We start from the raw sequence: 72,089 nt of genomic DNA on the forward strand, positions 1-72,089 counted from the left end.
CCTTGACTCGAGTACGGATCCTCTACTTCCAGTAGTGTGGGCCCATACTACCTTCCACATCTATCCATACTTTCCTTAAGGATTTCCTTGAATCTGCCAAGTCACCTTATACCCTCAACAAGATAAGGCTCCCAACAGTATATCTCACCCTAGGGAAAACCCCATACCACTCTCTGCCATCAATTGCAGAAGGAACTCCCGCTAACTTCCTCTAACTAGCTCACAAATACAATTACAAATCACTAAAATCAGATAATTCTTCGAATGAGAGGTCTCACACTACAACGGTTGGACTCAAACAAGAGTTGTGCAATAGAGTTATAACCTTACCTTCTAAAATTATTTAGTTTCCATAATATGTAACCTAGCATATTCACTTATTAGTTAGCTGAAGCTAGTGAGAACTCCTAAGAGCACAAAGCAAGCAACATTCGAGTATCAAGTAATCAGAACCAAGCATCACCTAATCAGGCGATCCTATCACTGACTGATCAATACTAGCATGCAAGTCTACAAGCTCATACAATATGCATATTAAGGCCTCTCTCCTGGCATTCTATCATGCAAAATATTGATCAGATCCTTAGCCCTAACTAGCATGCGATTGACAAATCAAATCATATCATATAACATGTATGGGTATTTTGGGAACTTACTTGAGCTCGATCGATTACATGCAGCACACCCTTTCTTGTATTAGAAAACTTGTTTTCCTTTTTAAAACATTTCCTTCTTGAAAAACTTTACCAAATCCTCAGTTTGAGTTTAGACACACCCGCGGGTATGTCCGAGTCCCTCAAACCAAGGCTCTAATACCAACTTGTAACGTCCCAAAAAAAATTCGTTTTTAGATTAATAAAACATCAAACCGTATCATTGTCATAAAACCAAATTTATCAAAATGTATCGATACTGTGACAACCGTCAATTTCCGATCAAGTCAAAGTCAACCGGTCAACTTCTCCAACCTATATATATAGGGTCCACGTTATGTGTTTACTATACAACTCACTATTTTAATAAGAAATCACCACTTGAAAGGTTGTATTTTTAGATTTCTTAAACCCTAATCGGGATAAGTGAGGTACCAAACCGATAAAACAATGTTGCATACTCATCGGGAGTGTGTAAGACTCTTAAACGTGGCTAAACGAGGTTTGCGGACCTTGCATTTCAAAGTCAAACACTCGCATTGGTCACAAACGAAGCCTCTCCCAATCCCTCTTTATCAATCTCTATCTCTCCCAAATCTCTCTCTATGTGTGAAATCTCTCCAAGTATGTGAAATCTCTCCCAAATCTCTCTTTGTGTGAGAAATCTCTCCAAGTATGTGAAATCTCTCCCAAATCTCTCTCTGAGTGAGAAATCTCTCCAAGTATCTGAAATCTCTCCAAATCTCTCTGTGTGTGAGAAATCTCTCCAAGTATGTGAAATCTCTCCCAAATCTTTCTCTGTATGAGAAATCTCTTCAAGTATATAAATCTCTCTAAAATCTCTCCCAAGTTCTCTCTCCCAACTTCTTATAATCACTCGGGGGATCCCGACCCTTAACTTGGTCGAAAACCGCTCGAAAATGGAAGTTTACGCGAAAAACAACTTTAAGGAATCGAACCCTCTTAGGAGTCGAACCTCCTTAAGAGCCGAACCCTCCTGAACCAAGAAGCAGCCGAAGCCGAGCCTTCCTAATCAGCCGACACCGAACCTCGCAGGGAGCATCGGAGCCGAACCTCGCATCAGCCGAAACCCTAGGAGCCGAACCAAACCTGTCAGAGCCGAACCTCACCTTCGCTTCCTTCTTCCGTGTTCGGTTCCTCGCCTGCGAAAGTCTCCAACTGAACCTCACTCTCGGTTCTCACCTCCCAGACAAGCCTCTCTCTCGGTTCCCCTCCTCCAACCGAGCCCCCCCTTTGGCTCTCTCCTACTTTCGGTTCCAATCATAGAGGACCTAACCTCCGGCCCTGATCTCGGATTTTCGCATATTTTCCCGGTTTTTGGCCATTTTCACGTTTTTTGCCCATTTTTCGTGATTTTAACGCGAGATTTTCACCCAAACTCGTATTTTAACATACTAAACCCTAAATATTCATATTTTAATTATATTTTGGGGAAAATCCTTGTCTTAGAATAAAATCTAGTGGGTAAGATTTATGGGTGGAATGTTGACTTTACCTTAGTGTGTAACACAAGCAACCTCCCCCATACCTTCATAGTACAACCCTCAGTCACTATTCCACCATACCTAGTCATTTCCTTGTCCTTTTCCCACCATTTTCCAGCCACACTCTTAGTCAAAGGCTGTAAAACCCTTACCTCTCCTCACATTTCTCTCATTTCTCTCACCTTTCTCCAAAAGACAAACACCTTTCTCTCTCAAATTCTCTCTCTTAATTTCGAGATTCAAGGCTATACTCCAAGCTTTTTCTCCTACTTTTGGTAAGTATTATCATCCTGACATGATTATTCCACCTTCTTTCAACTAAAATCATAGAATACTTACACAAATTCCATCACAATTGTGTTAGATCTTCGAACCTTCAAGGCATCTTCTAAGTGTTCTTGAGTTGAACACTTCTTTTCGTCAACATCCATATTCTGAAATCACTCAAGGTGAGTTCATACCCCTATATTTTCATGTTTTTCTCAAGTTTTAAGGGGGGGGGGGGGGATACAAGTTAAAACACCAAAAACATAACTAAACTCATCCAACAGCTTTAATCAGAAAAGTTTAGCTCCATTCATGGACTGTTTTGGTCAACTTAAACATGTTAGTTTTCAAAACTGTATTAGATGCAAATAGTTCAGGTTTATACCTTTAAAATGATTACATTCACATGTTCATACGATTTTTCTACAATTTTTTGGCAATTTTTACAAAACTGCCTATCACTGTAGCTACGAATCTGGACTATTCAATGAAAATGGACATTTTCACACAAGTTAGAGACATCTAAAAATAATGATAAAATTTATGTACAAACTAGAAACCTTTTCTAAACTCCCAGAGTTTACGGATTCAGTTTTCGACTTTGTGTGATTTTTCTATGATTTTCCAAAAACAATGCAGAAATGTTAAAAACAAGTTGACAGCTTACAACTTTCATCACACTTTGTAACATGTTGAGCAAAATGTTAATCTTTGATGGTTTCATATTTTACCTATGTTTTCCTTTGTGGAATAATTATATAAAAGAAAATACACGCTGATTTGTAAGAGTCCTTTGTCATTACAAATAATACAACATAAGGCGTGATAAACATAGTTATGTTTTTGCTATACATTCGACTCACATAAAATGGGGTTCCTTTGCATTACAAACGTTTTGGATAAACTATAATAGGTATAATTTTTGTTTCATATACATTACAAACATTTATGTTAAACTATAATAGGTATAGGTTACATTTCAATTACATTTCAAACTCATTAACAAAGGTTTTCAACTCATATAAACGGAGTGCGAATACAAAGTACCGGGTTTATACAAAAAGGGGTTTTCAGTTCAGTTCACGTAAATCTGTTAATAAATAAATTTGTGAGATATTCGCTTCACGTTACCTCCAAGGGAAAAAAGACAAAAGTCCTGTAAATTATAACCAGAGTCTCTTGTAAGGAGAGCGTGATAGTTATGTATAGATCTATATTGGGTCTGACAAACCCGCACCTGAGCTGCATGCAACAGCTAGACCGGCAGGTCTGTGGTGAAAAATGTCATTTAACTAGCGACGCCTGAAGAACGTCTTATTACGAGGCCGACAGATCATAGTATGGTTATAATAACTCACATGGGGTATTAACAAAACATAAAATTTACGGGTTCTACTTCTAAATATAACGAGTTCATGTCCATTCAAACTTGCATAAACTTCTTAAGTATGGTAAAATACTTATACATTTCGGTCTTGAATTTTAAGATTACAATGCATTTCATAAGGAAAATATTGTATTTTTCTCAAACAAACATCACTCTTACAAGAAAAGGATTTTAGTATCACTTATGTACTTATGAACTCACCAACTTAATTGTTGACACTTTTCAAAACTACTTGTATTCTCAGGGAATAAATTAAACAGGAAATCGGCCGCTTTTGAGGATGGAACGCTAAGGCGTCAAACTTTTCAATTCTTTTTGTCAACATAATGTAATTGATTTGGAAACATGTAAACATATACTTTGATGTAACTTTTTCAATTATATTTATGTTGGTTGTATATACTTTGAGCACTATTGTAATTATTTTTATGATACTACACATGAAGTCCTCCACCCCCGGACGTTTCCGCCATCCTTGGTTTGGGGGTGTGACAGATACAACACCAATATCAGAGTAAATCACAAAATGCGGAATCGAGTAATATGTGCTCTGCAATCATCCCGAACTCTTCCCTTTGGAACTAAAAGCACCTAAAATATAAACTGAAAACCGTAAGCATAAAGTTTAGTGAGTTCCCCAAATACCACATTCCATACATACATAAATAAACATATATTGGGCCCTGTCATTCATCGGGCCCCGTTTGGTATACAGATCTGTCATTCATCAGTCCTCGCTCAGCATACATATAAACATATAAACACATAACACATGCAATAATCATGAAGATACATAGCATACAAAATGGTCATCGGGCCCCGCTCGGTAAGCATACGAGGACATAACACATGCAAGAGTCATGCAAACATATAGCATCCGAACATAATAAAATCATGAGTTCACATTGGTGGCTTCGACCCACTAAACTTGGTGAGGAAACTCACCTCACACTGCTAAATCTTACATATAAGTCTCTGGCTGTTGGCCCGCTAAAATCTCTGCGCTATCAATCACAATTAACATTCAATTCTTAATCAGATCCCAACTCACACTAAGAATCTAGACTAGGGTAAACAACCTTTTTACCCTTTTACTCAACATGACCCAAATCCTAGGCCTAATCCAATTTGTCTAATAGCCTAAAATTCCAAAATAATCATTCCAAGCCCAATTATGGCCCAATTTTCCAAATTGGACCCAAATCTATTTCATGGGATTTCATTCCAAAAGTCCACTAAAATACCAACAACCCAACAATAGAATTCTGATAACCCAACAAGGTCCAAGACAACAATAGACCAATACTGAGAAGCCCGTAACACCGAAGCCTACTACTGAGTACGCAGGGCATACTCAACCTGTATGCTAAGCATAATTGCTTTAGGGCTTGTCCGTTGTGCGTACCAGCTTGTACGCCCAACTTACTCGACTAGTTTGGCTAACTTTCTCATTCAACTCTTAATTGGTTAAGATTTCACTCCAAAACTTAGATCTGACTTCCGTGAGATGGTTTATCACGTAAAGTTGCCAACTTTACGTGCATGTATGGCTTAATGAGGTTCTTAGAGCTCAAAAGATCTTAATAAATGACTTAATGCATGCATGAGACCATAAACACCATCAAGTTTTCACCTTTAAGCTTAAGAAACCCTCCAAACATCCAAATCTACAAGATTTAGCTTCTAAAATGGTCTTAACTCATCAAGACTAACCAAAAGGATCATAACAAGGTAAAGAGTATATCAAAGCAAATAGTAGACAAGTTAAGAACTTTATACCTCAAAAGTCACCAAAAGATGGACCTAAATCTGGATCTCTAAGCTTCCTTCCAATGAATGAGTCTTCCAACTTCTTCTTTTATCACTTCAAGGAGCACAAACCACCAAAAATCAAGACCAAGGCTCAAGAACACTCAAAAATGCTATTAGGGTTTGAGATTAGGGTTTTAGGACAATAGGGACTGATAAAGAAGCCAACTCTTGGGACTTAAGGTGAATATATAGGGTGAAAAACCCCAAAATTAAGGTTTCATTTAGACGCACGTACGCCCCATGTACGTGCCCAAAGGCGCAATCCAACCTCAAACTAGTACGCTAATCTTACACACATAGTACACCCCGTGTACTAGCTTATCAGCTAGTACGCTAAGCGTACCCTATGGTACGCCCCGCGTACTAACCATAAGGACAAAAAGTGAAGTGCTCATAAATAGAAGGGTTGAAGGGAACATACCAAATTCAAGTGTTATAGAGTATCTTTTACGCCGTTTATTATTATAAACTCTCTCAAACATTTATACTCTTTACAGACATAAATGAGCCAATAAGATCTTATTTACTCGACGTGTTCTTTTTGATTTCTAAGATTGATTTCGTATTCAGTACTCGATTCTAATACACATCAAGGTGAAGACCCAAACAAAATTTCATTTTACCAAGATCTTTCATTTCCAAGTTTTCTTTAAAAAAAGAAGTGGTATTTTCCAATTCTCCAGAAGTTCCAATTATGTTCAAATCATTTACGTAAACAACAATTATGACAAATTTCAATCCGGATCTTTTTAGGAATACACATAGGCTTAATGGATCATTTTATTAGCCCACTTTTAACAAAAATGAACTTAAACAATTCAACCACATATGGCTATGTTGTTTCAATCCATGCAAATGTTTATTTAATTTTACTGAATATACTTCTCGAGAATTAGAAGTTTGTGCTTCTGGCACCATAAACCCTTCTAGGATTTCTCCAGTTTTGCATGTGTACCCTAACTTATTAGATAACATAATGTAATTGCGTCAAACAAAGGAGCATACATTTCTTCATAATCAATTATGGGCCTTTGGGTAAAATCTTGTGTAACGAGTCTTTTTTTATATCTCACAACTTCATTTTTATCGGTTATTTTAAGCACATATACTCATTTGTGTCCCACTGCTTTTACTCTGTTTGGTGTACGAACTACAGGTCCAAAAACTTTTCACTGAGTAAGAGAATTAAGCTCTTTAATGAATGCGTCTTTCCATTTTGGCAAATCTTTGCTATTTCTACATTCATCTATAGATTCGAGTTCAAGATCCTCATTATCATCCATAATCTCGTGCACAACATGATATGAAAAATTATCGTCGACGACTGTCTTATTTCGGTTCCATCTTATTCCTGTCATGACACAATTTATTGAGATCTCTTCATTTTCATAATTTTTAGGTACCTTAGTTTATTTTGTTGTGTCATTAGGCTCTTCTAGAGCTTCACTAATCTTTTCAAGAGATATTGTTTTCTCTTTTGGACCATCAATTATATTTGTTGCGTTTCATTTTCGAGGTTTTTTATCTTTAACCGGTTGGTCTTCCACGCTTCAAGTGTGCCTTAGGTTCATTTGTAGTGGTATTTTACCTCATGGGATATCAATTCTAATTGGAGGATTTACAGCTGGTACATGTATCTTTATTACTCTCTTAGGGTCAGTAAATGCTTTTGGCAATTGATTTGCTACATTTTGTATATGAATTATATTTTCACTTCAAGTTCACATTGACTTAAATGAGGATCTAAAACTGAAAGCGATAACTCATTCCAAGAGATTTTATTCTCCAACTTCTTTATTTATCCCTTAATGTTGGAAAAACTAATTCATGAAAATGACAATCGTCAAATATGATTGTAAATAAATCTTCAGTTTGTGGTTCTAAATATTTTACTATAGATGGAGATTCACATCCAACCTAAATTCCCATTATTCTTTGAGGACCTATTTTTGTGCAGTGAGGTAGAGAAATGGGTACATAAATTGTACATCCAAACATCCTGAGATGGGAAATATTTGGTTCTTGACCGCAAACCAGTTGAACAAGGAAGAACTTATGATAACAACTTGGCATGATGTGTATAAGTGATGATGCATGTAAAATTGCATGTCCCCATGTCGATACATGAAGCTTAGAATGCATTAGTAATTGTTTTGCAATTAATTGAACGTGTTTGGTTAACAACTCAGGTATACCATTTTGCGTATGAACATGTGCATCAAGATGTTCAATAGTTATCCCAATCGACATGTAATAGTCATTAAAAGCTTGTGATGTAAATTCTCCAACATCGTGAAGTCGAATTTTCTTAATTGGGTAATTGAGAAAATGTGCTCTTAGGTGGATTATTTATGCAAGTAATCTTGAAAAAGCTAGATTATGACTAGACAACAAGCACATGTGTGACCATCTAGTTGATGCGTCAATTAAAATCATAAAATATCTAAATGATCCACATGGTTGATGAATTGGTGCAAATATATCCCCTTGAATTATTTCTAAGAAACTAGGACTTTCATACCCAACTTTGTTTCAATGATGGATGAGAAATTAATTTTCCTTGAGAGCATGTCTCACAAGACAATTCATTAGCTTAAAAAATCTTCTGTTTTTCAAGGAATGACCACTTAAAGCTTCAATTATTCTACACATCATAATTGATCCGGGATTGCCCAACCGATCATGTCAAACTTTGAAGGTGTTATCATACCTTTTATTTTGAATAGCATGAGATTCAATCATTCTAACATTTGTATATTACAATCTGGAGGACAATATGGGTAATTTTCCAAAAGATTTTTCTTACCTGACATCGTTTTTTTAATGTTGAGATACTCTTAATTACCATCATTTGTTGTTTTAACACGATATCCGTTAGACCGAATATCCTTAAAACTTTATAAATTTCTTAGTGATTTTAATGAAAGTAATGCATCACCAGCTGTAATTATTGTCCATTGTGGTAATATTATATTTGCTCTTTCAGTGCCTTCTAATACTTTTACATTACCCGTTACTGTATTAACATTTGCTTCTCTAATTGATAAGTAAGTAAAATATTTTTTATTATTAAAAGTGTCATGTGTTCTTTCACTGTCTATAAGACATATATCTTTCACATTTTTTTTTTGCGAATATCCATATTTCTCTTTAATAAATAAATAAAACATAAGAAACATTCGAATTAGAAAAATAAAGTCATATTTTATTACTTTGAGAAGATTGTGATGACATAATTTCTTATGAAATGAATATGACATAAAAACATAATAAATGACATGAACAAAACTACAGATTATTCTTATATCATCATCCATGACACCACTGTCCCTTCTGGGTAGACAAGAAAATCGACAACATCCAAATGTGTCATTTATAGTCGATCTTCATTAAAATCATTTTTAATAAAATTTGTTTTGATATTTTATTTTTCTTTAGATTTTAGAGAAGCTTGATAAATACCAACAAAATACTTTGGAGAACGGCATGTACAAGACCGATGATCGATCATTCCATGTTAGTGACAAATATTTTCAACTTTCTTTTTTCCCTGGCCACTTTTATCATTAGTATGTGGGTTTTTGTTATTTTTCAACTTCTGATGGTTACTTGTAATCTTGTTATTTTTATTATAATTATGATAACATCCACGACCTCGGTTAGACCCATGACTATTATGATTATATAATGTTGCATTCACTTCAGGGAATGCACTAGAACCGGTCGGGATTGATTGGTGATTTTTTATCAATAATTCATTGTTTTGTTTAGCCACAAGAAGACATGAGATTAATTCATATTTTTTTAAACCTTTCTCATGACATTGCTGTTGCGGAAGCATGTTAATGGTATGAAAAGTAGAAAAAGTTTTCTCTAGCATGGTTTTTCATAGTGAAAATACTAATAAAAATAAAGACTTGTATGTTAAGGAATTGTTAGTTAAGAAATTTTATAAAATAAGTTGTAAGAATTATACATGAGAACTTTAAAAAAAAATACGTACCTGAAAATGATAAGAACAATAGAGAGCTAGAGCTCTATGGTAGAGTTATTCTGATAACATATTATAAAATATGATCAAATAACAATATAAATTATAAAGTTAAGAAAGACATGAGAGTAGAAATAACTTTTAGTTTAATACTTGTGATGAAATCATCAACTTTCTAATACATATGACTCACTATTTATACAACCAAAATAAGATGAAAGATGTATACATTATGATGGTGCATTATTACACTCATAAAACAAATTCAAATGGTTGTTACTAATGCTAAATAATAATAGTGAGTTATGGAATAAATAGAAAATCCAATGGTCATCCACAAACTAATATTTCATAATATAATGACCGATTTTGATTATTTTTATTTTTACTTTATGGATGTGATATTAGGATCAAACAAAATGGGATATAGAATCAATTAACTTAAACATATTGTTATTATTATTTTTCAGTGTTGTTAAGGAAAATTCAGTCAACTAGAAATTAGCTTGTACTTTGGTTGTCTCTTATGACCTACCTAAATGGACGATGGTGATAATTCACCTAATGTAAGGACCACGACATTTCCTTATTTAACTTAGACTTGGAACCCCACCTCACAATTCACATAGCCTTCCAAAACATCTTAAATTTTAAACAAATTTAAAATGTAAGTATATGTTTTTTTTTCTTATTAAAATAAGCATGTTTGTTCATTTTACACAGAGCCTAATATTCATGTAGACATTGCTCATATTCGAATTTATACAAAGATTTAACATCGAATTGCCTAACAATGATGAAATTATGTAATTAAATACCGAATGAAAGTTTAGTAGTTTTAAGTAACTAAGTATATAAAATATAGTTTCTTGATCAAAATAATTATTTATAATAATTGACATTATTTTTTAAAACATGTAATTCATCCACCAACATCTAGTTTACGGCCTTGTCAATCAATGAGAAGGAATAATTCTAAAGTCTAAACCTCCAGCTCTAATCGACTTTGTTGGGATTTTAAAAGCCCATTATCACTTTCGGCCTAGCTTGATGAGTTGCCATGTTGAATGTTGGTGATGTCTTAAAATATTAAAATATTAAGTTAAAGATAAAACTGGAAAACTAATCCTTGTGGCTTTATAAAAACTGTTGATTGTGTCTTAAATGTTTTCAACTTAGGTTCAAAATCAAAATTTCCTCATGAATTTGGTCATAAAATAAGGAAATTTCCGTGAATTTTGTCATTGATAGATTTAAAAAGAATATTTACTTTTATTATTTATTTTTTTACATCTTTTATTTGTTTTATGATTAAAATAATAAAAAAAAAATAACAAACAAAATCCCACTTTTTTAATAATTATAAAAAAATATGAAAACATGAAATCACCTACCCCTCCCCACCAATAACCCCCCCCCCCCCCCCCCTACACACACCCTTCGACTTTCACTCTCATTTACTTTCTTGCCCCCCTCCCCCCCACCACCACCCCTTCTCTCATCCCAAATGACACCACCCACCTCACCTTGATCTTTTCTGGCGGTCCACCCCCACTATCATCGATACCTCACCACTCCCTCATTCCCATAAAAAAACACTCCATTCCCCGTCTTCATTTTCATGGTTTCCCACCCTTCGTCTTCTCTCTCACTATAAACCATGAAAACGGAGAACAACCGAGATCTATTTTTACCATCATCACTAAGGATCCATCTCCACTACACCCTCCCAAGCGTTGATTCGTTCGATGAACTTAAAGCAGACCAATCAAAGATGCATAATGGTGAGAATTTATAGGTGTCAATCACGATCTGCGTTCGTTATGAAGGAGAGCAGGATACAATAAATAGGAGTTGCAATCTCCGATAGCTCGTCATAGTACCCAATTTGGCGGAGGGTGTCTCCTCCTCTGTTTTTCCATGTTTTCTTTCCGGTAAGGATATCGATTATAATGCATCCCAATTACCTTTAATGTTTTCTTTTTGATTTTGTTGGTTATTGAACGACACCACCACCTCATCTTCATCTTTTTCAGTGGCCCACCCCCACCGTCATTGGCACCTCATCACTCTTTCATTCCTATAAAAAACACTCCATTCCCCATCTTCATTTCCATGGTTTCCCACTGATGCGTGCAAATAGCTACACCTAATTCTATATTTATAACCTAACTAACTAAATTGCACCTAGACAGTGTACCTAGTAAAATTATAGAATAGTCGGGTAAGTCGGGTGTCGATCATAGGGAATGGTTTTGACTAATTAATCTATCTACTACTAAATTAACCTAATTACTAACAAAGAAATGAGATTTATCTAATTTTGCAATTTTAGATGAACTTAACACTTTAACACAAATCTAATCAGTAACAAAACACTTCTGTTAGTTTGAATCCACTTTCACTCAATGGTTTATAAATTAGCTATGACAATTACTATTGGTTACCAATTAAGATAATATTAGCAATTTAGTTCTAAATCTACTAACATTAATTAATTCATGTAAATCAAAGCATGTTCACACTTAAGCTAACACAGAATATTATTTTATAAGTTGGAGCAATGTAATATTGCTTAACAAAACACAATTACAGTCATAATATGAGTTCTCTAGCACAACTTAATTCAATAGTTAATTGCTTAACTAAGATTGGTTTGATCCTAACTCTAATAATTTAATATTCACTAAATTATCAGGTATTCTAATTCATGCAATTTAATGGTCATCAATTACACATAATAAGAAATTAAAGCAATCAAATACTAAATCAAACATGCTAGGTTCAATCAATCCAACACAAATCTTAACCAACAAATAAATCAAAGCTAAAGTATTACACCATGAGTTCTAGCTTCATCTAGCTAACAGAAGCAGCTAGATTTAGTTGGACATACTAGCTAACAAACACAAATAACTCATATTCAAATACATAATTAAAGTGTACCAAATTCTTAAACTAATATGAACTTCTCCTCTCCTTGGATGCTAATAGCCAATTCTAGAACTTTGCTTCACCTGAAAGTCATCTCCAGGAACCCTCAAAGCAGCCAAAAACTCCCTAAAGTCGTAATGAGCAAGGATATATATAGTTTCTGATTTTTCCAAACTCACGTCGTGAATCGATAAGTCTCACGACGTGAATAGCAGATTTTCGTGTTGGCTAAGGACTCTTCTTCGCGATGTCTATCTTCTGGACGATTCGTGTTCACGTTGTGAATCTATAATCCTCACGATGTGAATTCAGTAGATTACGTAGGCTTCTTTCTTCTTGTATTTTCCAAGCCTCCAAAGTTCCATGTTTTGTCATTTTTAGTCATTTTCTCAAAAATGCTTCTATTTGGCTGCAGAATATAAATTAAGCTTATAAGTACCATTATTCTATGCTAATAACCAAAATATTTATAAAAATGTAAATAAATATTACCTAAAAACATGTATAAATATGGAAATATCAAAATACCCCACACTTATTCTTTGCTTGCCCTTAAGCAAATTTAATTACTTTTAATTCAAACCTTCATCACCAACATCACATAGAACAATCCATTTCAAACTCAGCCATTATCCCAAGACCTCAACACATGCATTTGTGTCTAAAGTTTTCCTATGGAGCCCCCTTAATTCTAAATACTCACAATCCTCATAAACACTTTCCCACTACTTTTGAACAATGCTCATTATATACATCCCTCCAAATCCATCCGCATAAAACTTTTTAACCTCAAGGTATTTTTGTAAAGCTACCAAAGCATACATAATCTGGAGAATTACAACTTTAAGATACCACAATATGGAGTTATTGAATTCTTCACTTTCTTTGATATTTGATCTTCAATTTCTTTAAATTCACCACCTTTTTGTGTGATTTTTTGTATCTTCAACTTTTGATTTTTTAGAATTTTTGATCTTCGATCTTCATACTTTATACTTTAATTGCTCCAAAAATTCTTCAACTTTTCTTGTAATTTCTCTTTTTTTATATGTACTCACTTTTTTTTTCGCTCAAAACCTACATGCTTAAGTAGATACGCTTAACTTCAACCCTTATTGGTTAAGAATTAATCTATGTGCAATTTCTACATAAGCTTTCCTGGATACATTTCAAGTACAGACTGCGAAACATATTGCATCCCTCATACTAAGCGAGGTTGTGTTTTTGTCATATGATTTCACTACAATAAAGGGGGACACAAATGCATTATAAAGTATATTGGCTTAACTAAACATTTGAGCTCTCATCAGACACCCCATATAATAGCAGCAATTTAAGTTCAAATTATTATCACTAGATTAAATTATTAGATTATTATTTCAAACCTATTAAAATTTATTACTAAATTTTGAAAATTTACCAAATTTTCTAGTAATTTACTTTTTCTACCCCTACCCCACACTTATTACATACACTGCCCTAATTGTATGCATGACATAATGTAAAAGCAATAAAAGGGAGAAAAATGAACATACTCCCCTGGGATAGCAGTGATAGGATCGTACTCCAAAAGTGTGGAAGAAATATGCGTCTTGAATATGGACTTCTTCTAGATAGGAACTTGGATCTTGAACTTGCGAAAAATGTAAGGTGCCAACAAAATATGGAATCGAAACTTCAACCTTCAATAAAAGTGGTGCAAATCTCCAAAGTGTGAAGAATAATGTGGGAAAGCATACGCCACATTATATGGTATAGGAAACGAGCCAAAATAATCTTTGTGTGGTGAACCACGAATTAAAATGCATCAAAGACTTCATTTTCGTGAAACATACGAATTCACGACGTGAAGGGATATGCCACGTTGTGATGTTGCTAAAAAGCGTGTTCTGAATAACCATTAATACTAGACACATGACGTGAATAATAATTAATCACGATGTGAAAACTGAGCAGTCAGAAAATGATATTGCCTTCATATATTGTCTTCAACCCAATATCTTAATTGAATAAGAGCCTTATAATGCAACATTTTATGACTCTTCTCTAACTCTATCCTCTCTCTTGACTCACCCCACACTTATTTAAAATTGTGGGTCTCGACTCTAGACTCTAAACAACACTTGGTTAGATGTAAATGCTCTCACCTCGACTTTGGGATGTTCACTAGGTGTCTGCAGGTCAGTGGGATGATGCCAATGTGCCTATAGGGCCACTGGGTGCAAGTTGAGATTTTTCATGTCTGTGGTTAGGTGATGGCAAGAATGGTGAGGAACCGTGAGCTTCTCATTGTGACATCCCCATTTTCACGGCCAGAAAAGACCAATTTTGTTTATGATTTATAAAAATCAGAGTACCTCTTTTAATAAAAATGTTGCATAATTTGTTCCCAGTAAAACATGATAAAAACATTATCAAAGCACTTCCAAAGAAAAGTATTTTTATTCATTTTAAAACATTTGGGATGTCATCGTCAATACAGAAACATAATTACGCATAAACAAAACTTACATTCATTATCACTAGTGATTTATATCTCGTTAATCTCTTACTGTAATGTGACTTTATATCAACACCTGTGATATAAATAAACTGAGTGGGTCAGGTTGGGAAACCTGGTGAGTACATAGGGATTTCAATCCCACAATGTTATACCATATATATAGTTTAAAACTCACAAAATATACAATTTCACCATATATATAAACAACTCTTATCCCACCCCGTTGATCCTCATAACGAGACTATCCATACTCTCGGACCTAAGATTAGCCATTTTACCTAATCCACACTCCCGAATCAGAAATGAACAACTTTACCTAATCCATACTCTCGGACTAGGGACGAATGACTAATCCATACTCTCGAATTAATGATGAATGATTATGCCTAATCCATACTCTCGGACTAGGGATAATGACTATGTATAATCCATGCTCCCGGATCAATGACATATACTAAGGTTTTATTCTCTGAGTATAATTCACTCGTTCTCGTAAGAAAACACTACCCAATATTCCTCATAATTAATTTAGGTTTACTCTTTATCCTAAATCAGCATATATAATCAGGTATGTTCTTTAACAAGTATCTCAAGCAACATCAAATAATTTGCACATAAAAATATATTTAATACTTCAATCGATACTTGTATTAAAATCATGTTCATGAAATGAACTTTGCACTCACTTGAAAATGTGGTGATTCCGAACTCAGACAGCGCTTCGCTTCTTAAAAATAATTTCCTTCGACGAAACCTAATATTACTACCACTAGAGTTTAATCTATTATTTATCGAGACTAATTAATAGTCTAGCTATTATTACTATTATATAAGCATTAAAAAATACTTATATAACCCATAATAATAGCCCAAGTACTTATTATAAGTTCATAGTAACGTTACTATAATTAAATAAAAACTATATTAAAAATAGCGTAGGCGTAGTTCACTTACAACAGATTTTAAAGAAAACCGGGCTTTGCTTGGAGCAGTGTTCCCGAGCCGAAAAGCTCTTCTTCTCAGAGTCGTCGAGCACTCTGGGGCTTCCGCCTCGCGCTAGGGAGGTTCTCTAGGCTTTTCGGGGGGGGGGGGGGGATTGGGGGTTTGGGGCTAGAGAGAGGTTCTAGAGAGAGAGAGTAAAAAGAAGAAATAATGGGAAATGTGTGAAGAAAATGAGGGTAGTAGAGGTTCTAAAACCCATCTAGTGGAAAGACTTGGAGAGAAAACAATGGCCAAGATTGTGCCACATCACCCATTTTCACACAACCCACTTTCGACTTCTAAAACCCATAACTTTCACATACAACCTTTTTGACGTTATTTATATCCACGCGTAGGTAAAAATAAGATCTACAACTTTCATTTTGACTCCGTCGGTTAATTCTCGACCGATCTTAAATTTAACAGTACGAGAAGATTATATTGTTAAATGTCCGCGTAAAATTCATAACTTCTACATACAGACTTTTTTTTCGTCTGTCTTTTTACCGTTGAGTTCCTATTAATGAGATCTTGAATTCTCATTTAGTTCGCGTAGGCCAAAAACCGCTCGATCTAAAATTCAACTTTCGGGTCGTGCACTGTTATGCCAAATCTTAGAAAATTCATAACTTCCTCATACGAAGTCAGATTTGGGCGTTCTTTTTTTTTTGTATGTTCTCGGTTTAACATATACTACACATTTTATTTGGATAGATAAGGCTAAAAAGTCCTTTATCAAAAATTCACTATTTACCTCTCCCGGTGCCGTGCCGGTTTTGCTGTAAAACTTCGATGGGCCATAACTTCTTCGTTATAACTCGGATTTCGGCGTTCTTTATATGTACGGAACCCTTGTGACATATTATAAAACTTGGTTAAGATTATTTATTCTAATTAATATTTTGTCGAAAAGTCATTTTCGACCCCTATTATCTCTAAATTGACTAGCCCGGATCTATGGGCGTTACACTCATCCCAATGGTTATATGGTGTCATGGTGTGTCGTGAGCTAGCATGGATTCACTTATTTGAGTGGGTCCGACAGTTATTTAGTGGACAGATGTGTGTTGGTTTTTTAGTCGTGTGGCATAGACAAGTGTTTGAGCTGTATAATGCTCTCATTGGTAGCTCAGTGACCAGAAGGTTGAGTCGGGCAGTTGTAGGATGTTGACTTTTTGGAAAGGTCATGATTGTATTTTAGTAGTTCAAAATTGGGTTTCTTCCTTGTGGATTCGTGTTCGTTTTATGATAAGGTTTTGTATGAGTTAAGTTACTAGTTATACAGTTGGTTATAAGTCTCTCGAATGTTTTGGTAGATGGTTGTACATCTGAGTTATTTTGGGAGCTTGAGTGTCATGTGGGATTTTGTATTAACCATGGTTATGCTCGTGGGAGCAATTGGTTGGTCTCAACTTGTCAGGAAGTCAAGTGTGTATTTGAGAACTTTTAGGCGATTTTTGAATTTGGAATGTGTTGGAATTCTTGATCGAAATGTTTTAAGTATTGTTATTCACAATTTAGTGGTGTTCCTTGTCAGGGACTTGGGGTAAATATGGTGAGTGGATGATTGTCAGCCATTATGTATGTCACTAGAGTTTAGACTGTTAGGCTCCTAGTTTTGTGTAGTACATCAATGTATATGGTTAGTATATCTAGTTTTGGGAGTTCCCGTTTGAGTGGTTTTTGCTGTGAGTGGAGTCTTAGAGTTTGGATATAAAGGTAGTTGTTGCAGTTAAGTGTTCCAAGTAACTGGGTTATTTGTTGGCATCAGTTGGGTTTTGAATGGTCTCTCGAGTTCGATATGGATGCATTGATTATATGAAGTGGTTAGAGGGAGCATATGGATTGTGTTAGTGTAGTTCTAAAAAAATCTAATAGAGTCAGATTTCAAGGACGAAATCCAATTTTAAGTGGGGGAGAATTGTAACACCTAGTTTTGGGATGTTTCTAATATAGGGATAGTTTTAACACCCGTGTCTTTCGTTAAAAATTATTATGATGATGTAATAGTTAGGGTCAACAATTATAACCTATTTGAAGTAATGAAGAAGAATTATTTGAGTATTAATCGATTTACGTATAAATTATGTGCAATATACGTGTTTATAACAATATAATAAAATAAGAATAAAATACGCGTCTAAAATAAAATAATAATTAGACCCAATATCTTTAAAGAAAGTTGAAGTAGTCATAAGAAGGATTACAGAGATATAAGGAACACTGAAATCTGAATTATAACGAACAAGATATGACCCGTTGAAGTTTTGTGATTCAACCGAAACAGTTCTACGTATCATAAAAAGTAAAATTTTGACAAAATACTTTTTAGCCTTAGTGATCTAAACAAAAGTCATAGTAGGCGTTAAACTGAGAGCGTGCATATAGAGAACGTCCAAATCACTTCATTTGAGAAAGTTATGATTTTTTCAAAGATTCAGCGTAACAATGTATAACTTGGAAATCGAATTTTAGATCAATCGATTACCAGCCGACACAATCTAAATAAGAATTGAATATATTGTTAATAAGAGCTCAACGATATAAAGACAGTCGAAAACGGACGTCATATGACAAAAAGTTATGAATTTTTACGTACTTTAAATGTCTAAGCCTGTTAAAATATAAGTTTAAAAATAAAGTCAAAATTAGCCGATGGAGTCTTAATGAAAGTTTTAGATATTGTCGATATCTACGTTTTGATATAAATAATATAAAAAACGGAGCTCGTATGTGAAAGTTATGAATTTTTCAAGATAATTAATTTTCGGATTAACGTCGGTGTGACACGTGTCGCGATCTCGCACACCCCTTGCTCCCCAAGGCCTACAATCTGATGGTGACACCTGGCCCTTAGTACGCCCATCGTAGGTTTTGAGTATGCTCTGTGTACTGGGCACTGACCAACCCATAAATCGAACTTGATTTTCACTCTTTTCCTCACACCATTCCATTCTAATCCCCCCCCCCCCCCCAAAGGCCTCTAAGCTTTTCTCTAGAACTTCCTATGTGTTAGTAGCGAAGCTCCGAAGCTCCAAAAATCCCAGAGAAATAGAGCTTTTGGTTTAGAAGTTCTGCCCGCGTAGAGTTTGGTTTCTTGCTGAACCACATGTAAGTCGAGTTATGCTTACCATACTTTAAGTAAAACTTATGTTTAGGGCCATCATCATCAATATGGACCTATAAACAAGATTTATCAGTGATTCCAAGTCATTATACTAATTGATCTACTTACGGGAGAGGTGTCTAGAATGGTCACGTTGACTTGGTTGTTAGATTTCAGAAAGGTTATACGCCGAAATGATCCTGCCTCCCAACTGTCCCGCCCGGCTGATCCTTACCTGATAGATATTGAAGTAGCTCTTGAATTAATGATGAAACTAGACTAATAAGTAGTCTCAATAAATATTAGACTAAGACTTAGTGATAATGATACTTGGTTGCGTCAAAGGAAAAGACAGTTGATAGAAACGAATCACTATCCGAATTTCGAGTCATCACTTTAACAAGTGAGTGCATAGTTACTTTCATATTACAAACATATATGAAGTATTTAATATAAATTACAAGTCATATGTGTCTATTATCTGTGTTCCTGATGTCTATGTTGGATGAACGATTTATACATGTTTTACTTGATTTAAACTGTATATGTATTTATACCTATAAGTATGTTAGGTAAAGATAGGTAGATGAAAGATGATCCAGATGATGGAAGATGAAAAATGAGATAAATGATAAGAGGCCTTGACTTAAAGATGATCCACTCGTCTAACGGAGTATAGATGACGACCACAAACTATTCTTAGACAGTGCAGTGGAACGCTAGCATGCTCGCAACCTGTAGGTGTTTTTGAACTAAGTGTTCACCAGTTGTATTCCATCCCCCTCATTGTTACCTTACTGACATATATTGTTGAGGAATTCCCTAATCAATATTGTCTTTCCCGAAGATAATCCTTAAGATCCCTTTAATTAGATGCTTTAGGGATTGAAAGTGAGGATAACGAGAATGAGTAATCGGGTCGAATGATTTGATTAAAAAAAGAATTTAATTATTATGGGTTGAAAACCCTATGTGATCACCAGACTTCTAGGCCTAACCCACTCAGTTTCTTGTATTACAAGTAGTGCCTAATTTTTCAACGATGGATGTTCTACGATTTATGCATGTGCTTCTTGTCTTTATATTTTGATTCCCTCAAGTAACCTATCAATATTTAATCTCCCGAGTTGGCGATAACTAAAAAGAAAATTAAACATTTTATTTATTTCTTTTAAATCCTTCCAATTTAGAAGGGAAATTAAAAGAGAGTTTTTATTTCAGTTTCTTTCAATCTCTTTCCATTTTGTTTTTAATGAAACACAGGACCATAAATTTCTTTTATTTTCTTTTTATTTCCATATATTTTCTTTTTATTTTATTTATTTATTAATGGGATATATATACTAAAGTCTCGATATTTTCAACGATATGACGAAAAAACTTAACTTTATTTTTTTGACAATAAAATCTTAACAACAAATTATTTTGGACACACTTACCCTTTTTTCCGGTAAGCCGATAGCTAAGACTTTAATGTCAAAAAAAATAAAGTTTATAAGATTTTTTTGTCCTATCGTTGAAAATATTGGTACTTTAGTGTATATATCCTTTTTTGGTTACAAGTTGAATGGTGTGATATTTTTTAAGCATAAGAGTTATTGGAAACTGCTCAAGTCAATTATACCATATTGAAATCCTTAACATTTGCTTCTTGTTAATTAGTTTTTTTAATCTCAACAACCCGACATTGAAAAAAAAAATGGAGATAATCAAGAAAGGAAAAAACTAATATTATGTTGGCTTTTTTACAGTCCTAAAAATGGAGAACTAAGAAGTCGAAACTGCCATTCTTACCCTTCTACATATTCACACCCTTTTGATTAGGCCTATATTGTTTGTGTTTTATACAATCTGCCCCTTTTTGACGACGAACCAAGAAGAAAGTTTTACAAGTCTTCTCACTCTCTCTAACTTTCTCTCTTTTGCATCAATCTCCAAGACCATTAGACCAAGACCTTTGAAGCTCACCTCCCTCCTCTTGTAGGTCCTTGAGAAACCACGACCCCATTATTGAGTTTGAGTTGTTGGTAGTCTTTAATCTAGAAAAACAGAAGATGGTGGCGTGGGTTTTGCAGGTTTCTCCTGATTGTGATTGTAGTAGGGTAAAGATTATGATAGTAAGAAAAATAGTGACGAGGCAAAGAAATCACAATTAAAAATTCTTAGGCTACAAATTGGGTCTTATGAAGCTATATTTGTTTTTAGGGAAACCAAAAATATACATTAAAGTTCCAATATTTTCAACTATTTGATAAAAAGTCCTAAATTTTATTTTTTTATAGTAAAGTCTTAACTACCGGGTAAAAAACATAGTAAAAAAACAACTGTAGTAAACTCTTATAAATAAAAAGATAATTTATTTTAGTCCCTTTATTTGATTCAAACATGATGAGTTTTATTTGGCCGGACCTGGTATCGTAGATTTATAAACAACAAAATTCCAAGTTTGGTCCCTCTGATATGTCAAAAACTGGATGTTTGGTACAAAATGTTTTGGAGTTGCACCACTAGTCCAAAAAGTGAATTTTATTGCAGGTTTGGTCCAAATGTTTTTGGAAAAACTTAAAATGACTGATTTACCCTTCATATTTTGTTTTCTTATTTTTCTTTTATTTCATAAATTAAAAAGTAAGCATTTATCAGAAAAAACACCACCATCATCGAAACCTCTTCTCTATGGATGATCTACGCGTCTCATCTCTATGGAGGTAAAAAACAACATAAATATCCAGCTGGAACGAGATCTAGGTTTTTGAGGATATTTCTATAGAGAAAATTAATTAGATGTTTCTTTTCATTGACTTTTTGGTTAAAGTTTTGATCTATCCAGTGAAAAATGGAGAGCTTTTTGATTGATCATCCAGTTGGGTTGAAGTTTTGATCCATCCAGTGAAAATCGCCTCCTCCATTTTTCAAAAATCGATAGTTCTTGAAAATCTCAGCATATGTTTCATATCCAAATATAAGCTCTCTATTTTTAATTTCTTAGTTGAAACAGAGGGATTCAGAAGGGGTGACAGTGGGATTTGGTTCGTGAAGCACACTAGTTGAGGGAAAACCATCCAAGAGAAGGATTCCAATTTTAAATGGGTTTACACTGTTCTTCACTGTGTGTGAGTGTATGTTTTTTTCATTTTTAAAGGTGTGTAGAGAATGAAGCAATTTTTTGAAGAACGGAGGCTGTAGATGGAGGTTTGATACAGGTTTGCACTGTTCTTCACTTTGTGTGAGTGTATGTTTTTTAATTTTTCAATGTGTGTAGAGAATGAAGCAATTTTCTTAAAAACGGAGGTTGTAGATGGAGGTTTGATACATGTTTGCACTGTTCTTCATCGTGTGTGAGTGTACGTTTTTTAATTTTTCAATGTGTGTAGAGAATGAAGCATTTTTCTTAAGAACGGAGGCTGTAGATGGAGGTTTGATACATGTTTGCACTGTTCTTTACTATGTGAGTGTATGTTTTTTAATTTTTCAATGTGTGTAGAGAATGAAACAATTTTCTTAAGAACGGAGGTTGTAGATGGAGGTTTGATACAGGTTTGCACTGTTCTTCACTGTGTGTGAGTGTATGTTTTTTAATTTTTCAATGTGTGTAGAGAATGAAGCAATTTTCATAAGAACGGAGGTTGTAGATGGAGGTTTGATACAGGTTTGCACTGTTCTTCACTGTGTGTGAGTGTATGTTTTTTTTTTTTTTTTTTATTTATTTTTTTTAATTTTTCAATGTGTGCAGAGAATAAAGCAATTTTCTGAAGAACGGAGGCTGTAGATGGAGGTAACAGATCATACAAGTTTTGATCAATGTGAGTTAGGTTTGAAAACAAGATTGATGAGTTTGAGCATTGGGTAACTGGAAAAGATTAAGAAAAGAAGAGTTAGGTTTGAAAACAAGATTGATGAGTTTGAGCATTGAGTAACTGGAAAAGATTAAGAAAAGAAGGTAGAGCTTGATAAATTTCTTCTTGGTAAGAAAGAGAGAGAGAGAGAGTGGATGGTATTTTCTTTTTGTTTTTTTTTTAAATTTATGTAATAAAATAAATATAAAAAAACAAAATATGAAAGGTAAATCAAGTTTTTTCAAAAACATTTGAACCAAACCTGCAATAAAATTCTTTTTTTGACTAGTGATGCAATTCCAAAACATTTTGTACCAATGGGGTGTTTGACTTAGCTTTTTAGAAGCAAAAACCTTTTAAAAAAATATAGAAATCAAAAGATGTTTGATAATTATATTTTAAAAGTTACTTTTGAATTTGGATACAGATAAAAATTAACTTTTAGAAAAAATCACAAAAACATAAATTTTTAGGACTTTTTCAAAAAAAACTTTTTTTCTAATGAAAAGCTAAGCTAAGCCAAACAACCCAAAACCATCTAACAATTTTGTAGTTTATAGACCATGAAATCTGACGAAGAGGAGTGACATTCATGAAGAGAAGGATGGGGGATCGAAAGAAAGACGGAGGAAATGCGAAGAAATCGAAGAAGACGGAGTCGAATTGGCCACTCATCAAGCCTAAATCCAATCTCCGTGTTTCTCGCCTAAAGGATTACGATCTATTTACTGTATGTTTACCTATGTATTTCTTCCCCAACCAATTTCTGGGTTTATAGTCGGTTTAAGTTTACTCTTTTTCCCATTTATATTGGTTCGATCTGATTAGTGTGTGGTGCAATTAAGTTTCAATTGTGCTTTTTCGTCTAAAACCCTAATATCATTTTAGACTCTTCTGGATCCTCCGGACTTGTTGTTTTAGTCGAATCTTCACAAGAATTGTAACCGATCATATAAGAGTAACCGGTTCTTCTCATACCACATGGACATATTAAATGTCTATTGAAATCTGCTATCGACATGAGCCAAATTGAAGTTATGAACTCAAAGTACTTCATTTTAGGGTTTTAATTGCGCTGACGAGTATTAGATGCATCAAATATCATGCGATTCAATTGATGATGAACCCGGATGTCCATTAATAAAGTGATTAATGCTTCTTGCAGAATCATAATTAAAGTTAGGAATCGTTAAATACCTCCTGGATATTGTATGCTCTAAGTGGTTCCTCTTTCGTTTAAGATTCTCAGGTGCAGAATTTCCTAACAGCTGCTGAATCAAAAGCATTTGTAAAAACAGCAGAAGCAATTGGGTTCGTCCACCAAGGAAGTCTTGGACCCACAAAAGGTGAAGCTTACAGAGACAATGATCGCATTGCTGTAAATGATCCTGTTCTTGCTGCTACACTATGGGAATCTGGTCTTAGCAAACACTTTTCTGATATCACTATTCGAGGCAAAGTTGCTGTTGGGCTAAACCCAAATATTAGACTTTACAGGTTTGTTCAAACTTATCACCTGTTGGTTTAACAATATAGTTGTTCCATGTAATGCTAATTATGCTATATGTTGACTCAGGTACAAGACTGGTCAACGTTTTGGTCGACATATTGATGAAAGTGTTGACCTTGGAGAGGGAAAACGCACTCATTACACTTTGCTGATATATCTGAGTGGTGATGTTGAGTCCAAACTTAAATCTGATGTGAACAATTCACAATCACATGAATTCTTTGAACCTCTAGTTGGTGGTGAAACTGTGTTTTATGGTCCACGAAATAGCCTTGTAGCAGAGGTTAGTTTTGCTTCTTATGTCTTTTGTACAAAAATTGTTTATTTTGTGATTATTGTGTTTTGATTGATTAATTGTGTTGTGTGTGTTTTAGGTAAGTCCCAGTGAAGGAATGGCACTGTTTCATATCCATGGAGCCAAGTGTATGTTGCATGAAGCAAGAAATGTTACAAAAGGAGTGAAGTATGTTTTGAGATCAGATGTTGTTTTTGCATGATGACTTATTGCTTAAAACACTTTGGAGAAATATGTGTGTAAAGGTTGGTTATTTATCATGGTATAACTGTGGTTTGGAATACAATTGAGGTGAGGTGATTAACATTGATGGTTTGTACAACATGATCTTTGATAATTGATATGAATATTGTCATTTTCTGCACCATTCTCTTGTTTGAAGTATCTGTTCCAAAACATAACAAACCCTTTTTTTTTTTTTTTTTTTGAAGTTAGTTTTTATTAGCTAAATTAAAATGAAATCATCATTTGCCAACAACCTTAATAGGGTCATTACAACCATCATCATTATTATTCTTGAAAACCATTAGATTCCAAAAATCAATAAGAATCATATTCAAATTCAAAACAAAGTCAACCAAGAACAAGAGACGATCTAAAACAAAACAATTTAAAAAAGAAAAACAAATTGGAAAAAACAAGAAATGAAAAAACCCAAATCGGAAAAATTAAACAACAGAAAATAAAAAAGGAAGACAAACTTTGAATGTTTAAGAGTTAAAATTGTTTTGCAACTTTAGAAGCTATTTTTACATTTTCTATAAAAAGAAACAAACAAATACTTTTATTTATTGTCTTCTAAAAAAAGCTAACAAATTTTTTAAACATATACCAGGCTATATGATATGCCCCGGTGAAAAAATCCTTTTCACAAAATAAGACATATATGTAAAAGAGTATTTATAAACATCTAGAGTCCACTCCAGATCCATAAAGTAGCTATTTCAACACTTGGGCCGGATTTTGATTCTGGAAATTTCATGGATAGTTTTGTTATATATCATGTAAAACCTAAACCTATTTCATATTTTATTATAAATTTCTATCCATTATGTGAAACATATTTTTTATATCAAGCTATAATACGAAATAATCCTTTATATTTCTTTTAATATTATTTGTTGAAAACTAAAATTAAGATTTATATTTATTTTTGTCAAAAACATATTCAACATGGGTGTCATTTTACACATACTACCACGGGACTCAAATTTATAGACCCGTTTATTGTTATCTACACTACATTGTATTTTTATATGGGAAATCGTATGATGGAAAATTTTAGATGTGATTTAAAATTCACAACAAGAAGTACCATTTTATTTTATTTGTTAATAATTAACAATGTTTTTATTTTTATTCTATGACACGTGTCCTCTGTTGAAGGTTTTGATGGCAGCCCCCAATGCCCCATAGGCCCATAACCAAAAGGATAAATAGGGTCCATGACCATGTCTCCAAACCCCACTTATCCACGCGACATCTCATGGACCACACAACCTAAACGGGGACCCACTGCCACTAGGATTCTAAACTCTCGCACCCGTACCCCTTACCTTATTTTTTTTTTTAAAAAAAAAAAAAAAAAAAATCAAAATAATAAACACAATACATCAAAACACTTTCTACTTCTAATTCAACTCAGAATCTAAATGATTATTGATAACGAATTGGATCAAGAAGATGGATTTGACGAACCAACCATCAATTGAAGCTCTCTTTTCTCGTAAATCTTCAAAGACAAATTCCTAATCATCTGACTTGTAGTAACTGAACTTGAACTCGGAGCCAATTTCGTCAGAACTTTCCCAGATTTAGCTTCACTCTCACTATTGTTTGATACGGATCCTGACGGCGTTTCAACTCCACCGCCACCTCCACCACCGCCTGCTTGGATTGCTGACAGATAACTGGGAATGGGTCTTGCTCCGATGTTAAAACCGGTGGGTATGGCCCACACCTGGGCAGAGGATGCTCCGCCTCCGCCGGGAAGGCTTTGTGGGATCATGAAGAAAGCTCCGCCGTGCATACCGGCGTTGGTCCATAAGGGGACAAGTCCTTGTGGGGCAACCGGAGCCACAGGGGCGAAATTGGATGACGATGAATCATTCACGTCATAAAACTCGCTGCATCTTTTCCGTCTTTTCCTACCATCTTCCCCATCCTTGCCGTTACTTGATGTCGTCGGAATTTTCAACGTCCCGTTTACATTAACAGCAATTGCGGGAACAGTCCCCGTTCCGGTGGCTTCAATGATAGCCGCCTCCGAGTGCTCCAACAACCACCGAATCGTCTCGCCGTCTGACTTGTGACCGAGTTCCCGAGTTAACTGGAAGATTCTAGCAGCGCACACCGCTGGCATGCGGATTCTCCTGCCACGGCCCTCCACCTTCGTGTGGCGGTCTTTAGAAGCCCTCCGTGGTTGCGCCACCAACATTTGTTTTGACACCGGCGTCGAACCTTTTGAATCGTTTTCCGTTGGCTCCTCCTTGAACACCGTAACTTTCATCGGCGGCGGTGGACGTTGTGGGATTGGCGTTATGGTATACACCGGTGGATCACCGAGCAAGGGATCAGATTTTGATAAAACTTTAACATCTTCCACTTCAGATTCCATATTCTCATTATCAAACGTCGCCATGTTTTATGAGAAATGAATTCCAGTGAGGAAAGCACAAAAGTGTGGCGAGATTTAGTAGACGAAAAACAGAGGAATTTGGTTAACTAGTTTTCAATCTAAATCGTGGCCATGGTCCATGGATGAAGTTAAAACTTAAAAGAGAACTTGTAACAGAAAGGAATTAAGTTGATGCTAAAAATAAATGAAAACTAATTAATTATTAATTGATTAAACTAAAACACATTTATTTATGTACCAAACCCCTTATCTTTGTGAACTGGACCCCTGCCTAATGCTAGTTTTCTACACCGTAAGTCAACGGTTCAGATTAAACCACGGATAGGATGCCCAGCAGATTGTGACACGTGTCGGGATATCATACATGTTTGCTTGCATGGTTTAATCGGTGGACAACGTCACAACTGGACATTGAGCACCTTGGATCTTCCTAAACTTTTAACTTTTTAAACATCTGATGGTAGGTTGGTAACCATTTGCAAAAAGTTATACACTAAAACACAATATGTTGAGGTAGAATACTGCCACAAAATCATATTTTTCTAAACTTAATCAAATAATGATATTATTCGTGAAAATATAATTGCAAGTTCATGAGAATAACATAGAGCAAACCGATAAATTTTAGTGAGCACCAATGATCATTTGAAAATATGATTTATGATAGGCAACGGTCCAAATCTAACTTATTATCTCTAGAAAGTCTGCAACAATAAGACCATCACGTATGGTTACAACGGAAGGATTTGTGGTTTATCGGCAACGACCACAGTCTGCGAACACCATCTCAGTGGTTCGTGATCGGTCGTGGTGGTTTTTGTGGTGTAGACGATGATCGACAAAGATGAATGTGAATGGTTAGTGGTAGTCGAGAGTATTTCAGTGACTTGTGTTGGTTAGTGGTGGCTGATTTCGAGGTGGAGGGAGATTGTGGTCGTGAAGACGATACCAGATGACCTAATTATTTTTGTCATTTTAAGGTTTGGAGGATCATATATCTTTTGGTACTTGTCTAATATATGTAATCCTGTTTTTGGTCTCTTTCGAATTGTTGGTCATGATTATGGTCTCGAAACGATTATGTTTCTATACAACAACACATAAGTGTTGTTTCTAGACCTGTCAATGTGTGTGTTTGGAGCGAATTACCCTTGATCCAAGCCCGTTAAAAAAATAAAAACATGATCCGTCACGTTCCAATAACCCTCAGGGTCTTGAATAGTCGAATCCATACACATATTCACCGAATCAACGAATACCCGACCCACTAACTCGACCCTTTTATAATATTATTTTTTCATAATTTTTATGTGATCCACAAAGTAATATTTCTCAAAAAGATAGAATGCCAACTTAAACAAGATGTACATTAATTAATACTCAAAGTCCAATATAATAAAAATCACACAAAACATTATATATATATATATATATATATATATATATATATATATATATATATATATATATATATATAACGCCTGTAGATTGGGGCTAGTCAATTTAAGGACAATAAGTATCAAAAATGATTTTTTGATGGAAGATTATTTAGAAGGATTAATCTTAACTAAGTTGTAGTATATGTAACAAGGATTTCGTACATATAAAGAATGCCGAAATCCGAGTTATAACGAAGAAGTTATGACCTGTCGAAATTTCGCGAAAGAACCGGCACGACATAACGCGACGTAAATAGTGAATTTACGTTAGACCGATATTTGGCCTTAGAGATCTAAATGAAAGTCGTAGAATACGTTAAACCGAGAGCGTGCATAAAAAGAACGTCTAAATCTGACTTCGTATGAGGAAGTTATGATTTTTCAAAATTTCAGCATTAGCAGTATGCAGCCCGAAGTTCGAATATGAGATCGAGTGATTTCCAGCAGAAACGATCTAAACGAGAATCAAAGATCTCATCGATATTAGTCCAACAGTTAAAAGGCAGATGAAAACGGACGTCAGACGAAGAAGTTATGGATTTCTAATGGAGTTTTCCTGTCCCGGCCTACTAAAAATAATATAATAAAAGTATAATAAAAATAAAGTCAAAATTAGCCGATAAAGTCGAAACGAGAGTTGTAGAGCATAATCTTACCTACGCGTGGATATAAAGAACGTCGAAAACGGAGTTCGTATGCAAAAGTTATGAATTTCTGAAGTTCGGGGCGCGAAACCCCAAAACTGTCAGAGTTCACGACGTGAATACAGTGTTCACGACGTGAACTCAGTATTTATGACTTCTGGAGCCTGCCAGACGCAAGTTGCAATGACGCACCTGATGATTGTTGAACTCACGACGTGAATATTTGAGATTCACGACGTAAATCCATAAAAATAGCTCTAAAAATAAAAATCAAGGGGCAGCCGATTTTGGTTTCTTCTCCCTTACTCTCTCACTCCAGATACCCTCTCTAAGCCCTATTCTAACCCCCCGAAGCCCCGGTATCATCCCGAGACATGAAGCAAGTCCCGAAGCCCTAAGATCGCGAGAAAAAAAGAGTTTTCGTGCCGAAGCTCTGCCTACGAGAAGCCCGGTGTGTGAAGATCTTCTAGTTTCACCGAAGAAGTACTACTCTTAGAGTCGTAGTACTGTCCGATCATTTTTTGATCAAGTGAGTGTATAGTCCCTTTCATAAACACGATTTTAATACAAGTATTGTTTGAATGTATTAAATATATGTTTGGTGTGAGTGTGTAGTTACTTTCTTCTAACGTATAGATATGAAGTATTTGTTATGAAATACGTGTTATGTGTTTATATATTGTTTGTTTATTTGATATGGATGTTGGATGAATGTTTTATACTGGTTTGTATATGATTTAAACTATATATATAATTTATATCTACAAATATGTTAGGTAGAACATGGGTAGACGGAATAGTTGGTGTGTGATGAGAGATGGTATGAGTAAACCCTGGTGACTATGAGACGTAGTGCCTATTAGATAAACCCTGGAGAGGATGTGACTTCAAGCCTGTTAAGTGAACCTTGGTGACTATGGATTTAGCGCCTGTTAAGTGAACCTTGGTGACTATGGAGTTAGCGCCTGTTAAAGTGAACATTGGTGACTATGGAGTTAGCGCCTGTTAAAGTGAACCTTGGTGACTATGGAGTTAGCGCATGTTAAGTAAACCGTGGTGACTACGGAGTTAGCGCTTGATAGCTATGGATTTAGTACCTGATAGATAAACTTTGACAGCAATGGGCTTCATGCTAATTCCTTGGGTAAATCCTTAGGAACTAATGAATAAAGGATAGTTGATTCTTAGGTTAAAACCTTAAGAAATAGTGAAGATAATGGGGATGGATAATTGGGTTGATTGTTTGATGATTAAATATAATAATTATATTATTGTGGGTTGAAAACCCTATATGTTCATCAGGCTCCCAAGCCTGACTCACTCAGTTTTTTTTTTTTTGCATTACAGGTAATGGCACAAGGGTATAAGTTGGTGGACTTGACGAGAGATTTTGGATTATAGATCAGTAGTTATAAATAACTGTTGTAAAGTCTATTTTATATTGTTTATGCTTTTGGTCTGTATCGTAACATGACATTCTGAGATTTTGTTATTTAATGAAAATACATTTCTTTAATAAATGTTTTGATAAATCTTATTTTATCATATTTTATTTTGGGAACAAATTTCACAATTCTTTTAATCAAATGATTACTCTGATTTTATAAAACAAAACATAAACAAATCGGTCTTTTCTCGCCGTGAAATTGGGGATGTCACAATATATATATATATATATATATATATATATATATATATATATATATATATATATATGTGTGTGTGTGTGTGTGTGTGAAATGGAGCAGGTTATAAGTGGAGCGGATCGACAATGATCCATACCCGACCCATTTATTAAAAGGATAAATGGGTATGGATCGTAAACAGGTAAACGAATCGAAAATTAAAATCCAAATCCGTAAATTCTTTACGGGTTTGGATTGAATCAGGGTCAAAACTCACCCCATGGACAAGTCTAGTTGTTTTCGATCAAATTTTGGTGCCCCGCCTCCGTTTGTCGCCATCATTGTATAATTTTACAGTATATTTATTTTAGAAAAAAACATGTTCTCTAGTTGATGCGTTTAGCAAATTATATCACTTTTGCAAGTAATTTTTTTGTATCGTTTGTTTTTGTGAGAATCAATATTTACGCAAGAAACTGAGAACTTTTTTTGGGCACAATTTTTCAAAACCACACAGCCCTAAATGCTTCGTCTAACCCATTCGTATAGTAAACAGCTCGAAAAAATACAAATAAATAATTGACAACCATAAATGTCGATATATGCACATTTGTGGAAAATACAAATATGCACATTATGGTTCTATGGTACTGTTGGTTTTGAAAAACATTTGGTCAAAAAAAAAAAAAAAAATCTCACTTTCCCACTTTTATATATATATATATATATATATATATATATATATATATATATATATATATATATATATATATATATATATATATATATATATATATATACACCACGTACTGCACAATGTTAAAACTATGTTGATTTAAATTATAGAAAATATATTACGTAAAATTTGATATGTGTATAGTATTAAAAAGAAGTTAATTATGTTTTTTTGTTACGTATTAAGAGTAACGATTAATTAAACCAATGATATTTTACAAAATTTAAAGTTGAGGAAATCAAAATAACATTTAAAAGAACATAGATGAAAAATACATTTAACAAAGTCGAGGATTAAAAATCATATTATATATTACTACGGGGATGGGGATAAACGCAAAAGTCTAAAATACGAAAGCATAAAAAGTGATATTTAACAAAGTTGAAGGCAGACGGGTGAAAGTGAAAATCTAGAAAATAAAAGGGTAAAAATGATATTTTGCAAAGTTGAAGTTGGAAGGGATGAAAGTGACATATTAAAAAACAAAAGGATAAAAAAAAATCCATTTTTCAAAATAAAGAAGATGCAAATGATGGGTTATACAAATTTTATGGATTAAAATTACACTTTACGCATTGATATATAAATGTACTGACATCTAAAAAAATAGAGGGGTAGAAAAAAAAACTTTACAAAGGTGATGAGAAAAAATCATATTGTATATATACGATAAAGAGATAAGGACGGAGGATAAAAAAAAATATCTAGAAAACGAATAGGTAAAAATGATATTTTATAAGGTTGAATGTTGAAAGAGGAGGGGGGGGGATATATTTGTACTAACATTTAAAATAAAATAAAGGGGTAGAAAATAAATTTTACAAAGTTGATGAGAAAAAATCATATTATATATATATATATATATATATATATATATATATATATATATATATATATATATATATATATATATATATATATATATATATATATATACACTATAGGGACGGAGGATAATCACAAATATCTAGAAATCGAATGGGTAAAAATGATATTTTACAAAGTTGAAGGTTGAGAGGGGAGTGGATAATGTTTTAAAAAATAGAAGGATGAAAAATATCATTTTACAAAATACAGAAGGTCGAAAGTGAATGATCATACAAAATTAGAGGATTGAAATTAAACAACGTTGCATTTATACATTTTTAGCTACAATAATAGCAATCATATGCAAGAAGTTGGTATTTGTATATATTTATAATTTTTGATAAGATATTCTAATTATTTATATAATATGATAAGAATATGCACATATAAAAATCATGATTTCAATAGTTGTCAGCTATTAATTACAAATAAAAATAAAAATAAATTTATTTTTGGATTCATATTAATTTGAGTAAATTACACGATTAGTCCCTATCGTTTGGGGATAATTTGTAGGTGTGGTCCCTAACTTATTTTATTAACTTAGAATGTACCTATTATTTGTTTTTATTATGGATTTGGTCTCAATCTTACCTAAAAATACTATTTTGCACTTGATTTTTTAATTTTTTTAAATAAAGTGGAGTAGATAAGGTAATGTAAGGTGAGGCGGAAGTAAGGTTGGCGTGTGTGTATTTAAATAAATTAAAATATCAATGATAAATTAGTCTTTTTAGTTAATACATGGACCAAATGCGTAACAAAAACAAACAATAACTACCTTCTAAGTTAAACAAATAACTTAGGGACCAAACATGCAAATTATCTAAAACCAAATGGACCATTCGTGTAATTTACTCTAGTAATTTTTAACTATCAATAATAAATCAATTTAGATACATATTTTTTTAATTAAATCAATTAAATATAATCTATTTGTAATATGTGTGAATTTGATATTTGGATTTAGTTTTTATATTTAACATTATATTTAAATATTTATTATTTTTAAATATGCAACTTTTGTCTGTACTTGGTCGAACCGTACAAACGCTTGTACAAAATATTGTTTTGTTGTAATGTGTAAGTTTTTAAATGAAAAATTATTTTTATTGTTATCTTTCTTTATTTATTTTTAAATTATTAAATGTTTAATTAAAAAAATTATGTGAGTTGATCCGAAATACTACTACAAGATTAGAAGATACCACTAAACATCAATAAAAAAAAAAATAAAAAAAAAAAAACATAAAATTTTTAAAGAAACCGTAGATAGCATGAACATCTACAAATATACAAGTCGTTAATGGATTTATGTATTGAAACTTGTACAATTGCAAATATCCATGCCATCTTTTTTTTTTTTCTTTTTTAAATTTTGGATATAAAAACATATAAAATACTAAAGGTGTTTGTTTATATCCGATCCAATAAAGTGATTCAAATTGATTTTGGGTTTCAAAACATATATTCAAATAGTCCAAATTAAATTAAAATCCGATCCGATCTGACTATATTGCAATTCAGTTGAATCAATTTTATAATTCAGTTTTTAAAAATCGGAACGTTTTAAAATCACATATAATTAGAATATTAGTTAATTTTATAGAAAAAAAAAATAAAAACAAATTATTCGTGGTTTAAAAGTTATAAGCAACTAATAAAAATATATTATAGTTTAGTATTTTATAGATTAAAATCTTTTGAGAGAAATGCATATTGAGGTTTTTTATTAGGTGAGACTTTTTTATTATATTTGAAAAAATGAACTAATATATATATATATATATATATATATATATATATATATATATATATATATATATATATATATCAGTGTATATTAAATAAATAAATAATAAATTGTGATTCATTTTTTGGATTATTTGGTTCTTATTTTATAACTCAAACCAATCCAAATAATTACTCGGATTTTATCAAAATAGTGAACAACTGTACAAAAACAACATTGTTAATTAGAACATCGTATTGTGTTGTCATAAAGAAATTTCATATTTTGTAATGTGAAAATGACATCGAACTCTTTTAGGATATAACTTTAGATTGATATGTGAGACGAGTGTCGAGCATAAAGAGCTAACGGACCAAAGATACGCAAACATGCTAAAATTCTACAATCCATTCGACGGGAACGTAGAAATATTTGCATGATCTATGGTTTTGATGATGTTCTATCAAAATTGTTTTTTTGGTTAACAAAACTCTTTGAATAGTTTTTAGAAATTTTCAAGAGATTCTTTTGTTTGAAAAGCCTCATCAAGATCAAGATCCCCCTTCCCCTCCCCCCTCTCTTCAAAATTTAGAGCTAATGTTATGGATGTTCTTATCCAATAAAAGTACAAATGGTAAGATTAAGTTGTTGAATGGAAAATTATGAGAAAATTTACAAAAAATAAAATAAAATAAAATAAAATCATAAAACTAAGGGAACGGTTTCTTTGGAATATTTCTTCTATCAAGCCCAAATGTAAACTCTTTTAATAATGCTTGATAACATGCATTCATGAAAATAACTTAGCCAAAATAGTAGTTTTGAACTAATATGGATCAAAAAGGGTTAGTTGATTTGTCAATAATGTTTTTATCTATTTCTAAAATTGTGTACAGAATTGATCTGTTTATTTTAAAACTATGACATGTGAAATAAAACTAGCTTAAATCAAACCCAATTTTGATGGATGAATTGGAATCGCCATTTCTACTTGTAAAATTCGTATTTAAGCTTGTTACACTTTTGCACAGAAAATGTTGAGTAGGAATGTAAGTATAGTTCTTTGATCATACTTCATAAATAATAAACAGGGTTAGCAACTGGGCTTAGTAAATGCCACCTTGGGCTTGCTTGAAATCAGTCTATCTTAAAAAAAATAAAAATAAAAAGTAACAAATTAAAAATGAACTAAAAAGCAAAGAAATAAATATACTTTAAAAGGTTACCTTCTAAAAAACGGTCGTTATGTAACATAATAACATATAAGCAATAAACAGTTACAGGGCAACTCTCCTTTGGCATATCATAATAAGACTAATAATCATGGATTACATATTTAAATAAATATGCCAATAGAAAGTAGTCCTTTAACTGATTTCGCTTGATGATTGATCCATCATCTCTTTGACTTTTTGGATTAACCTTGTGAGTTGGTTGGTTTGACCTTGTCTAATTTCCATTTATATAGAATTGGGACGATGGAATAAACCATTCAAGAATTAGTATATGCCTAAAAACATTTATGCTTTTGAAAAAAAAAGTGTCTTTTTCCCATTCCTGTCATTATTTATATTCTCTTGTTGAATCAATTGTACAAAAAATGCCATGAAATTGACTCTTTGGTTTGATAAGATGATATTGTACTTTTATTAAATAAAAATCAAATGCATTTATTTTCATAATATTTAAATTCTTTTTAGAGCAATGAAGTTGATTGGTGAAATGATTAGAGAAATTTATTTGGAAATGAAAAGAAGGCCAATGCATCTATACCAAAATGGACATAATATCTTCCAAACACTCCATTTAAAGCTATTTGGATTCTACCTTTTGCTCCAAATGGACATAACTTCCAAGTCCTCCACAAAACAAAACTGATATGGACATATCTCCAAGTCCTCCAAATGGACATATCTCCATTTAAAGCTATTTGGATTATACCTTTTAGCTTTGCTATTATATAAAAAAATAAAAAATAAAAAAATAAAAAAATAAAAAAAAAACCAAACGGTCTTAGACCTGTTTTGGTCGGTTTTGGAACATTTCAATCATTTTTTAGGACCGATATTTAAAACCATCCCTGTGTTTTTTCGTATCGTTCTTTTTTAAGTCAAAACTTGTTTCAGACCAATTTAATCTTAATCTTAATCTTTTTTTTTTTTTTTTTTTTTTTTTTTGTGACCGTACTAAAACCAAGTTTTTATTTATATTTACATATGTGCCAGAGAACGTATAAAATACAAAAACCAAATTCGAGTACACTCTAACTGTAGTTTAGACCGAATAGACTCAGTTAAAACTATAATAATAACAATATTATATATATATATATATATATATATATATATATATATATATATATATATATATATATATATATAATAAATTAATTTTATTTTATATGTCTAGAAAAAAGAAAAAAAAAAAAAAAAAAGAGGGGTGGGGGTTGAAATTATTCCAAACGCGATGGTGAAAATCTATTTAGATTTGGTGGATGGATTTTATGAGGCATATCCCGTAGCCATTCGACTTTTTTCTTCACGTTAAAATATTCCAATATTTTGTGTGATATGAATTATTGGACTATTGTCTATTGGTGCCTTTATAAGTGTTTGTCAGGATTTTGTGACAACCAAAATGTCAAAAAAACGAATAAACATAAATTACTAACCAGGTTTAATCAAGTTGGTATTCGGATAATGAAGTGATCAATTAGATACATTTTCACGATTCAAATTCATATCTATTAGTTATGATTAGTTATAATCTGTAGTTTTATTTGTATGCCCATTATAATGATTACTAGGGTTTAACCATGGGGCGAACTAAATCACCCAAAAACCAAACCTATTGAAAAATATGTATTTTTTTGTAAGAAAATAAACTGAGTTATCCCATTCTCGTGACTTATTAAAATACAATAGTACAATACATAACATGTGTATATGAAATTGTAACGTATAACATAACAAACATGTTATTCAAAACAAATAATAAAAAGACGAACTTTGTATGTATTTTTTCTGAGATCTACTCCAAACCTCGACCTTTTGGTTTAATGATTATTTTGAAGTAATTTCGTTGTGGATTTGATCCATCGTTAAACTGAAATGACTTTAATACCATTGAATATATATATATATATATATATATATATATATATATATATATATATATTTTATTTTTCATTCAGTTTTTAAATCAAATACTTATTTATTTATTTAGATAATTAAAAAAATAAGAGTCTCTCTCTCTCTCTCTCTCTCTCTCTCTCTCTCTCCCCTACAAAATTCTTCTTTATCATCATCGGAAATTGCACACTGATTTCATACTTGAAATAAGTGTGTGTGTGTGTGTGTGTTCTTCCACTGAACTCACCCTGTGCTTCTTCTTTATGGTTATCCAATCAACTACATGACCTCATAACATCTGATACAATGAACAACAATGGTGAATTGTTGGTTGGAGGCTCATTTCTGCAAGATTAACAACCTTGAAGATTGTTAGATTTGTTACCTACCTAAAACCCTATGCTTCATCCCCAAATTCTAAGATCATCGAATCAATTTGCTCCAAAAAGATTATGTTGGATTATCTGTGTGTAATCCGAGGAAATCGTGTGTTTGACCTCCTTGCATAATCATCTTTTTCGTGAAGTGTAGGGATTGTTAGATTCAGTTGTCATTGGTGGATCATGAAATCTGCAACAATGTGGAATGTGAATCCCAGATCAATGTTTGGGGTGTCAAATGTTCACCAGAAGTAGTGGAGAAGAAATAGGAAAGAGAATGAAGAAGGTCTATAGAGGAGTTTGTCTCTGAAAGTGGTTGGGGACGCACCCATTTTCTTCCTCACGAACATCATCATCTTATTCCTATCTTCACATTCTAGCTAACACAACCACCAATCTCCGCCTCTGTCGATAGTTGGTTGCTCTAGAACCCTAGATTTGAGCTAATTTGACATGATGTTGTCGGGACCTTACTACTTGAAGTCGATTAAATTTATTACCTTGATTGCACTGCTTCCCGTATTAATTACAAACACAATCACATTGGGTGCTCCACCCTTGATGTCAAAGGTTTTGTTTTGTTTTAAAAAATGGTTTGAAGAAAAATGATTTCATATGTGATTTCTGGGTTTTTTTGTCCCGAAAACGATTTTAGATTCATGAGTGTGAGTATTCATGTAACATCCCAAAAATTCGGCCCACAAATTTCGTTTTTAAATCATTATTAAGACCATAAATATCATCATAATATAAAATCATAAACCATGTATCTCAAAATATCATAATATCTGTCAACATATCAAAATCTCATATCAAATATCATAGTAAATCTCCCAGGCTAGAAAACTGTGGTGTGTGTCATGCGATCATCTTGAGCCCTTCCCTTTGCTAGCTGAAGTACCTGAAACCAAACAGGAAACTGTAAGCACGAAGCTTAGTGGGCTCCCCCAAACTACCACATACCACACACACACACATACACACACACACACACATATATATATATATATATATATATATATATATATATATATATATATATATCATATAACATATAACACAACTATGGAACACCGCCCAGCTGCAACGGGACGAACCCAACATCGGCTTACCCGGTATCGGACTCCTGCCCTACATTGAGCTCACCCCGACATCAGACCACGTCTAGCATCGGGATCATCCCGGCATCAGGCTCACCCCGAAATCGGGCTTACCCAGGCACATACACAACATATCATATAACATAATCACATAACATAAGCATATAACATGTAACATAATTTAAGACGCCGCCCAGTTGCATCGGGACGAACCGGACATCGGCTTACCCGATATCGGACTCCTGCCTGGCATCGGGCTTACCCTGGCATAAACACAACATATCATATCTCATAAACACATAACATAGGCATATATCATAAGCATATAACATACATCGGACTCACCCCGACATCGGACTGAAGCCCGTAACACATAACAACTAACATATAAGCTAACATGCATCGAGCTTGCCCCAACATCGGACCTAGGCTCGGAACACATAAAACATAACATGCATGAATCACAAAGATATAAAGCATACATATACACTTCTCGTGACCACCCCAGCATCGGACCAAAGTCCGGAACATATAATCTGCATTGGGCTAACCCTTGCATCGGACCTAAGTCCGATATATGCTAACATACATAAACAGGCCACATTGGTGCCTTCGATCCATTCCACCTGGAGGAAAACTCACATCACACTGTTGAAGTGCCGCTGAAAAAACCCTAGCTGCTGGATGATAGATTCCCGAATCTGCCAACATCAAAATAACACCCAATTAATAATTGGGTTCCAACACATATCCATAAGTCCATGCTTGGGGTAAAAGACAACTTTACCCCTATCTTAGCTTGATTCAAGCCCGATGCCCAATTCAAAGTCTCAAAAGTCTAATAATGAACCAATACCCAACTATGGCCCAATTTTCCAAATTGGGCACAAACCTCTATATGGTCTTGCCTTAAGGCCCAAACATTTATTCTTGGTCCAACACATGACAGTCTGATGGTCCAATATCTCATAACCATCAAGGCCCAGCTATGGCCCATCTATGGCCCAATAGCTAAGTCCTTAAGCCTAGTAGTGCATCTATGTGACTCGCCGAGTCCCCCTTGTTCCGTCAGAACCTCGTGAAAACCCAACCCAACTCATCGAGTTGTCCCATCAACTCGCCGAGTTACCCATGTCCAGACTCATCAGGGAAAACCCTAGCCGACTCGTCGAGTCAGCTCTTTGACTTGTCAAGTCCCTTAAGTCAAAATCTCATTCAGGCATTCTAAGGCAGATCTATCACTCCAAACTCTAGATCTAGCCTTCCAAGGGTCAAATGTCTCGTAAAGCTTCGATCTTTACATTCATGCATGGCATGTTTTCTCCATAATGCCAAATAAAAGCTCTAACCAAGGTGTTTAAGCACAATAACTTATTATGGTTGGATAAAGATGGGACCTTTGGAGTCTATGGACCTCACAAGGTCCAGATCTGATGTCTCAATGCTTGGCAAGCACAAGTCATACCAAATCTCAAGGGAATATGGAAAAAGCCCCAAACGTTTCTCATTAACAAGATCTAAACAACATAATGAGCAAGGTGACGACTTTTACCTTCCAACAGAAGCTCTAAGTGAATGATTACTGGATCTCATAGCCTTTCCTCGTTCCTTGCTTGAATCTCCCTTCTTCTTCTTCTAATGCTTCACCAAAACACTCAAATATAAGCTTTAACACTCTCTCTTAGGTCAAAGACCGATTAGGGTTTCACTCAGGGGAGTAGGGTAACTGGCGAGGTAGAAATGAGGACATAGGTTTCCTTAAATAGTTCCCAAACCTGGGGATTTAGTGTTTCATCTCGCAGCGCCTACTCGGTGAGTTAGCTCCCTGACTCGTCTAGTCAGTTTTTAGACCTATGTGGTCAATCAGTCTCTACTCGACGAGTTGAGGCACCAACTCGTCAAGTTGCTCAATAGATCTAAAAAATAAATAAATAAATAAATAATATACGTGGGAGCCCAGATGTTACAGGACGAAGGAGAGAGAGGGCAAAATCGGCTAGGGTTTCTTCCTGGGAAGCAAGTGGCCAATTTCTAGAGGTCTAGGGGTCCTTTTATACTTGTGGCTTTTATGGTTTCCAGGTGAAACCCTAATTCCTTACTTAGGCTCCAAGCAGCCCAAGGACCTCCTTATAGAAGGCCCTGGACATTTCTATAGGGCCTCCTATAGATTTCGTCCAACCCTTTCAAAGGGAGTCCATCAACCTAATACTACAACTATCATTGATTTGCAATACCAGTCCGCGTACTTTTAATCAGTTCCTTTAATCCCAAAATTAATACCAAATTAATTTATGATTAAATACTAATTAGATAATATGATTTCAAATTAATATATTATTCTTATAATATATTAATAAATTGTTAAATAACCTCTTTCTCTAAAAGTCATCATGTCAAGTTGCTATGGTGAAGGCAACTGTGACATCCCCATTTTTACGGCCAGAAAAGACCGATTTGTTTATGCTTTGTTTTATAAAATCAGAGTAATCTTTTAAAGAAAATGGTTGCGGAATTTGTTCCCAAAACAAGATAAGATAATAACTTATCAAAACATTTCTCAAAGAGAATGTATTTTCATTTAATAATAAAACCTCGGGATGTCATGTTCCGATACAGACATATAAGCATAAACAGAACTTACATTTAATTACACAATTGATTTATATCTCTTTTAAATCTCTCTGTGAAATATGTTTTCGTATTAATACCTGTGATACAAAGAAAACTGAGTGGGTCAGGCTTGGGAGCCTGGTGAGCATATATAGGGTTTTCATCCCTCAATGTTATATCATATATTTATAAATATAGAACATTCAAACTTGTACAATTTCACCATATAAAGGCAAATCTTATCCCACCCCCATCGATCCTCACAACGACACGATCTAAACTCTCGTATCTAAAATTTTCCTCTTTACCCGATCCCTACTCACGGATCTAAAACTATTATCTTCACCCGATCCATACTCACGGATCTAAAACTAACCTTTTCCCCTGATCCATACCCACGGATCTAAAACTAACATCCTGATCTGATCCATACTCCCGGATCAATAATTATACCCAATCCATACTCCCGAAATAAGGACAATTAATTATACCTTAACCTGATATGATCCATACTCCCGGACTAGGGACAATTAACTATACCTTAATCCTGTTCTGATCCATACTCCCGGATCAATAACTGTACCTAATCCATACTCCCAGACTAGGGACAATTAACTTAGTCTTAATCCATACTCCCGGACTAATAACAAGTTTTATCTCTTTACCTGATCCATACTCCCGGATCTAAAATTTACCTCTTGGTCTAATCCATACTCCCGGATCTAAAACTAGCCTCTTGATCTCATTATCCAACTCATCCTTTTATCACACACCAACTATCTCATCTACCCATGTTCTACCCAACATATTTGTAGATATAAATATATATTTTTATACATAGTTTAAAACATGTATAGCATTCTCATTCAATACCTATTCCACATAACAGATGAGGCATACCCACATAACACGTATTTCATAGAGAATAAATCAGATCTATGAGATAGAAGAAAGTGAATATACATTCACGCATATAACAACAAAATATACACATAACACGTATTTTATACTAAATACTTAATAATTATGCGTTAGAAGAAAGTAACCACACACTCACACATATAAACAACAATATACTTAATACACTCAAACCATACTTGTGTTATTATTGTGTTTATGAAAGGTAGTATACACTCACTTGATCAGAAGATGATCAGACAACACTACGGCTCTAAGAGTAGTACTTCTTCGGTGAAACCGGGATCACTTCACACACCGGGTTTCTCGCGGACAGAGCTTCGACTCGGAAACTCTTTTTCTTCTCGGGATCTTCGGGCTTCGGGACTTGCTTCGGGTCTCGGGATGATACCGGGGCTTTGGGGGGTAAAATAGGGCTTAGAGAAGGTATCAGGAGTGAGAGAGCAAGGGAGGAGCAACCAAAATCGGCTGACCCTTGATTTCTATTTATAGGGTGAGATTTTAGGGTTCACGTCGTGAGTTTTAAGGCTCACGTCGTGGGGATTGATCGTCACTGCATGCGTCACTCATCCACTTGTGTCTGACAGCTCCGGAAGGTCAAATCTCAAAATTCACGTCGTGAACTCTGACACAGTACCGGGTTTCGTGCCCCGAACTTCAGAAATTCATAACTTTCGCATACGAACTCCGTTTTCGACGTTCTTTATATCGCCGCAAAGGTGATATTATGATCTACAACTCTCGTTTAGACTCCATTGGCTAATTTTGACTTTATTTTTAATATATTATAAATATATATTACTTTTAGTAGGCCGGGACAGGAAAACTCCGTTCGAAATTCATAACTCATTCATCTGAACTTTGTTTCCGTCTGTCTTTTTATCGTTGGACTAATATTGATGAGATATTCAATTCTCATTGAGAAAGTTTTGGCTAAATATCACTCGACCTCAATCTCGAGTTTCGGGCTGCATACTGCTAATGCTGAAACTTCGAAAAATCATAACTTCCTCATACGAAGTTAGATTTAGACGTTCTTTTTATGCACGCTCTCGGTTTAATGTATTCTACGACTTTCATTTAGATCGCTAAGGACAAATATCGCTCTAACGTAAATTCACTATTTACGTCGGCTGTGTCGTGCCGGTTATGTCGCGAAACTTCGACAGGTCATAACTTCTTCGTTATAACTCGGATTTCGGCGTTCTTTATATGCACGGAAACCTTGTAACATATACTATAACTTAATTAAGATTATTCCTTCAAAATAATCTTCCATCAAAAAGTCATTTTTGACGCTTAACATCTCTAATTGACTAGCCCGGATCTACGGGCGTTACAGCAACCCAAAAGGATCATGCTCTAATCAAATCAAGTACATACCAAATATAGTTATGGGCTTAGACACCTAACCCAACACCTTTCTTGTGTTCTTGTGTTTTGAGTGTTTAAACCCTATTTTTGTGATGCTTACAAAAGAAGAAACACCTTGGTGGTACTTGGAAGTTTGATTCATTGAAGATCCAGCCTTTCCTTATGCTTTTTGAACTTCTGTAAGTGTTCATGTTCCAAAATATATGATCTTTGCTTTGTAGATCTAGGTTTTTGAACATATTTTGGTCCCTTTAATGGTATTTAGATTGAGTTTGGACAACTCCAGGTTCAAAACTTGAGTATTTGGGTCTTTTGGACCTATTGTGGTACTTAGATTGAAATTTGTGTTTTCTACTTTGTGTCATGCAAGGAATTGGTGGCTTTTTGGTACCACTTTGACTTATGAGAGAGATGTTGGTGTTTCGGACATGCAAATGGATAAAGTTGGAAACTTTATCCATTAAGACCGTATTTCATCAAGATCTGGAACGTTAGGGCTCTTATCTTAAGGAATTAAGCACTTACAAAGTTGGTTATTGTAATCAGTGCTACGATATGCGTAACTGAAGGTAAAGCGGTGCGTAGTGTTGTGATTTCATGCCTGTTTTGGCATTTACTGTACGATATGCGTAGCTAAAGGCTACGCGATGTAAGTCTGTTAACTATTGACTGACCAAGTTTGACTGTTGGTTAAACTTGTTAGGATTGAGCTATAGGCTGAGTTTGGGCCTCATTTTTGGTTTCTGGGTGGTTCGTGATAGCTATTTATCTTTTAGAGATTATGAGACTGTTGCTGTTAGATCAAGTGAGTCTCTTCACTATATTACTTATGTCATGATTGGATCCTCTATGTGTTTGATGTTTGTTTAATACAATGACATGATTGTATGCTTAATTAGACTAGTACGGTCTTACTTGTTTGCTTGTATGTTTAATATGCTTTGTTTGTCTGATGATAAGACTGGATTAGGTCGTTAGTCAAACAGATTTAAATGTATATAAATGATCAATAATTATAAGGGCTAGTTCTGAAAATATATAAAAGTTAAAAAATATATAACTAATGTAGTTTCTTATACAAAATATATAAGAGTTTAGGTCATTTTTTGCCACTTAACTTTTGTTTTTGTGATCATTTGGTCACTTAACTCATTTTAAGTTTTAAAAGTTCACAGACTTTTGATTTTGTGTTCATTTAGTCACCTAACTTTAAAAGTTTGGTTATTTTTATTGATTAATTTTAAATGTTTAGTGACTAAATGAGCACAATTTTAAAAGTTAGACGATTAATTGAACACAAAGTCAAATGTTAAGTGACCAAACCAAAAGTTAAGTGACTAAATGAGCACAAAGCCAAAAGTTTTTAAAACTTAAAGTGAGTTAAATGATTAAATAAGCACAAATCCAAAAGTTAAATAACCAAAAATGATCTAAAACCTTAATCATCCCAAAAATTATATCATTTTGTTAAGTATAATGGTTTTGATAATAATACTAGACGTATCATATATGTAATGAAGGGTAAACTAAATAACTCATCTGACACAAAATAAAATTTGAGTTATTTACAAGGTTTCGATTAACCAAAAATGAATACGTGATTAGTTTATGTTAATTTTTTAATATATTGTTTAAACCGAATTAGCTGAATTCAAAAATTAAATTAACATTTTTTTATTTTGTTTGTATATCTATGAAATTAATTTTTATAAACTATTGTTAAAACACACTTTTCACAAAATCAAATTTCTTATAACTCATCTACACTGTAAACTGCTTAATTTGATTAGTTGTCAATGCAAAACGTTGGTAAAGATTTTAGCAAATCGTCTTGGCTATATTTTTTCCGTGGTTATTATAGGAGTCCATTCAGATTTTATAAATGGTCGACAAGTTTAAGATGACCCTTTAATTATTAATGAAGTGGTAGTTTGGGTGAATGAAACAAGAGACCGTTTTATACATTTTAAAATTGGGTAAATTACATCCATCGTTTCTCGTACATGTATCAAAATGCACGTTTAGTTCATATTGTCAAAAATTAACTCGGACCGTCTATCGCTTGTTTAAAATTTGCAGGTTTTGTCCCTAATTTGCAGTTTTAGTCCATATCAGATTTGAAATGACCATAATACCCTTTGTGTATTTTTTTCCAATTAATTTAATGTTATTATTGTTATATTTAATTTAAAAAAATATAGCCTACCCACCCCCATCACCAACACTTCTCCTTCACTACCATGAAACGTAACCTTTTAGTTAGAGTTCACCAGTGATTTCAAAAACCTACAACTCCAACCAAATGCAAGAATTATTTTTTGAAAATCATTTGCACAAATCTAAACCCAGATCTCCAAATCTGTAAACAAAACACTTGGAATTAGAAGATAGAACAAATTTGATTTTGAAATTCGTTTCACAAATCGTTTGAACAAACTCTCCAAAAGTCGTTTTCATGTTATTGAGTTCCAGAATTTGTAAGTAGATGTTAAAACTCTAAACTCCTCCCTCATCAGTCAAAAAATTGTTAGCAAATCTTGAAAACCTAACTTCAGCCATATGCAGAAATCATGGTCGGTGTTGTTCGTTGTTTTTTTTTTCCACAAATCATGGTGACAAGTTGTCAACAGTGTTCTGAAAGAAGATAGGGTGAAAGTAGGTAGTCCGGTAGTGATCTAGATGACCTGAGAGAAGAGAAACACAGAGAAGAGAGACACAAAGTAAGGGGTGGACTAGATCGTTATAATTGTAGAGAAATTGAGTTGGTTTATGGAGGTAAGGAAGGCGGTTTCCGATGGAGTTATGATTTCTAGTGCGACATCATTAAGGTTAGCAGGTGTTCATCGGAAACAATCACCATTTTACACTCCCACCACCCCTTACCTCACCTCACCCGATCTACTCTTCTCTTCCTTCATCTGATATTACTCCTATCATTATCTCCGACCACCCCAAATTACACCTTTCATCTCTGGTTTCTAAATCTAAAACATGTAATTCAAATGGTTCCATTTCCAAATCTAAAATAGGAAAGACGCAAATATGAGATCAGAATAGGGGAAACAAAAGAAGTGAGTAAAATGGTGATTGAACTTGGCCAATGTCTTGGAGTCAATCTCCTCTCTATGAAACCAGAGATGTCCAAGAGTTTCCGAAGGAGTTGTCGTAGCATTGATGTCGGTCTCTATGAGTGGTGACGGTGGATATGAGATATACTAAAGAAGAAGGAGAGGGAGAGACGAGTGATTAAATGTACTGTCCCATTTCTTTTTTTAATGCAATAATATTTATTTTGTATAATAAACAAATTAATAAATAATTAATAAATAACAAGTAAATAGAAAATAAATTAAAAAATAAACTAATGGTAAAATAGCCTTTTTATGTGCGGAGGGACTAAACAAGTAAGAAAAAATAAAACAAGATATGATCCGAGTTAATTTTTAAAAAATAAGGATTAAACAAGCTTTTTGGCATGTGATTGGTGTAATTTACCCTTTAAATTTTGATTTTGAAATAACTTATGATCGTGGGAGTAAATTACTCGAATAGTCCCTGCAGTTTTGGGTAATTTGCACGTTTGGTACTTTTTTTTTTTTTTTTAATTCGGAAGGTCCCTCTCATTTGTTTTTGTTGCATGTTTGGTCTCTCTGTTACCTAAAAATACTATTATGTCCTTATTAATTTCTTTTTAATTAACTTTATTATTTATGTATTTATTTTAATTTATTATTTTATATTTATGATTAATCTAATACTTAGTCTTCAATCGAGTTCCTGTTTTCCGGAGTCCTAATCCATTCATCGTTCATCCTTGATCTCATACCTCACTTCTCGCTTCCCATCTGAGCCACCATGGGGTCACGTTCTCCATCTCCGACCACCACCTTCTCCGGGACCTTCTTTGTATCATACCGCCACCATCTCTTGTTAACCCTAACTATCTCTCTAAATGAAAAGATTCCTTATAGGTTATAACCTTTGTCTTCCTCATCTATTCAATTGCAAGAAATCATTGGCACTATCTTCATTTTCTTGTCGGAAAAGCCTCCATCGTCTTCCTCCTAAATCTGGATCAATGTAATAATGGAGAGAAAACCACCGTTAACGTCCTACAACACTGATTAGGTTAGATTTTAGGTTCGAGTTTTAGTATGATTTTATCTTCGTATCTATACTCAATGTCAAGCTCACATTCATATTTTATTTTAAGTTTCAGTGTTTAGATTTTAGATTTAATTTGAGTCCCATTGATTTTGATTTCAATTTTCAATTTCATGCTTGATATATTGATGTTGTTGTAGGTGTAGTTCAGGTCTTGATTTCCACTAGTTTATTAAACCAAAAATTTTTTTTTTTTTGAAGATCTGGAATTGTAACTCCCGACAAGATGCAAAAATCGACTTGATAAACAAAAACCTCAAAATTGTGAAATAGGTTTTACAAAACTACTTCACAACCTTCTAACCACACAAATTCTAACAAGCTTGATGAATCTATCTAAACTCGTAATAGGTTTTTCTCAGAGCTGGTTAAGCTCTTAAGAAGAGAAGACAACCATAGCTTCCTTATGTCTCTTTCTTTTATTGAGAAAGTGAGGGTGTAAATGGTGGGGAATTCCAAGAGGCATCATTGATAAGAACTTTTCTTTGCACCAGTGAAATTGAAAAAGGAGGAGGAGAAATGGATTTAGGGGTTGCGGAGGTGGTGTAATATGTAACTGTTTAATAGTGAGGGCGGGCCCATTCAACTACTCTTTGAGTTCACCAGAGAAAAACATAAGAGGCAAGGATGACGTTTGGTCGGAGAATACAAAATGGATCAGGTGGTGTGATAATATTATTGTAAGTGTACTTTGGATGATTGTACGTTCTTATTAATTGTATAATGACAAAAATATAAATGAATAATAAAGATTTTTCAAAAATCTGAAAAATAAGACGTAAGGGTAAAATAGTCATTTTATATCTATTAGGGACCAACGACGTAACAAAACCAAAAATATAGGGACCATCCAAGTTAAAAAGAAAAGTTAAGGACCAACCTTACAAATTATCCCAAACCACATAACAATTCACGTAATTTATTCCATGTTAAGTGGTCATATTTCTTAAGTACTATGGATTTGATGGGCTTTAGTGCAAGGAGGTGTGGCTTGACGTAGGGGTAACAAATCATGCTATCGTTTCGTGTGTCTCACAACACGATAATGTTTTTTATAACATGAACACGACACGACACGGTATTGTGTTTTTTTTAACACGAAAGCAAAAGAATTAAAAAAAGACAAACATGATACGACACGACAAATATAACATATTCTAAAAACTAGTTCATTTAATGAATAATTTATCAAATATAACATGATAAACACGACAAAAACGAAAAACACGATAAAGAACTGCTAAATCGTGTCAAATTTTGAAGACGAACACGACACGATACAATATTGTGTTTTTTATAGTTAACACGAACACGAATTCAAATTTAGTTTTGTTCCAATTTCGTTTCGTTTCATATCATGTCGTGTCATAAATTGTCATCCCTAACTTGACGAACCTTTCTTTGGTCTTCTTTGTTTCCTATATCGGTCAACGGGGCTCCCTCCAACAAATTTCAATTTAAGCAAGACACATTTTCTTTTCATACTTTATGGAAGGATTAGATATGATCATTAAGTATGTGATCAACATATTTTCAAAATCTTTTAGGTGGGTTCGAATGAGGTAAATGTATCTCATCTTTTTTTACGCGGTTGATGCATTAATATAGGTCGTTGGTATGCTAAAATGTGCATAACATTGTATTGAGCGAACTTTGTATCTCACATCTTGTCTTTGTATTAATTTATCCACTAATTTATCCACGGCAAATCGGCAATATCTATGGAGTCCATAGGAATATTTATGGAATTAAGCGCGTTGGACAAAAATAGCTAGAAACTAAAAACTGATAGTTGGTAGTTGGCAGTTGGAAACTGATAGGTGACAGCCGAAAATTATAGCTTTTATTTGTATAAAAATATTCGGTATAAGTGGCTATAAACTTTTGAATTATATAAAATTACATAAAAGATATATGGATATAAACTAAAATTAGAATATAATGATGATAATTTAATTTTTCCAAAACTATAATAATTAAAAGTTAAAAATCAATCCAATTTTTAATATCAAATGCACCTTTTAAGTTTATTAACCGGTAAATATTTTTATGCATATGAGTAAGTGATTGACTTTTTTTTTTACAAATAAAGTAAATAATTCTTTTCAATTTTGTATAATGTTAATTTTGGTTTATAAATTCATATAATAAATACTTATTATTTTGTTAGATGAAGGTTAGTAAGTTATATAATCTGTTGATATGATTGTTTCAAATAAAGATATTGTAATTGTTAAAATATATTTATATGAAATCGTATAAAATAATTACTAGGAGTATAAATATGATTTATTTATTTTAAATGTTATTTAAGTCAATCTATTAAAAGTTAAAACAATTTTAGGTTAAAAGTTAGTTGAAGTATCTTTTAAATTTGAAGGTTTTTGTTTAAACCCAAAATTACAAGCTATTGCTTTGAACGCAGTTCTTTTTTGATTTTAATTTTTTTTTTTCTTAAAAGCTAAAAATTAGAAGCTTTCAATAAATGCGTGTCCAAGACATCCTTAGGGTGTGTTAGTTAAAACTAACTGACAACGAATAAAAATTAGCGGATAGCGGGAAGCGGATGACATTTGATTTTAGAACGTTTTGTTGAAAGCTTCTTCTATATGTATCATTTGATTTTGGAGTGTTTTGTTTATGCTAAAAACTAAACGTTTTTGTCGCTGAACGAAGCTTTTTATTTTTTTATTTTTATGAACATTTGTTTTAAAACATAGAATCCAGAAGCTCCCAAACAGTACACGTCAAACACGCCTTAAGTGGAAATGAAAGAGATAGCCGCCAAGACTACTTTGTTGGATCGTAACTCTTTGAGGATGGAGATTTACAATTTATTTATTTGGAAAGTGGATTCACTTTCGATCGAGGGATGTCTTACTTTGTTCAAATATGCTTTGCGAAGTCTTTAGGAGTTTTAAGTTGTTGGAATGTGCCTCGAATAGATCATTTAATTGCAAATAATTACCGTTGGCATTGGAATGGTGATGAAGATGAAAAAACAAACTTAGATTTTCTTCTTCAAAGAGTGGTTATTACATATTCTACTGTTCTAGAGTGGTTATTACATATTCTACTATTCTAGTTAATACGTGAAGGTGGGACTTATCTTCTACAGTTGTCTTAGTGGCCTCCTTACATAATCTTATAGATGATCGTATGGTGGATACAAAAGAGTTTTCTATTGAGAAAGTTTAGATGGGTTAGTTTGAGTACGTAGCAACCCATTATTGGCTTTAAATATGTATTGATTTATAGTAATTATCATTACCTTAGCTTCTTACTATGTTTTTCTAATAAAAGTTACTATCGTTGAAAAAACAAATCCTTTTAATTAATGATTCCATTATCGTTGAAAAAAAAAAAATCCTTTCAATGCAAAAGACCGACTTACAGTTATACAGTATCATCCACCGATATTAAATAAAAACTTACCAAAAGGTTTTAATAAAATTCAAAACATATATCATTAATTAAGTACCTCAATATGAATTATATATAACACAACTTCCAACATTTTTTTAAAAGTGTATGGCTTCCGTGTCACATTTCCTACTTCATTCGAAGTGTCAATCGTTCTTCTAGCATTTTCTTTCCCATATACCTGAATTATTTAAAAAAAAATCAGAAAAATCTAAGTTATCTCTAGTTTTTGAATATATTTCTATTAAACAAATAATGCATATATATATGTATTAAGTATTAACCTTCCAATCATCATCATAGTAGCTTGAGGATTTGTTCCAGGAGAATTCAAAAGTGTTGAACTATCAATCACACGTAGTCCACCAACACCAATGACTTTATAGTTGCGATCAACAACTCTATCAACTTGACATCCTCCATGGTAATGCCAAATACTCATCACAGTGTCAATACAATACTGTTGAAGATCGAATGCAGTATTCACATGTCGAGGTCTCAAATTCAAAGGTAGAGCCACAACCAAAGCAAGCAAATCTTGAACTGATATTAATGGTTCTCTGAATGATGATAATGCTTTCGATTCCAACACCTTTACAATCGTTTCCATCCCTTGAACACATCGTTGGAGGTCTCGAGGGTCTTTAAAGTAGTTAAATGTGACTTTAGGATTATCATTGGGATTTATTGTCTCAAGCTCTAGAACACCCGAAGAAAGTGGGCCCATTACCTTTTCAAGGATGAGTCCAGCATCAAATCCTGTTGGATCTATGTTCAGATGATGTCCAATTATAGATCTTAGCCTCTCGAGTTTTGTTGTCTGAAAACATCACAATATTAAGATAAGAAAACGATTTTGTTTAAACAAATTAGAAATATATATAAAAACGATAATACAAACCTGGTTAGCAAAATGTCCAAAGTGGGAACTGAATTTATTGAGCAATGGCAAGCTAATATGAGTACTTGCGGATTCAATAAAGCTTCCGAATCGGGTAATACCCACAATCTCAATGAGTGAAATCTCTACGGGTCGGGGCGAAGGAATGAGTACTAGATTCATTGGGTTGTCAGATAAGCCCTGTCCAACCATGGGCTGGTCCAATACCACTTTGATCCCATGGCCCATTAAATGTTTAGCAGGCCCAATACCACTTAACATCAACAGCTGTGGGCTTCCAAGTGTTCCTGCTGATAATATCACTTCATTCATCAATGACCCTTCGTTTAAAATTGCCATGTGCTCTTTCCCTTCCATATCTTTGTATAAAATACCCCGTGCTCTCCTTTCTGTTTCATAAAATATAAAAACATCAATCTATATCGTAACCGGAACTTTTAAGGTTGTTTGATATGTTGTTTACTAGGTCTGAAAAAAACTGGTCTGATCCGATTTTAAGGTTGTTTCAGTAGAAGTCTCAGATTCATTCCAGAGTCTTAAGAAGGTTGGATTCATCATCAACTATCAAACAAACCCTAACACGGTGGTCCACAACTATAGTATATTAATTCTACAACAATGTGATATATATATGGCGTAGGGCAATTTGATACGTAACATGGTCTAAAAAGTACGCATATATATATATATATATATATATATATATATATATATATATATATATATATATAATTCATTTTAATACTTTGTATATATAGCTAGTGACGATTGTACGTAGAAATTAATGTGTTTACCATCGGTTTTGAATAGTACTCGGTGCACAGTTGCATTCAAGAAGACAGTAATGTTGCTTGGATCAGCATACTCTAACAAATCGGCAGCTGTGTGTCGATTGCCATTCACATCAAAAATGCTACCACCAACTTTAGTTCCATAAATGTGTTCATAAGTAAATCCATTATCCGGCAACACTCCGACCTCCAACAACCCATCTCTCACCGCCGCCTGCCATGCCAACACCTTCGGCTCAAACGCCACCTTCTTCTCCACCCACTCATACGACTCCTTCACCAGTTTCGGATCGAACCCTGCTTTGTTAACATAGTCAGGACTCGCCCTGGTGAAGAACCCGGCGTTCAGGGCAGATCCACCGCCGAGGACGCGAGCCCTCTGGCTGATAACACCATCGGTGGACACAAAGGTTTGTGAGGCGGAGGTCGGAGTGAGGTCAGCGAGGGTGGTGATAAACCCGTTTATGGTGTTCACGGATGGGATGCCGTATGGCAAGTCGCCTCTTTCAAGGACCAAAACTTTTGCGCCTTGTGAAAGTGTGGCTGCCAATGCGCAACCGGAAGTTCCACCACCGACTACAATGTAATCGTAGGAAGACACCGCCGGAGCTTTCGTTGCGTCTTTTGCAAATGTGGGGTATGGAGCTGTGAAGAAATTAATAAAGAGTAACGAATTAATGACGATGCTGAGTTAATAACGTACTGAATGAATTCTATTCAATAAGCTTCATGGTCAGTTACAAACCTTTTTCGGAAGTCGAAGAAGAAGCAAGAAAGAAGACGACGATTGCAAAGATAAACGGAGATGCATGAGAAACGGCGGTGGACTGCCATGTGCGGCTGCTCCGATCCATGGTGGATTTGTGAATGAAATGAGGCGATGATATTAAAAGAGAAGGATTGGTGAGAAAGGATTGACTATTTGAAGTGGATGAACTACCAGCGTTTATGCGTTTGCAAACACTGCCTTAATTGCTATGACGACACACCATATTTTGTTATAGATTTTGAGTCACAAGTATTTATACAATAAAATATTAATAATTAATATTGTAGTTTTTTTTTCTTGACATCTTTTTCTAGACGTAGCCATTTCCATTGAAAGAATGTATTATGATTACCAGAAATGGAAAATTTATTGATCATAATTATTATTCCGTGTTAAGGTTTTGCATTTGGTACAAGATATTTTAAATAAAAATCTATCATAATGCATAAAAGTTACATTTTAAGGTTTTGCTTATAAAAAGATAGTGACATTTCCTATTATATTTTGTTAACTTTATATGTATATATATGTCGGTAACATGTTAAGCATAGATAAAAATCCACCAAGTTACTAAACATTAATGATGTACGGTTTATGGATGGTTGGTTTGATGAATGATGTCTTTCAATATTCAATACAATGAAATTGTCAACAAATTTTTATATTATGAAATTTAAATAAAATTTTAGTTTTGTTTGTCAGGTTTTACAAAAAATAAGATGGAGTTACAATTTAACTGCAAATTATACAACACCATGACAATAATAATAATAATAATAATAATAATAATAATAATAATAATAATAATAATAATAATAATAATAGTAGTAGTAGTAGTGATAATTAATAATAACAATAATAAACAAAAAAAAACAAATACATACATACATACATACATATATATATATATATATATATATATATATATATATATATATAATAGTAAATATAAAATATAAGAGTAAAACTCATATATATATATATATATATATATATATATATATATATATATATATATAATAGTAGTGATAATTAAAAATAGCAATAATAAAAAAACAAATACACTAAAAATATGAAAATAATAACTATAATATAATAATAGTAAATATAAAATATAATAGTAAACTCATGGATATTAAACTCATTATATATATATATATATATATATATATATATATATATATATATATATATATATATATATATATATATATATATATATATATATATATATATAATGAATTATATTTTTGATAACGTTTTTGAGGCAAAACTAATGGAATTTGATTTAATGGAATTAGATTATGTCAAATTCTATGAAATTGAATATTTCTAAGGGTTAAAGAACTAAATTATTTTACTTCTACCTAATGGTAGAAATGTTTCCAAAAAAACCTAATTTAACTTATATCTAAACATGTCATGGATATTAAACTTGAAACGAAGGTTTTAAATAATGTTAAGTTTGATTCGAAGGTAATATCAAACCTTAAACTTTTACAAATTTTGATGAAGCACGTTATTTGTAAGACGGTCTATATATATATATATATATATATATATATATATATATATATATATATATATATATATATATATATATATTAAGACAATATTTTCTTAAAATGTAATATAAAATATAAATTTTAAAGACGTGGCAAATTTTTTAGAATCTTTTTCGAAATAAGCGGTGGAAAGTAATGGATTTTTTTTTATAAACTATCACTTAATAAAAAAAAAAATAGTAGATGAAAATTCTATAACTTCTATAAAAAATAAGAAAAATATTTATATGCTTTTACATGATTTACATTATAGTTTTTTGAACCTACTTGCAAAAGAAATATAACAAAAAAAAAATTGTAATATGAAATATTCTAATTAATTTGGATTTCGATGCATTTTCTCATTTCAAAAATATTTTGGATGTGTTTGCACATAGTTTTAGCTTTTAAGAAAATTGACGGAAAAAAAAGTTTTATTTGATGGTTCGAGTTTTCTAGTTTTATCTTAAACAAAAATATCCAAATCAAAAAACTAATTCAAGTTGCTTTAACAAAAAACTCATTTATATTTTTACAAATTGATTTAGTTATCCGTTTCTAAAATCATGCTTGTATTATATATATATATATATATATATATATATATATATATATATATATATATATATATATATATATATATATATATATATATATATATATATCTTTTAATTTCATTTTATGTATTTTAAAAGTTTTTAATTATTTTTACCGAACACTTATATAAAAAAAAATACTACATCTTCTAACCTCCACAATCCAACTACCAAATTATTAGCTATCAATTAGTACTAGTTACCAGTTAATTTTGTCAAAAATACTCAAACTTTTTTTTAATTTCCTTTTTTAGAGGAATTCATTAGATTCGAACGAGATATTCACGTCTTTTAAAAAATGAACTCAATGAAATCAAACAGTGAGAGACAATAATGTGGTCAATTTGGATTCTTAATTGAATTTTAATAGATTCAAGCGAACAAACTCCTAAAAATGAAATCGCATTTTTTAATTTGTGAGACGACTTGTTTAAAAGATTATGATATATTCATTGTTTAGACGAGTATAATATATTTTGCAATATGATAAAAATATTAATTCCAACCACTCAAAACTCATCTGTACAAGCTTATGCTATCCATTTTGTAAGACGAATTGTAAAGATGAGACTTTTTTTTGGCCAAGAAGCAGGACTCATGTTTGACATGTATCTATCAATAAAAAGATAGGGCTGTAAGCCTTTAACCTTCTATGGATGCTTATGCGACACATCTTGCAATTTGAAAACCAAACTATGAAACAAAAATACGAGTTCATATATGAATGAATCAATTTATATTTTTCATTATAATTCTTTTCTGAAAATATAAAACGAATTAAACCTGTTTTGTCAACTATAATTAAACAAAAAAAAGTTTGAATTTCATTTTGCAATGTTTAGAGAAATAAGATCATGTTAGCCATATAGAAAAATATGAAAATCATTATCATTATCTTGGTTCGGGAATTCGACTTGGCGTGTTTGACACAGAGCGTTTGAGAGTTTCTATCTTCTAACGTTTGACAAAACGTTATGTTTTGAACAAAAAGTCCTATTTGACACTACACGCTTTTAGAGTTTAGTTTAAAAAACGTCTAAATCTAAAAGCTTTTGCCCATAACATTTAACAAATCGCTACCAGCTAGTTTTGTCGAACACTCTTTAAACAAATTTCTCTTTTAAGTCACTTGGTGAGAAATTTTAAATTTTATGATTAAAATAGTTAAAGAGACAATATTTTTCTATAAAATTTTATTATACTCAAAATTTTAGTCATCAAGAACAAATTACCTTGATTGTACGGTGCATGAATTTGTTTTCTAACAAAATCCAAGTAGTTGGATATTTTTTTGGAATTTTTAAAAAGTAGGTGATATTTCTGATTTGGGATTTGTTTTAATGAATTCTTAGATGCATTGAAAATATCTTGATCAGAATGATGTAAAGATAAGGTTATGATAATGATTTATATATGATAAAGAAACACCAATGGGTTAACAAACGACTACTTGAAATTAATTGTAGAGTTGTATATATGTCATGTGATTGTCATATTTTAACCTTACTATTAGTGATAAGTCACTTTCTTTTGTTAAAGTTGTGTCGTTTTTTGGTGTTGTGTGATGCGTATATACATTGTTTTCTAGTTCTAAAGGATGGAAAATATTGTTAGATAATGTTTAACCTTTAACCGTAAAATCTTTATCTAATACTCTTAGAAAAGTAGGATTAAAAGTGTTGCAACGATTAGATTTCTAGCTACTCAAATATTACTAGCTTTGATAGAATTAATTAGATGATGTGATAACCCAAAATAAAAAAATAATAATAAATAAATAAATAAACCAAAGCCAAAAATCTAGTTAGTGCTATCTAGAGTTTTGAATTTTTAAATATGGTAAATAAAGTACTTCAATCTAAATCTATTTGTCATTTTTTAACAACCGAAAGATTATATAAACAACTAGCTAAAAGCTAGAAAAACAAATACAATTAGATGTGCATCAAAGGGATTTGTAACCAAAATGACCACTGAATCAAAATTTTCTTATTTCTAAAAGAAAATCACTCAAAAGAATTGAGAACAATCAAATCCATAATGAGACATTTAGGAAAATTCGAAGCTTGGAACAATACACTAATTTTGAGCCACCACAAGATCCATATAGTGGAAAGAATGATAACCTCCAACACGTTTCTTTTCTTACTTGATAATGGAACCGTGTCAACCCATGACATAAGCTCGACAATATTGATCAGATGACGGAACGTCAAATCCACCCATCTAGCAATCGCATTCCACACCTGGACTGCAATATCACATAAAAGGTAAACATGATTGCTATCCTCCATCGCATTGTCACACAAAGGGCAAAACAAACACGGGATGTCAATACCATGATTACTCAAATTGATTCTAGTTGGAATGCAATTCAAAAGAACCCGCCACATGAAAACATTTATCTTTATCAGGATGTATTTATTCCAACATGTAGAAACCGTGGTCACATGCGAAGTTAGGTCATCAATCATTTGCCTAGTATTGCTAATCGATAATGTATCATCAAGGGCCAAATTCGACTCCCATGAGTCCAACTCCAATCCTACAACCACCTCAGCCAACCTATCAACCAAACCATCCAACTGAAATGCCTACATCCACCTCTAACTTCTTTACACCAACCCCACACCCAATTGGACTTAACCCATCGATCGGCCACCATGCAATCTTTAAACACCTCAAGCTTATATAATCTAGGGAAAGAATGACGAATGAATATTATTCCCAACCTACACGTCTTCCCAAAAATAAGTATGAACACTATTTCCCAATCTTCTATGGATTGAGTCATGATAGATTAAATTAAGATCATGTTACTTGGTAAAAGTCTGAGCAATAGCAGCCCACAACCCTTTAGACATCGGATTGTAACACTAAAAAAATCATCATAAATTTAAAATTTTCAAAACCAACCATGAATCAATATTGTTTACAAAAAATAGTCATTTTTTCAAAAGCGTTATTTTAAATTAGATTTTTCTTAAGACCCGAAGACATAAAAAAAAAAAAAAAAAAGAAGCTATGTACGATCACGCCTTCGCCTTTCCACGATCCTTGGAAGTACATGAAACCATAAACTAAAATTATAAACTAAAGCTTAGTGAGTTCCCCCAAAGTACCACCACACAAACATATAACCAGATGAATCACGGGTCCACAACCTCCAGGTTGGATTACCCCCGACCCACAACCTTTTCGGTTGGAATGCCCCAGCCCACAACCTTTCGGTTGGATTGACAATACATATTGGGTCCAAAACCTCCCGGTTAGATTACCCCCGACCCACCACCTTTTCGGTTGGAATGCCCCAGCCCACAACCTTTTGGTTGGATTGCCAATACATATTGAGTCCACAACCTCCTGGTTGGAGTACCCCCATCCCACAACCTTTCGGTTAGAAGGCACCGACCCACAACCTTTCGGTTGAAATGCCCTAGTTTGTTGACAGGTAGCACAAAGCAGTACAATCTTGACCCCACCATATCATGTCAACATATATGTGACATCCCCAATTTCACTGCCAGAAAAGACCGATTTGTTTATGCTTTGTTTTATAAATTAGAGTATTCGTTTAAAGAAAACGGTTGCGGAATTTGTTCCCAAAACAAAATATGATAAGAATTTATCAAAGCATTTCTTTAAAGAAATGTATTTTCATTAAATAACAAAATCTCGGGATGTCATGTTCCGATACAGACCAAAAGCATAAACAATATAAAATAGACCTTACAACAGTTATTTATAACTACTGATCTATAATCCAAAATCTCTCATCAAGTCCACCAACTTATACTCTTGTGCCATTACCTGTAATGCAAAGAAAACTGACTGGGTCAGGCTTGGGAGCCTGGTGAGCATATAGGGTTTTCAACCCACAATAATATAATTATTATATTCAATCATCAAACAATCAACCTAATTACCCATCCTCATTATCTTCTTTATTTCTCAAGGTTTTACCCTATTAATCAACTATCCTTCCTTCATTCATTCCTAAGGATTGACCTAAGGAATTAGCACAAACTTCCATTGCTACAGATGGTGCATCTACCAACATTATCCTTTAAGCGCCTCTGCCAGGATTATGACATTCACTATTAGGTGCATCTACCAATATTATGCTTAAGCGCATCTGCTAGCATTATGTCATTCTCTATTTGGTGCATCTACCAATATTATGCTTAATCATTTTTCATACCTCATCATTTTATCACATACCAACTATTTCATCTACCCATGTTCTACCCAACATATTTGTAGATATAAAATACATATACAGTTTAACTCATTTAAAAAAAAACTATATAAAACATCCATTCCACACTTATCTCAAATAAACAACAATATATAAACACATAGCATGTATTTCATAGAAAATACTTCATATTTATGTGTTAGAAGAAAGTAACTATACACTCACACATATAAACAACAATATATATAAACGCATAACACGTAGTTCATAGCCAATACTTAATATTTATGTGTTAGAAGAAAGTGACCACACACTCACTTGATCAGAAGATGATCGGACAGCACTACGGCTTGTAGAAGTAGTATTCTTCGGTAGATCTGGAAGATCTTCACAAAAACCGGGCTTCTCGCGGGCAGAGCTTCGGCTCGGGAATCACACTTCTCGGGATCTTCGGGCTTTAGGACTTGATTCGGGTCTCGGGATGAAACCGGGGCTTCGGGGGTACTTCGGGATGACTATAGAGGGTACCGGGATGACTATAGAGGGTATAGAGGGTCATAACTTCTTCGTTATAATTCGGATTTTGGCGTTCTTTATATGCACGCAATCCTTGTAACATATACTACAACTTAGTTAAGATTACTCCTTCTAAATAATCTTCCATCAAAAAGTCATTTTTGACGCTTATCGTCTCTAAATTGACTAGCCCGGATCTACGGGCGTTACAATATACATAGCAATTAACACATATATAGTAACGGATGAACATAAAACCAGTCAACAAAAAAATAGAAATATCTACATAATACTACAACATAACGACATCCTATATACCAGGATACACAATCTAGTGGTCTTGAACCGCTTCGCCACAGGCTGTGACAGAACCAGAGCCCGCCTCCGCTCTCTCACATGGAGCTCTATCTCAATCTCTCGCTTCCTCATGGACTCCTATAGCTCCATAAGTGTACCATAACACTGTGTGGATATCGAGTCATCTGAGCTTGCTTAGAAGCAACAAACTCAGGACACAACATAATTCTCTCCGTAAACATATTGGTGATCTCAGTATCCGACTCAATCCCCTGTCTCAGATCCAAATACTCCTGAGCCAGCCTCTTCCGCTCCACCAATGGAAAATATCTTGAGCGGGACATCTCAGAGAGTTGTTCCCAAGACATGGTAGCCCTGTTCTCCGGAGTGTACGAGCTAGTCCCCAACCTTCACCAGTCTTTTTCCCCTGACTGAAGAAGGTTCGGAGCACAGTTTACCTTCTGGTCAGCAGGTCAAGGGCATGTAAAGAAACACCTCTCAACATTGGAAAACCACTTCATCGCAATAATCGGGTCCTGAACTCCATTGAATACCGGGGGATTCGTATTATCAAAATCCGGTACTGAAAGCCTTTCTCCCCATGAAACCTAGCGATGACAATGGTTGTGGTAGTTCCAGCAACAGCAGCCTCAGAAAGTGCAGTGTAACAGTTGTCAAAGAACTCCATCATGACGGTCATGATAGACCCAAACAACTCCGATATCTGTGCCCGAACAACAGAAACAACCTCAACATGAATAATCTCCCTAACTTGGTCCTCAGTCAGCCCTGGCCTATCCTGGCCACTCGATCCAGCTCTTGACTCGAATCTCCTCGTGACCACCATACTGAAAATAAACCATAAAATATCATATAAGGTGCATTTCATACCATATGTGATATTCTAAATAACAAACCCCTATGGGTTGTGACTTCCCTACTACGCGTGCGGGTCTTGTGCTTTCATTAGTATAGGTCCATACTACCTTCCAAACTTACCTGTATTTGCCTCAAAGATCATCCCAATAACCCTAAAAGCACATAGTAGAATACATATACAACCTATTCTCACTCCCTAGAGAAAAGCTAGACATTCCTCAACTGGTCGACTGCTCACACAAAACCATCCATGAATCCACCAACTCTGCAACACTCGTGTATGTTAATCATGCATAACATTGGATCCTATAAACAGTCAAATACTCGATTCTACCCTAAGCCCTTAATCAGACAAGAATAGGAAATAAGGCCAAACCAAACATTCCCAGGATATATAATCTTAATTATGTACGACTATGATGCATACACCAAGCAACTCCACTAATGATGTCAATTCCCTACAAGAAAGAGTCCTAGGCTATCAGGCATCAATTATCAGGAAATTATATCATGCAATTTCTGAAGTTCCCTAGCTACCACTAGCATGTTGTTCTGTCATAAACATAATAACAAATAACAGTGTGGGTAATTTAGGGTATACTTTCTTGCTATGGCTAATCATACACATAACATCCTTCCTTGTTTACTCTTGAAAACAAATTTTGAAACTCAGTTTAAAAACTTCTGTAGTTCCCTAGTTTGAGTCTAGATTCACAACAAATCTCATCCAATTCTCTCAAACCAAGGCTCTGATACCAACTTGTAACACTAAAAAAAATCACCATAAATTTAAAATTTTCAAAATCAACCATGAATCGATATTGTTTATAAAAAAAGTCATTGTTTAGAAAGCATTATTTCAAATCAGAGTTTTCCCCAGACGCGAAGACATAAAAATAGGAAGTTGTGTATGATCACGCCTTCGTATTCCTATGATCCTCGGATGTACTTGAAACCACAAACTAAAACTGTAAGCCAATGCTTAGTGAGTTCCCTCAAAGTACCACCACATAAATATATAACCAGATAAATCATAGGTCCAACCCACAACCTTTTGATTAGAATGCCTCGGTTTGTAGACTGACAACACAAAGCAGTACAGTCTTGACCCCACCATATCATGTCGACATATACATAGCAATTAACATATATTTAGCAACAAATGAACATAAGACTAGTCAGCAAAAAAACAAACATATCTACGGAATACTACAACATAACAACATCCTATATATCAGGATACACAATCTAGTGGGTCAACATTGATGCCTTCGACCAACAAGCACAGTAAGGAAAACTCACCTCTCAGTTGGAATGCAAACTGAATAAAGCTTTGCTCTGAATATTGGATCAACGATCACCTAACCAAAACCAAGAACCTAATATTTAATTAACAACTCAAATACCCAAAATACCCCTAGGTCAACTTGGTCAAAACTCTGGTCAGAGGTCAAAGTCAACGAGTCAACGTCGAGTCAGCTCATGCCTCGTATGTGGGGCATACTTAGGATGTTGGTGGGGCGTACTCGATCCTTGACCGAGATTGAAAGTTGACCTCGTACGCTCGGTCTACACAAAGGTATGCATAACGTACACACCGAAGTCACACTTTCCAACTTTATGACTTTGCATGCCCAATAAGTGCTTAATACACAAAACCCCAACTTTTTAACACCTTAAGACTATCTAGATCATGCATGGGGAAGAACTAAGCATCAAGATCACATTTTTATGACTTAAGAACCCTCATTGAGTCTGAAAGGACAAATTATTTGATCAAGAGCATGCCATGCTCAAGAATCACCATGATTGGGACCAAGATGTTCATAACTTCAATGCTAACAAGATCTAAAACAAATCATCATCAATTTCTAAGCTTTTTTCCTTAAAATGATGCCAAATGGTGAGGATATTTTGGATCTAATATGCCTCACTCTTCCAAGGTAGTCTTCTGTTCTTCTCCTTCCTTATTAAGTACCAAAAGTACTCTCAACAGCTCAAGAACACTCTCAAGGTGGATTAGGGTTCTATATGGACGAAATGGCAAGTGGAGTCTGAAGAGTGAAAGAGAAATGAGGAGTTAATGGTGTTTATATATGGACCACACCCTAAAAATTAGGGTTTAAGGATTTATCATGTATACCCTGCGTACGTGGTGTATGCCCAGTGTACTAAGGTCCGCCCCAATACGCCCAACATAGACAACGTAGGCCCAGCATACTAACTCTTTGGCCAAAATCACCAAAATGCCACTATGGGTCATTCTTGCAATCTTTCTCAAGAACAAGGGTCAAGATGCAATATTCCTTCATACATAGGGTTAAAATTGAAAATACCTCATCATTGGGATGTTACACGGATGACTACCAATTGACCTAAACCACTAAAATGGTCGTGAATAGCCTTGACAACACGTACCTAAAGAGCATTCCTCTCCTTAAGGAAACGTCATGTCCATTTATTAAGGAGAGCTTAACTGAAGGCATAAAGACTACCAATACTCAAACCCCCTTTTTCTTTATCTATAGACACCACATCCCACTTTATCCATGTAATCTTTCGATCTTCATCTATCCCACCCCATAAAAACCTAGAACTTAAAGATTCCAACAACTTGCTAACAAAGAACGTAACCTTATAGAGAGACATAAAATAAAGGGAAAATTTCACATATATCATTGCAAACATTAAGTATTACGCCTATATCCTTTTAACATCCATAATTACATATATATCCTTCTTAAAATATTAAACTCACAGTTATATCCAATCTTATAATTTAATGAGATAAAATACATTAATATCAAAAACTATAATTTTAAATCACAAATACAAATAAATTTACCAAAATCAATTCCCTCATGATCGATCATCCATCCAAGAACCACCTTTCTTCTCACCAAAAAAACCGAGTTCATCTCTCCCTCCCATATTTCGATCTCCGTCATGGCCTCATCTTCTTCCCTCCTATCCCTCTACCGGCTATCACCACCGGCAAGCCTCAACGTCATCCTTCATGCCCTGCTACGTCAGAAAAATAGTGTGCCGACCAATAATAACCATAGCAACATCGGTTCTCCCTCGCCTCGTTCACGATAGAAAAATCATCACCAACACATCCCCCACTTCTTCTTATCGTCGGTGGCCAAGTGTGTGGGAGCATCAATCCTCAATTTCAAATATAAGTAAGTGTTGAATTCATGTCTAATTTTGTATGTGTTGATTTCTTTATAAATTAGGGATTTTCTGTGATTAAGCTAACGCGCATAGATTGCTTATTATTGAAGATTCATGCTTGATTAAATTTACAATATTTTCTTAAAGAACTGGAGTTGATATGCGCATATTTAGTTCATATTAAGTGTAGATTTTTATTCATTTATCAGCTAAATTATTGTATTTCATGGACAAAAGGTACTTAAAAGTGCTTGAATTATGTTTTCAGTCCAAAAGTGAAGCTCGGAAGCAAAAGGAAGCAGGAGAAGCGGTTAGGAGCTCGGGAATTGAACAAAGAAGAAAAACACCAAAAACAACACCTACTATGTGAGTAGGGTCGTCTACTTGGCTAGTGCAAGTGATTATTCGAGAAGATAAAGACTCAAAGACCCAGAGACTTATCGCATACGGGGATTGTGAGATGGACTCGACGAGTCGGCACCTGACTCGACGAGTCGTTGCGTGTATATAAAGATAACTTCTCAGATCGATAAAGGGGATTCTGGAACCCTTCTGGGGAGATTAGCTGCAACTGAAGAACCATAGAAACCTTAGAGAACGAAGATACAAGCTAGAATCCAATTTCGAAGGAGATTTTAGGAAAATTTCATCATTCTACTTAATCTTTTGTTTTGCATTATGGCTAGACAATTAGAATTCGTTTGTTTGCAGTTATTTACTTCAATCATGAGATAAAACTCTTAAAATTCTGTTTGGGGATACAAAATTGAGACTATGGTTTGATTATTGGTAGGATTAATTCACTGTTGGTGACTTTTGTTATTTTAGCTTGCTAAAGAACCTTGTGTGTGAATGATAATTAATTTTCTGTTAATAGGAAGGTAATTAAATAGCATGAACATCGTTTGATTATCAACCTCATATTCTATGTGACCACTTTGTTATATGTCTAGGATTAATGAACATGAAACTAGAATTAATAAGAAAATTAAGTAGATTCATGTGTGAGCTTGTGTGATGACAATCAGCAAGAAGTTAATTAAAAGCCAAATTAGTTAACTATTGTAAGTCTAAATTAACCCGAATAATTAATCTAGTGAATTGAATTAAATTAGACAACTGGCCACTGTTTGAGTTAGTTTGTTCTCTAAGGATTAGTGCAGCGAACGTGAATCTAATCACTTGAATCGGTAGCCAATAGAAGAATTAATCTATTGCACTATTACCATAATATCAACTATAGTATCAATTGAGTTGAACTAAACAGAAGTTCCCTTCGTTATTGAATTTAGTTGAATCTTTGCTTATCTAGTTTTTAGTTAAGTAGTCTAAGTATTAGTTGGTAAGTTTCTAGTCTTGCAAAACTAGAGAAACCCCATTTTTATTACTTGTTTTATTTAGATAATATTATCATTTGTTTTAATTGTTTACCGTTCCCTGTGTTCGATACCCTACTTGCTTGAACTATATTACTAATCGATAGGTACACTGCCTTTCGTGTGTTTATTTTGTGTCTAAGTTAGTAGGATTAAAACTAGTTTGTTTCAAACACATCAGGATTCCTAGTGTAACATCCAAAAAATCATAGAAATTTAAAATTTTAAAAAACAACCCATTAACCATAAAGTGTTTACAAAACCATTGTTTCAAAAGTATAATCAAAATCAGAGTATCCCAAGATCCAATGCCATAAAAACAGGATAATGTGCACGATCATGCCTTCGCTTTCCCATAATCTTCTGGAGTACCTGAAACAATAAACTGAAACCATGATACAAAACTTAGTGACTTCCCCCAAAGTACCACCACACAACATAACAAACAACAACATGCAAATATGATCCTTCAGCTTGAATGGATCGCCTCGCAGGGCCTATAGACTATCTGGACCGCACTCTGGGCCTTCGGCCTAACTAGACCACCTCGCAAGGACTACAACCTATCTGGACCTCCCCAGGTATCTTAGCATTTATCACAAAGCAATACCGCCTCAACCCAACCACAATATGTCGACATATACAACAGATAAACATAAACACATATCCAACAAATACAGGTAATCATACAGATCTATTTATCTATCATATAACTAGCATAACATCATCCTATATACCATGACACATAAACTAGTGGGTCGCCATTGGTGCCTTTGACCCACAAGTACAGTGAAGGAAACTCACCTCTCAGTCTGAACAAATAGCTAAATAGGTCTCTGCTCTAAATCTCAGATATACCTGTCACCTATTTATCAAATAGTGACCAATCTCAAATACAACTCAAAATACCAAAAATACCCTTATATAAAACTTTGTCAAATTCAAAAATTCAAAAAGTAAAACTTGGTCAACAGATCTGATTACGCCCAACGTATTTAGCTGGTACGTATGGCGTATATGAAGATTGACCAAAATGTAAGGAGTTGACCTTGTACGCCCAACATACCTAGGTTACACCCAACGTACACGATGGGTTCCTTCTTTTCTTATTAAGAGCTTAATCCTTAAGCTCTTTTGCCCATAATCCATATCTAGTCCTAAAGCAACATCCTTAACCAAAAAGTTTCCAACTTTATGGTCTTGCATGGCCAACAAGTGCCTAATAACAAAAACCCTAACTACTTAACCCATTAAGACCTTGTAACTCACGCATGGAAGGAAACTAATAATCAATGTTACATTTTTCTGCTTCTAGATGCTCCAAAATGTCTAAAAGGACAACTTATATGGACTAGAGTATCTCATACTCATAATACCAAACTTATGGAATCAAAAGGACACAATTTCACGGACGAACAAGATCTAATCAATGCTTCATCAAGTTTAGAGTTTTTTACCTTCAAATGGTGTCAAATTAGGTTGCTATTCTGGATCCAAAGAGTTTTACTTCTCCAAGATGACCTTCTCTTCTTTCTCTCTCCTTCAAAATCACCAAAACACACTCAAAGGCTCACAAATACCCTCAAATGGATTAGGGTTTGCAAAGTGGTCGAAATGGGAATGGAGGTTGATGAAAGGAAGAAGATGTGGGAGTTACGGATGTTTAAATAGGGTCCAAACCCTAAAAATTAGGGTTTGAGGTTCTGGCACATACGGCCAACTTATGCTATGTACACCGAACGTACATGAGCTCCGCCCAATAATTACAAAAATGCCGGTATGATCCATTGTGCAACATGTCTCATACATGAGGGATAAAATTCAAATAACCTTCATACTTAGGGTTAAAATTGGAAATACATCATCATCAGGATGTTACACCTAATGGCACTTACCTATTTAGATTTGGTCACTCATTTACCCGTTCCATAGAGAAGGAACTAGAGTCTTAGTTTGGCTTAACACCACAAATTCAAATGAACAAACTGTAACATCCCAAGTTTTGTCACTTGTAGTCCCTAGGGGTGGAAGGGTAAAGCCATGAAGAGCCTAAATTGTAATTTTGGGATCAGGAGGAGTACGTTGCGCATACATAAGGGTACGCTGAGCGTACTAGGGCGCGCCCTAGTACGCTGGGCGTACACTTGTGTACGTTGGGCATACTCATAATAGAACGAAACCCTAATATCTCGGGTTGGGGGATATATAACCATCCTTATGGCTCATTTTCTCTCCTCCTTCTCAGCCTCCATCCTCCAGAAACGTCCCCAAACCTTAGTTCTTGTGTGTGAGAGTGAGTTGGTGGGTATTTTGAGCTCTTGAAGGTGAAGCCATTGCAACAAATAGTTGAAGAAGGAGATTTGCTTGTAGATCTGAAGTTGTGTTGTGCCCTAGAGCTCCAGAAGGTAAAATTTTCAAACTTTATGCTTGTAGGTCATAGATCTAGCCTTTCTAGCATTATGGAACCATTTCTTGTCCCAAAAACCCCAATATGGTGCATGATGCATTTTGGACGAGATAAGCTGTCCTTTCTGGACCTTGGAGAGGTCTTAAGTGATAAAAATGAGGTCCCAATGGCTTAAGATGCCCCATGCATGTAGTAGAAGGGTCTTAATGGATTAAGACCTTGGATTAAGAACTTTCTGGACGTCTAAAGTGATAAAGTTCGAGACTAATGAGTCATAGGCACATTTGGTCACTGGATTTGGAGTTTGGGCTTAAGTACTTAAGCCATTAAGCACTTATTAGGGTTTTGGTGAAACCCTGCGTACGCCCAGCGTAAGGTTCTGTACGCCCAATGTACTGGGTCAATGACCCTCTTTTCCAGTCAATGCGAGACTCGTGTACGCTCTGCATAGCCTTGGGGTACGCCCAACGTATGCTTTCTGTGGACTTTTGGTGATTTGGGCTTTAGGTTTGGGCTACTTTTTTGGCTAGCAGGGTTTAGGCTTCGCTGGACTTTCTGAGTGGAGATGTTTTGGTGATAGTGGATCATGGGGTTAAGCCCAATTAGGAAGTTGGGTCCAATTTAGTAAATTGGGCCAATAATAGGCCTTGCATAAAGACTTTCAAGGTTGTGGACTTGGAATTGGGCCTTTGCCCAATAAAAGAGAATGGACATGATGGATTGAGTGGACCCTTAGCCAAGATTGTTATGTTATTTAATGACTTGGTATTTATTATGTGATAGTTCGGGATTTCCAGTGAGATAACAGTTCAGGAGTTCGTTTCTTCAGTTCAGATCGGCGTTGCGAGATAAGTTATCCTCACTATATCAACATGGTCTAAGGCACCAAGGTTGGCCCTTTCTCGGATTGTATACTAGTTTTGTTTGATATGTTTATTGATCTGCTAGATCTGCATCCTGGTAGTTAGGATGTTATTATGTTGGTGACCAGGTTTAGGTCGGTATCCTGGTATATAGGATGATGCCATGTTAGTGACCGGTTAGGTCAGTATCCTGGTTAGGATGTTGCTATGCTATATGATCTGCTAGATTGGTTTATTTGTCTATGGACTGTTATGTGATTATCTGTTATATATGCACATGGTTGTTTGATTGGGGTTTGGGTTGAGGACGGTCCTGCTTTGTGCTGTAGGCCAACATACCCAGGGTGGACCGGATAGTTTGCAGACCCGGGAAGGCACATAGTCAGGCTGAAGGCCCGACGAGCGGTCTAGATAGGCTAAAGGCCCCGAGAGGGCAGTCCATACATGTCGAGGCTCGGAGAGTGGGCCAGATATACTGAAGGCCCGATGCAGGCGGTCCAGTCAGACTGAAGGCCCGGTGCGGGCAGACCAATCACACTGTAGACTCGAGATGCACGGTTGTTCTGTATTTGTTGATATGATATTATCATGATTGAATGACGTTGGTATTTTGGGGGTAACTCACTAAGCTTTTTGGCTTACAGTTTTAGTTTATTGTTTCAGGTTCAGCGGATGGTCGCGGGAAGGCGAAGGCGTGACCGTACACTTCCTCGATTGATGATTAGGATTTTTGGGAACTCTGATGTTTAAACTATTTTGAAAACAAATTGTAATAATTGAATGGTTTTAAATGATTTAAAAAGTTTTAAATTGGCTCGAATTTTATGGATGTTACACCAACTCTTCTGTTTGGTTTCACCTACTTGTCTAACATAAGATTTAGAAGAAATTTTGTTGGCTAAATATTTGACTTTATCTATGATTTTCTTCTTGATGTTGACTTACAAAAGCAAGAAAACAAGTGACAGCTGCAAGTAAGATATTGGGTGGTCAATTATGTCCCTATTTTCATTCAAAGTACACATTTGGTGACTCAGATATTCTTTTCCATCTTCAATTTGATGTAGTTACAATAAAGCTATTTATGGCAGTAGTTTTATACGTCGATATTGGAGGGTTTTGTATTTTGTATTCATGTGGATGAAGTTTTTACACATTTAATTAGGTTTAATCCTTATTAAATGTATTTATGTCTAATCTTTAATAATTTGTAAAGGGTATTTTACTACAATCATCTTTTATTTTGATTTATAAATATAGTTTATAGTATTAAATTGATTTATAACTCATTAAATTATAAAATTAGATATAAATGTGAATTTAGTAGGTTAAAAAGAATATATATGTAATTATGAACTTTGGAAGGATATAGATGTAATTCTTAACGTTTGCAAGGTCTTGTATGAAATTTTCCCTAAAATAAATATCGAGGCTTCCAAGAACCAATTTGATTAAAGTCAACCTCCCTCTAATAGACAAGAGCTTAACGTTCCAGTTTGCAAGCTTCTTTTGGAATCTTTGAACAATAATCTTCCATATCTCAATCTTTGACGTGGAACCACCAACAGGAAGCCCAAGATAAGAAAATGGAGTTGACGCAGCCCCACGACTGTGACCGAAGCTAACTCTCGAATATCCTACATGGAGCAAACAATATCAAACAAGTTAGACTTCTGTAGATTTATCCTCAAACCATAAACTAAGAAAAAGCACTGTAAAATAAGCACTAGAGGTCTTATATTAGCCTCATCTCACTCTCCTAAGAAAAGTGCATCATCAATATAGAAAAGGTGAGAGACCACCATCATATCACCACCAACCCTCGCAACTTGGAACAACCCATAGAATATTGCATCTTCCAAGGTCACATGTAGCCCTTCCATTGTGATAATAAATAAGAAAGACGATAAAGGGTCACCCTGCCTTAAACCCTTATGTAGGCTAAACTCCTATGTAGGACTATCATTCACTGAAATAAACGTTCTGGAAGAAATAAGACACATGTAATCCACCTTATCCACATATGATCAAAACCCATAAACTCCATAAAATGAAATAAATAGTCCGAACTCAAAAAATCATATTCTTTATCAAATCCCACTTTTAAAAATCATCAATCTCTGGCGCTTTTTTAATACCAGTCAATAATTTCTCCAACTATTAATGGGTCATCCAAAATTTGTCGTCCATTGAAAAATGATCACTACACTACAC

At 34.0% G+C, this 72,089-nt stretch overlaps 3 protein-coding genes across 3 annotated transcripts; 1 reads left to right on the plus strand and 2 right to left on the minus strand.

Annotated features, from left to right (window-relative positions):
* Positions 1–23,500: 23,500 nt before the first annotated feature.
* On the plus strand, positions 23,501–25,147 carry LOC145028525 (2-oxoglutarate (2OG) and Fe(II)-dependent oxygenase superfamily protein). The gene is made up of 4 exons (XM_078977218.1): positions 23,501–23,705; positions 24,225–24,472; positions 24,552–24,768; positions 24,860–25,147. The coding sequence occupies exons 1-4, from the start codon at positions 23,568–23,570 to the stop codon at positions 24,980–24,982; spliced, it is 726 nt and encodes a 241-aa protein (XP_078833344.1). The 5' UTR covers positions 23,501–23,567; the 3' UTR covers positions 24,983–25,147.
* A 924-nt stretch (positions 25,148–26,071) lies between these two features.
* Positions 26,072–27,601, minus strand: LOC145028526 (transcription factor TCP19-like). The gene has a single exon (XM_078977219.1). It carries the CDS (start codon positions 27,419–27,421, stop codon positions 26,456–26,458), a length of 966 nt encoding a protein of 321 aa, XP_078833345.1. The 5' UTR covers positions 27,422–27,601; the 3' UTR covers positions 26,072–26,455.
* Positions 27,602–51,557: 23,956 nt separating this feature from the next.
* On the minus strand, positions 51,558–54,253 carry LOC145028527 (protein HOTHEAD-like). The gene is made up of 5 exons (XM_078977220.1): positions 53,999–54,253; positions 53,257–53,898; positions 52,463–52,851; positions 51,846–52,381; positions 51,558–51,742 (listed from the first exon to the last, which is right to left on the minus strand). Exons 1-5 carry the CDS (start codon positions 54,105–54,107, stop codon positions 51,691–51,693), a joined length of 1,728 nt encoding a protein of 575 aa, XP_078833346.1. The 5' UTR covers positions 54,108–54,253; the 3' UTR covers positions 51,558–51,690.
* Between the last annotated feature and the right edge of the window lie 17,836 nt (positions 54,254–72,089).

The sequence above is a fragment of the Lactuca saligna genome, chromosome 2 (genome assembly GCF_052625555.1).
Source record: "Lactuca saligna cultivar CGN05327 chromosome 2, ASM5262555v1, whole genome shotgun sequence".
NCBI lineage: Eukaryota > Viridiplantae > Streptophyta > Magnoliopsida > Asterales > Asteraceae > Lactuca > Lactuca saligna.

Bases quoted from the DNA above. Each gene is read 5' to 3' on its own strand.
- LOC145028526 (XM_078977219.1), bottom strand. From the start codon at position 27,421: ATGGCGACGTTTGATAATGAGAATATGGAATCTGAAGTGGAAGATGTT.
- LOC145028527 (XM_078977220.1), bottom strand. From the start codon at position 54,107: ATGGATCGGAGCAGCCGCACATGGCAGTCCACCGCCGTTTCTCATGCA. The intron at 53,899-53,998 runs GTTTGTAACTGA...ATTTCTTCACAG, and splicing joins TTCTTCGACTTCCGAAAAAG to CTCCATACCCCACATTTGCA. The intron at 52,382-52,462 runs GTTTGTATTATC...TGATGTTTTCAG, and splicing joins TTGGACATTTTGCTAACCAG to ACAACAAAACTCGAGAGGCT.
- LOC145028525 (XM_078977218.1), top strand. From the start codon at position 23,568: ATGAAGAGAAGGATGGGGGATCGAAAGAAAGACGGAGGAAATGCGAAG. The intron at 23,706-24,224 runs GTATGTTTACCT...TAAGATTCTCAG, and splicing joins AGGATTACGATCTATTTACT to GTGCAGAATTTCCTAACAGC. The intron at 24,769-24,859 runs GTTAGTTTTGCT...TGTGTGTTTTAG, and splicing joins GAAATAGCCTTGTAGCAGAG to GTAAGTCCCAGTGAAGGAAT.